The 69391-nt window shown below is 41.8% G+C and overlaps 1 protein-coding gene and 1 non-coding gene across 3 annotated transcripts; both read right to left on the minus strand.

Moving 5' to 3' along the window:
• Positions 1-16062: 16062 nt before the first annotated feature.
• On the minus strand, positions 16063-16134 carry TRNAE-UUC (transfer RNA glutamic acid (anticodon UUC)). Its single transcript has one exon. It is a non-coding gene; the product is annotated as a tRNA-Glu (tRNA).
• Positions 16135-35663: 19529 nt separating this feature from the next.
• Positions 35664-55268, minus strand: ATP1B4 (ATPase Na+/K+ transporting family member beta 4). Of its 2 annotated transcripts, none has more exons than XM_004322396.2 (8): positions 55206-55268; positions 51069-51318; positions 46846-46974; positions 46481-46585; positions 43233-43429; positions 42281-42337; positions 39527-39622; positions 35664-38794 (listed from the first exon to the last, which is right to left on the minus strand). In XM_004322396.2, exons 1-8 carry the CDS (start codon positions 55266-55268, stop codon positions 38633-38635), a joined length of 1059 nt encoding a protein of 352 aa, XP_004322444.1. In that variant the 3' UTR covers positions 35664-38632. The 2 variants fall into 2 exon arrangements, with proteins under 2 accessions (XP_004322444.1, XP_019804995.1); XM_019949436.2 differs by having other exon boundaries at positions 51057-51318.
• Between the last annotated feature and the right edge of the window lie 14123 nt (positions 55269-69391).

Here is a 69391-nt window from a genome sequence, read left to right on the forward strand (position 1 = left end):
GGGTATTAACCCCTTATCAGTCATATCATTTGCAAATATTTTCTCCCATTCAGTAGGTTGTCTTTTCATTTTGTTAATGGTTTCCTTTGCTGTGAAAAAGCTTTTAAGTTTAATTAGGTCCCATTTATTTATTTTGCTTTTTGTTCTTTTGCATTAGGAGACAGATCCAAAATAATGCTATGATTTATGTCAAAGAGTGTTCCACCTATGTTTTCTTCTAGGAGTTTTATGGTTTTAGGTCTTGCATTTAGGTCTTTAATCCATTTTGAGTTTATTTTTATATATGTGTGAGAAAATGTTCTAATCTCATTGTTTTAGATGTAGCTGTCTAGTTTTCCCAGCACCACTTACTGAAGAGACTGTCTTTTCTCTATTGTATATTCTTGCCTCCTTTGTTGTAGATTAATTGGCCATAAGTTTGTGGGTTTATTTCTGAGCTCTCTATTCTGTTCCATTGATCTAGGTATCTGTTTTTGTGCCAGTACCATGCTGTTTTGATTACTGTAGCTTTGTAGTATAGTCTGAAGTCAGGGAGCATGATACCTCCAGTTCTGTTCTTCTTTCTCAAGGTTGTTTTGGCTATTTGAGGTCTTTTGTGTTTCCATACAAATTTTGAAGTTCTTTTTCTGTGAAAAATGCCCTTGGTATTTTGATAGGGATTACATTGAATCTGTAGATTGTCTTGGGTAGTATGGTTATTTTAACAATATTAATTCTCCCAATCTAAGAACATAGTATCTTTCCATCTGTTTGTGTCATCTTCAATTTTTTTCATCAGTGTCTTATAGTTTTCCATGTACAGGTCTTTTACCTCCTTAGGTAGGTTTATTCCTAGGTATTTTATTCTTTTTGATGCAATTATAAACGGGATTGTTTCCTTAATTTCTCTTTCTGATAGTTTGTTGTTAGTGTATAGAGATGAAACAGACTTCTGTATATTAGTTTTGTATCCTGCAACTTTACTGAATTCATTGATTAGCTCTAGTAATTTTTTGGTGGCATCTTTAGGATTTTATACGTGTAGTATCATGTCATCTGCAAACAGTGATGTTGTCTCATTGTCTCAGAGGTCTCGTAAACTCTCCTCATTTCCTTTGATTCTTTTTTTTTTCTTTTTTCTGTTCATCTTCAGTGATTTCCACTACTCTGTCTTCCAGCTCGCTGATCTGTTCCTCTGTATCATTTAGTCTATTGTTGATTCCTTCTAGTGTATTTTTCATTTCAGTTATTGTATTCTTCATCTCTGTTTGGTTGTTCTTTATATTTTCTAACTCTTCATTAAAAACTTCTCACTTCTCACTCTGTGCATCCATTCTTCTGAGTTCTTTGATCATCTATATGATCATTACCTTGAACTCTTTCTCAGGTAGATTGGCTGTCTCCACTTCACTTAGTTCTTCTTCTGGGATTTTATCTTGTTCCTTCATTTGGGACATGTTCCTCTGTTGCTTTATTTTGCCTAACTTGCATTTTTATTTCTATGTGCCTGTTACGTTGGTTATGTTTCCTTACCTTGGAGAAGTGGCCTTTTATAGGAGATGTCTTATGCATCCCAGCAGCACACTTCCCTCTGGTCACTAGAGCTATATGTTCTAGGGGCGCCCCCTATGTGGGGCTGCTTGGGTCCTTCTGTTGTGGCTACTGTGGGTGGTCCAGTAGGCTTGGCTGGCCCCTGATCCAGTTGGTTGCCAGACCCTGCCTTTTGTAGAGGCTGCTGGCCATTGCTTGGTGGGGCTAGGTCACAAGGTGGCTGGCTGCAGAACCCTGGGGCCCCCTGGAGCTAGTGCTGGCTCACTGGTGGGTGGAGTTGGGGTCCAGGAGATCCTGGGGCTGGTGCCCACCCACCAGTGCATGAAGCAAGGTCCTGGAGCTAGCGCCAGCCCATTGGTGGGTAAAGCCAGGTCCTGGCATCTGGCTGCAGGGCCTCAGGTCCCAGAGCTGGTTCCTGACAGAGCTGGCAGCAGGTCCCAGGGTGCCCTGAAGCTTGTATTGACCTGCTTGTGGGTGGTACCAGGGCCCAGCTGGTCCCAGGGCTGGTGTTGTCCTGCTGGTGGTTGGTCTGGGTCTGCAGGCTGCAGGGCTGTGGTTTTCCTGGGGCTAGTGTCCACCTGCTGGAGGGTGAGGCTTGTCTTGAGGCTAGAGGAAGTTTGCTGGTGGGCAGGGCCAGGGCCCAGCTAGTACTAGGGCTGGAGCTGGCCTGCTGGTGAGTGACTTGGGTATACAGGTTGTGGGGCTTTGGTTTTAGTGGGGCTGGTGTCCTCTTGCTGGTGGGTGAGGCTGTTCCCTGGGCTACAGCATGCTTGCTGGTGGGCAGGGCCTGGGATTCTGAGGCTGGTGTCTGCCCACTGTTGGGTGGAGCTTGGTCCCAGGGTCTCTGGCCACAGGAACCTGGTGGTCCCAGATCTGCTGCATGCACTGGTGTGTGGGGCCTGCTTCTGGGCCCTCTAGTGGGCAGGGCCTTGTCTAGGGGTGGTTGTGGGCTTAGGGCGTCTTAAGGCAACCTGTCTGCTAGTTGGTAGGGCTGTGTCCCCTCCCAGTTAGTTGCTTGGCCTGAGGTGTCCCAGTACTGGGCCTACAGGCTGGTGGGCATGGACGGGACTGGGTCCTGAGGCTAATAAGCTAGAGAGAGGATTCCAAAATGGTGCTTGCCAGCACCAGTGTCAACATGGTAGAAAGAGCTCTCAGAAATGGCTGCCACCAGTGTCTATGTCCCCAGGGTGAGCTGTAGTTGCCTCTTGCCTCTCCAGAAGATTCTTCAGATCAGCAGGTAGGTCTGACCCAGGCTCCTTTCAAATTACTCCTTCTGCCCTGGGTCCTGGAGCATGTGAGATTTTGTGTGCACCTTTTAAGAGTGGAGTCTCTATTTCCCACAGCCCTCTGGCTCTCCTGAAAGTAAGCCCCACTGGGCTTCAAAGCCAAATGTTCTGGGAGCTCATCTTCCTGGTGCAGGACCCCTGGGCTGGGGCGCCCGATTTGGGGCTCAGACCTCTCGCTCCTTGGGGAGAACCTCTGCAGTTGTAATTATTCTCCCTTTTGTGTGTCGCCCACCCGGGGGTATGGGACTTGATTGTATTGTGACTCTGCCCCTCCTACCCATCTTGTTGTGGTTTCTTATTTATATCTTTAGTTGTAGAAGATGTTTTCTTGTAGGTTCTGGTCTTTTTCATTGATAGGTGTTCTGTAAATCATTGTAATTCTGATGTGCCCGTGAGAAGAGGTGAGTTGGCCCAATCCCACCCCCGTAATTTTATTTTATTTTATTGTTTTTGGCTGCGTTGGGTCTTCATTGCTGCGCATGGGCTTTCTCTAGTTGCAGCGAGCGGGGGCTACCCCTCATTGCAGTGTGCAGGCTTCTCATTGTGGTGGCTTCTTTTGTTGTGGACCACAGGCTCTAGGCGCACAGACTTCCATGGTTGTGGCACGTGGGCTCAGTAGTTGTGGCTCGCGGGCTTAATTGCTCCATGGCATGTGGGATCTTCCCAGACCAGGGATCGAACCCATGTCCCCTGCATTGGCAGGTGGATTCTTAACCATTGTGCCACCAGGGAAGTCCCCCACTCCTGTAATTTTAAATACTACCTCTATCACAAGTCTAAGTATTTCCAACTTAGACATCTCTCGTAAACATCAGATACATATGTTTTTATTCCTTTCATATGTAGCTATTGAACACAGAGTAGAGTCACTTGACAAAAAGCAGTGAAAAAAAATATTGAAAAGTATCCCGTTGATGAAATATTAAATGAAAAAAATTAATAAATAAGCAAGGTAATTATAAATTGATATGTGCTATCAAGTTAATATATAAGTTGGGGCTCCCCCGGTGGCGCAGTGGTTGAGAGTCCACCTGCCGATGCAGGGGACATGGGTTCGTGCCCTGGTCCGGGAAGATCCCACATGCCGCGGAGCGGCTGCGCCCGTGAGCCATGGCCACTGAGCCTGTGTGTCCGGAGCCTGTGCTCCGCAACAGGAGAGGCCACAACAGTGAGAGGCCTGCGTACCGCAAAAAAAAAAAAAAAAAAAAAAAAAAAAAATATATATATATATATATATATATATATAAGTTGATGTGGAAGGTAGGGACTACACAGGGGTTTAAGGTTGTCCCCTATAAATAAGGAATTTAGGGAAGGTCTCTATGAGAAAGTGACATTTGAACTGAGACCCAGAACTCCAGAGGCAAAAGGCTTGGTGTAGAAAAACTTCAAATCTTCAAGGAATAGAAAAGATTCCAGTGTGGCGAGAGCATGATAAGTTAGGAAGGGAGTGAACGACATGATGTTGGAAACATAGACAAGAGCGTCATCTTGCATGACCTCAGAAGCAATTATTAAGAAGACTGAATTTTATTCTAGGTATGAGAGGGCAACACTGTAGTGTTTCTAGGGGCGGTGTCCTCAGTTCTGAAAAGTTTTACTCCAGATGTTGCATAGAATAGACTATAAGGCATCAAGTATATAAACAGGGGTAACAATTTGGAAGCTGTTGCAGTTGACCAACCAAGAAATGACCATGGGGACTTCCCTGGTGACGCAGTGGTTAAGAATCTGCCTGCCAATGCAGGGGACACGGGCTCGAGCCCTGGTCCGGGAAGATCCCACATGCTGCAGAGCAACTAAGCCCGTGCGCCACAACTACTGAGCCTGCGCTCTAGAGCCCGAGAGCCACAACTACTGAGCCCATGTGCCACAACTACTGAAGCCGCCGCGCGCCTAGAGCCCATGCTCACAAGAGAAGCCACTGCAATGAGAAGCCTGTGCACCGCAACGAAGAGTAGCCCCTGCTCGCCACAATTAGAGAAAGCCCGCATGCAGCAACGAAGACCCAATGCAGCCAAAAATAAATAAATAAAATAAATTTATTTTAAAAAAAGGAATGAATTATGAAGTGATTGGATAAGCCTCACAGAATCCAACTGAAGGAAGTACATCTGGGACTCAAAGGAGTAGAGTTAAATTATAAAGCTTCAACTGAGAATAAACAGGTGATAACTACCAAGAAAGTTTAGAAAAAAATAAGTGAGTGATAACTTGTACTGCATTTATTAAGATGTGCTATAAAGCTAGGATCAAATGTTAGATGGATATAATAATAGACCAACAATTTAATGGACAACACACACACACACACACTGTGTGTATTTGGTATTTGATAAAGATGTTCTTTATCTCCGTAGCCCCCACTCGCCACAACTAGAGAAAGCCCATGTGCAGCAATGAAGACCCAACGCGGCCAGAAAGAAAGAAAGAATGAATGAATGAATCATGATTTGGCTTAGTCTAAAGTGGTGTTAGTGGACATGGACACAGGGAGATAGATTGAGAATACATTTTGAAAGTAAAATTGACAGGTATTATAGATTGTTTGGATGGGGTTTGTAAAGATTGAGAGAAAGAAAGGAGACAAGGATGACCCCTAGTTTTGAGGCCTGAGCAATTGGGCAGATGGTGGTATCATTTCTGAGACAAAGAAGACTGGGAGAAGAAAGGAAAAGCAAGAGTACTGTTTCAGAGATGTGGTTTGTGATATCTTTTAGTGACCAGGGTAGAGATATCAAGCAGGCCTTCTGGGATATACAGGTCTGGAGCACAGGGGAGAAATTGATGGTGTTTAACAACCATGGACTTGAATGAGATCCCCTAGGGAGAGGGGAGAGTAGAAAACAGAGGACTGAGTCTCAGTGCACTCTAATTTATAGACACATAGCTATAGTATAGTCAGTTATTAAAAGCACAAAAATGATACTGTGCTAATACCTATTTAACCTTTAAAACCAGATAATTATGATGCATGCCATTTCAGCCATAGAAAAATATGAAAAGCTTCCCAGATCATTTTGTATAGCCTTTATAATATCCAATGAGAAAGAATGCTATTGACCTGTCTCATTTATAAATATAGCTGCAAAGAGATTGTACCAACATTTATATGTTACTTTTGGTTAATATGTGAGAGCAATTCCTTGTTGTGAGATTCTTGTATTACATATGAAGGAGTATAATAACTCTTTTTTTTAATTAATTAATTAATTTATTTTTGGCTGCGTTGGTCGGGTCTTTGTTGCTGCGCGCAGGCTTTCTCCACTTGCAGTGAGCAGGGGCTACTCTTCGTTGTGGTGCACGGGCTTCTCATTGTGGTGGCTTCTCTTGTTAAGGAGCATGGGCTCTAGGTGTGCGGGCTTCAGTAGTTGTGGCTCGCGGGCCCTAGAGCGCAGGCTCAGTAGTTGTGGTGCACGGGCTTAGTTGCTCCACGGCATGTGGGATCTTCCTGGACCAGGCTCGAACCCGTGTCCCCTTCATTGGCAGGCGAATTCTTAACCACTGCACCACCAGGGAAGTTCTATAATAACTCTTAAAGGTATAAAGTTAAAGATGCATATTGTAAGTTAAAGAGGTATATTCCACACCATAAAAAAGATGGACAGCTCCCCAGTTCATTTTGTGAAGCTGATAAATTTAATAGCCAATCAGAAAAATAGTGTACTAATTAATATTGCATAAATACACTGATCCATCTGCAAAAATTCTACATAAAATATCTGAAAAGGGACAGTATCACCATTCATATGACAGATGTTTCTGTTAATAACAGCACATCCTACTTTCTTCCTTGCTAACAGAAACTCTACATTGCTTAGTCAGTGGTATGTGAAGCCCTGGGCAGAGTCTCATGATTGGTTTAGGGGTGGGCATGTAACCCTGTGCTGGTCGGTGAGATGTATCATGAAATTTGCTGGGGATTTCAGGGAAAGATTTTCCTTTGTGATTAGAGAGAGGACCAATGAAGTGAAAACATTTCACCACAAGCCTTCATCCTTGGGATGCCCGTATAAGGATGTGCTGTTTAGAGCTGCAGCAGTTACCTTGAGACCATGAATGACAGACATATGTTGTGACCATCATGTAGGGTGAACCAAATTTGGTTCAGATGTCAAGACTGATGACATCACATACGCAGTAAGAGGGTATGAAAATTTTTATTACTTATATAAGGGAGTTTTCTGAGGAGAACAGCCAGGCCTCCCAAGTTGGTCCAAAAATGGCTTGAGAGAGCAAGGAAAGGAGACTGGCTGGGGGATTTTTAACAGTAGTTAGGGCTGGGGCTGGGGTGACAGTTCCAGTGTGTGGGTGGGGGCTTGTGGCTTGGAACTCTTGCCAGCACCGAAGGAGGAAGCACTGAGGCTTTCTTACTAGCTTTCCCAGATGAGGGACACAAGGTGAGAGTGAGGGTTGAGGCCTAAGGGCTGTCAGCAGCAGTCGAACATCAAAAAGTGGAGTCAAACTCTTCATGATAATTCACCCCTGATGTTTGAGTGATGACAAAAGTGTACCATGCTTCATTTAAGTGAATTTGAGCTTGTTTAAATAAGCGATTATGGCACTCTGAAGCCTGTAGCCTGTAAGGAAGGTGAAAGTTCCATTGAATGTCTTGTTCAAGGGCCCTGTATTGTGTATTCTGAGAAGCGAAATGAGCGTCTTAGTCGCTGTCAGTAATGCCTGGATTCCAAAGGAGAAAAAGAGTGTCTTGGTAAGGTCTCCTGTTGTGGTTTCAGTATATGTACAAGAATGTGTGACCTTGATTTATATTTAGGGTATCTATGAGGCAAGAATTCTTTACCCTAAAAGGGGAAACCTTGGACAAGAAATTATTGTTGCTGCCATAGGCTGGATCAGAGAGCCAGACCATTGGCAGCAGTCTTAAGAGTCTGTAAAATGGTGCAGATGGGGCTGATTTTTAGCCAGGGAAAACAGTGCCTAGATACATGCCTGAAGTTTGGCCAATTGTGTTGACCCCTGGGTCTTATCCTTTATCAGGGGTGTCCTGGTTAAGGGATAAAAAGCAGTAGCTCTCCAGTGAACTTCAGTTACATGTGGTGGTGGCAACAGCATGTGAAAAGTGTACAAGCTCCCACTGCTGTTTACTCAGTTGATTCCAGGGGCTCCCCAGGTAGCTAAGGGGTCTAGTAGAGGGGTTGCCTCCTCCAGTGCCATGACATCTGGCAAGGAAATGAGGACAGGGCAGCCAGTCCTCCTGCAGATGGGATATGGAAGAGGGCCTCAGTCTGGTTCTGTCCTGCAGCAAAGGAGGCCTTGGTGGCCTTGGAAATCTTGTCGGTGCTGTTCCCATGACCCAATGCATAGTGGGAAGCTGGGTATGGAGGGTCATGGGCTCAGGGCCTGTGGGACCTCTGTTTCCAGGAAAGCCCAGGATGTAGTCAGCGATTGCAGCTCTAACAGCACAGGGCTGAGGAGGGCAGTTTTTGCATCAGAAAGCCATAAGTGACTTGTGGCCAGTATGGGTGGTCCGGAGACTCCAGGAGGCATGAAAGAAGGTTGCTAAAGCTTCAATTGTGCAAGGAGTCTAGTTGAGGGGCACTAATGAGACTGGCTGTTGTATTGCAATTTTGACAGAGCCTTTGTTGGAAGGGGCTCCATTCAAGGTGGGCTGATTTGCAAATAATTACGTTAATGGGCTAAAGTAAAATTTGTAAATGAGGAATATATAACCTCCAGAACCCAAAAGGCCTAAAAGGTATTGGGCTTGTTTTAACATTGTGGAAGTTGAGAGGGTTAATAACTGTTTCTTGACAGTGTTAGGTACGGAGGGGCCCTCCGTTTACCAAATAATTTTCAGGAATTTACAGAGGTGGTGGGGTCTTGTACTATGTGTGAGGCAATGGCCCATCCCCTTTTCTGAGCTCCCTTGTGAATATTTGTATGTCCTGAATAAATGTGCCTGGTGAATATCCTCAGAGGAGGATGTCGTGAATATAAAGCCATACCTGTGCCCCTGGAGAAAGCTGGATGCAGTTAAGATCATGTTTGCAAAGATTGTGTGTGATGGCAAGACTGTTGAGGTGCTCCATAGATAGCCAGGTAAAGGTGTTATGTACCTTAGGAAGTGAAGGCAAACTGTGGGTGAGAGGCTTTTGAAATAGGGACTGAACCGAACGTATTAGTCAAATCTATTACAGAAAAATATTTACCATTTGCTAATTGGATGGCGTCAGTAATTTCAATAATTTTGAATATGGAGCCCTTAATGAATGGGACCACAGCATTGAGGCTGCTACAATCTACTGTGAGGCACCACTAATTCTTTCCAACTTTAAGAACAGGCCACATTTCATTTAAAGAAAGATGAAATCTTGCCATTTGCAACAAGGATGGACCTTGAGGGTACTATGCTGAGTGAAATAAGTCAGAAGGAGAAAGACAAATTCCATATGATTTCACTCATATGTGCAATATAACAAACAAGCAAACTAAATGAACAATCCAAAGAAAAACAAACATGTAGATACAGAGCACAGAGTAGTGGTTACTGGAGGGGAAGGGGCGAAGGTAGAGTGGGGAGGGCGAAATGGGTAAAGGGGATCAACTGTGTGGTAATAGATGGAAACTAAATTTTTGATGGTAAGCACACTGTAGGGTATATAAAAGTAGAAATATAATGTTGTACACATGAACCTTATACAATGTTATAAACAAATGTTACCTCAATTAAAAAAAAAACAGGCCAAATTGGATTTTTAAAGGGAGGAGCAGTGGTAACAATCACTCCTTCTTTAAATAGGTCCTGTATAATGGGTTTCAATTCTTGAAGCCCCTATTTAAATTTACATTGGACCTTATTAGCTGTTTTAACAGGGATGGGGAGGGGAGAAGGTCCATGTGGTCCCATTTTTAAAAGCCAATTTGTAAGTGCCACAGATTTAGGGTTTTTTTACTTGAAGGATAGTTGATTTACAGTGCTGCGTTATTTTCTGCTGTACAGCAAAGTGATTCAGTTATACATATACATATATTATTTTTTATATTCTCTTCCATTATGGTTTATCACAGGATATTGAATATAGTTTCCTGAGCTATGTAGTAGGACCTTGTTGTTTATCCATTCTATATTTGCCAGTTTGCATCCGCTAATCCTAAACTCCCAATCCTTCCCTCCCCCCTCCCTTGGCAACCACAAGTATGTTCTCAATGTCTGCCACAGATTTAGTTTTAACTTATTACCCATTGGGTCAGTGCATCCATGCCCCCACTATGGGATATTTTAGGGCAATGGGTGCTACCATCATGGAGAATTTAGGAAAGGCTATTTTTCTGATAGTTAAGGTGAGGCATAACTGTTTGTCTTCTACTTTATATTACAGTAATTCCCCCTAAGATTAGTGGGGCTGTGTTGTTCAAATTTAGAAGAATCCTCAGGTATTACTGTAATTTGAGCCCAACTCTTGATTAAGGCCATCAAGTTTTGCCAATTGGTGCATTTCAGCAGATGTTAAAATTAATTCAGAAACTATGTTGTAGAGGTGCAAAAGCGAATCAGCACACTTTTGTAAAAATTTTTATTTATTTATTTATTTTTGACTGCGTTGGGCCTTCATTGCTGCACACGGGCTTTCTCTAGTTGCCTTGAGCGGGGCTACTCTTACTCACGGTGCGCAGGCTTCTCATTGCGATGGCTTCTCTTGTTGCAGAGCACAGGCTCTAGGCGCACAGGCTTCAGTAGTTGTGGCACGCGGGCTCAGTAGTTGTGGCTCGTGGGCTCTAGAGCACAGGCTCAGTAGCTGTGGCACATGGGCTTAGTTGCTCCATGGCTTGTGGGATCTTCCCAGACCAGGGCTCGAACCCGTGTCCCCTGCCTTGGCAGGCAGATTCTTAACCACTGTGCCACCAGGGAAGTCCCAATCTTTTTGTTTTATAAATACTTTTAGTAAATTTCGGATTTCCAGTTGGCTCAAATTGTGGACCTCTGTTTCATTATTTTATTTCCTCCCCTGTATCCAGATTCCTCCCTCCCTTCCTTCTTTCCTTCTTTCCTTCCTTGCTTGCTTTCTGTCTTTCCTTTTTTCATGATTACTGGATATACTTTGGTGAAGTTCTCTCTACCTTGCTTGTATTTATACATTTCTTCCTCCAGAGAGCCTCAGACAAGCATCATCAGTGTTAGGGTCTCTCCCATAGCAAGGGTTACTTTATACAGCTTAAAGACCTCAGGCTTAAGTTGAGCTTTTTTTTTTTTCAAACTGATGAGGATGATTATATTTTTTTTGGCCTGAAACATTACTGATTCTTTAAAATAATTTTTATTGAAGTATAATTGACTTACAATATTTGTTAGTTTCAAGTATACAACATAGTGATTTGATATTTTTATACATTACAAAATGATCACCATGGTAAGTCTAGTTAACATCTGTCACCATACAAAGTTATTACAATATTATTGACTATATTCCCTATGTTGTACATTACATCCCCAAAGTTGACTTTGAATTTACCCCTTTGTTGTGCCATGAGGGTACAATTGGTGATTTTCCCTATAACCCTGTGGATCAGGATCTTTGTTGTGGCATAAGCAGCAGCAGCAGGAGCAACAGCAACAGCAAAAAAAGCATCTTGCAGGGTCCTAGTGAGCCCTCTGCCTTTAGGTATCTGGATTCAATAATTAAAATATTCAAGTGGGACTTCCCTGGTGGTGCAGTGGTTAAGAATCCACCTGCCAATGCAGGGGACACGGGTTCGAGCCCTGGCCCGTGAGGATCCCACATGCCACGGAGCAACTAAGCCCGTGTGCCACAACTACTGAGCCTGTGCTCTAGAGCCCGCGAGCCACAACTACTGAAGCCTGCGTGCCTAGAGCCCATGCTCTGCAACAAGACAAGCCACCGCGATGAGAAGCCTGCGCACTGCAACGAAGAGTAGCCCCCCCAGCCGCAACTAGAGAAAGCCCGCGTGCAGCAACGAAGACCCAACGCACCAAACATAAATAGATAAATAAATAAATAAAATCTTAAAAAAATTCAGGTAGTAACTCCTTTTCAAATAGTGAATGATCTTCCTTCACATGAGCAACCACCCAATGGGCCTGTATATTGCACAGGGTGTAGTCTTTCCCATGACTGCTCTATAGAACAGTAGGTACTGCTGTTGAGACACACAACCAAATGATCTCTTTCGCCTGAGCCTAGCATTAGTCAAAGCTTGTGCTAGAATCAAGACAGATGATTCATTCTAAGACGCACAGATAGGTCTGGGCCAAGACACAACCCAGGGTCACTTTAAGGAGGGCCCTGATCCTATACTTCTATCCCTAAATGCCAATTAATTACTGAAACTTCTGACTTAAGCCAGTTAAATCAATAACAGAGGCTCAGTAGGACTCAGCAAATGCAGCACAAAGCAGCACAGCTCAAAGCGCAAGCTAGCCAGCAGGCATCAGAGTCAGTTAGCAAGTCAAAGCAAGAGAAGACAGACCCCTGGTGGTGGTGGTCACTGTCTCAGCATTCTGCTCACAGTACCAGTTGTGGACGCCCTACAGAAACAGAATGGACCCCCACCCCAAATTTGGTTTTGATGTCAAGACTGACACATATCTAGAGGATATGAAAGGTTTATTGCTTACATAATGAGGCTTTCTGGGGCAACCAGGGCAGGCATCCCAAACTGATCTGAAATGACTTGAGAGAGCAAGGAAAGAAGACTGGCTTGGGGTTTTTATGGTGGTCAGGGGGTGGGCTGGAGTGAAGGTTCCTGTGCATGGGATGGGGCCTGGGGGGTTGAATCTATGGCTGGTGCCAAAGGAAGGAGAACCCAGGCTTTCTTATCAGCTTGCCAAGATGTGAGGCACAAAGGGAAGAGGGAGGATGAAGCTTAAAAGCTGTCAGCAGTCAAACATTGTAAAAGGGATTCGACTCTATTAGAGCATACTTCTGATGGCAGTATGGAAAAGTGAGATAGCTGGGTCCTTGATGAGTTTATTCAGCCTCTCAAAAGACCTTGTAACCACCTGCTCCAGACTTCTAGTGTTGCTGAATAATTCAATGTCTTTATGGTTGAGGCTATTTTTAATTAAGCTTTCTGTAACTTGCAGTCAAAATAATTCTGAACTGAAGATATAATCCATTATTATCATTTTGGATATATAAAGGGAATACAAAGGTTGTTCAACATAAATAAATCTATACTTGTAATTCATAACAAAATGAATTAAAGAAGAACATCATAGGACATATTAATAATATACTTTAAATGCTTTTATAAAATCCAGTAACTGTCTCTAATAAAAACGCAAGGTAAAAGAGGATTAGAAAGCACCTACCTAAAGGCTCCTTACTAAAAACTAACAACAAATATCATTCTAAAGAATGAAACACTAAAAGCATTTCCCAGATAACCAAGCATTACACATGAATGCTATTATAATTATTATTCCACATATTCTTAGATATTCTAATAAATGCAATAAAGGAATAAAATGATTTAACATAATAAATATTGAAAAAAGAACCGTAACTTTTTCTGGTGTGATATACCCAGAAAATCCAAGAGACACTAATAAATACTAATACAATTAATAGCATCATTAAGGTTGTTGGATACAAAGTAAATATTTAAAAGTTAAATTTTCTTTATAGTAGGAATAAACGAGTATAAATAGAAATGGAGGAAGTACTTCATTCACCAAAATGACTTAGATTATAAAATACTTCACGGTAGGTTTATAATGCATTAATTTCTTTAGGTTCAGCTACATTTCCCAGAATTCCTTTCCCTTTAAGTTTCCAGCTAGGGTGGGACACAAGAGAGATTATTGTGGAGACTCAGAGGACAGAAGTGAAGCAGTAGCCATTTTGTAGCTTGATCACGTTGCTGTTTTTCTGCTGACTCACCTCATTGGCACAAGGCAGCAACTGGGTTTGGAACTGCCCCCACCTTCCCCTGGATTCTCCTTTAACTCCTCTGACTCTTGGGTCAGGTGTGTAAGTTTAGTTTTGAGACGGTGTCTTGGCCTCTACTGGATGCCCATTCTATCAGGGTCGGAGGAAACAAGAAACTGACGCAGGTTTCAGTTCGTCCTTGGGAGCGCTAGCTCATGCTTGTGGGTTCCAGTTTGTTTTTGTTCTCTCCCACTTTACATCTATTTCCATCTTGCCTTCCTGACTATCTGCACTGTGGACTTCAAGTTCCAGCATCAGATGTGAAGAAAACAGCCTTACAGAGATTTCTTAACTAGTTCCCACAATTCTATAAGGTAAAATCTCTGTAACAAATCCCTTAAAAATTACACACATACACTCACATGCACACTCACATGTGTGCACATGTGCACACGTACACACACACACACATACACAGTGTAGTCCTGCTACTTTGATTGAAGCCTGATTGGCATACTTTGAAATAAAATTTAACAAAAAAGGAGGTAGATTTCCGCTACTGGCCAAGGTGGTAATAGCAGGGACTGGATTTACTCTCTTATCAGAAAAAGAAAACTACACTTTTACAAATGGACAACAGATATGAAATAATAGTTTTCAAGTCACTGGACATCAAGAAATGAAGGACAGTGATCCCTAAGAAATGGGAAACAAATGAGGTGAGCCCCATGTTTGCTCAGCATGCTGTCTGGAGTTTCCAGGACATAGTATAAGGAGAGGGAACAAGGTGGAACCTGAAAAACTCTATGAGTTGAGGAGATGGAGTGAAGAATCTGCGGAAACTAAGGCAGCTATGATTTGGAAGACAGAGTAAGATCTATATCTATATCTAGATATAGATATAGATACCTATCAATATATATACATATATACATATATATAACTCCAGAGACCTGCAGAGGGTTCCCTTAAGTACTGATGTGCTCACACATGTGAAGAAACTACCCAAAGCTAAGGAATTAATCACACAAAAGGATTGGAACACAAATAGACGTGGAAATAGTGCCTGTTCCCTTTAGCCAGACTGGTAAAACATGGAACATTGGATAGAATACTGAGGTTCTTGCCTAGGTAGTGGAGGATATTTAGACTCAGACTGAACACTGCTCTCAATCCACCTAAAATATCATAAAAGCAAGATCCTAAAGGATTCAACTGCTTCCGTGTAACTTAAGTGTTTCTGAGGAAAAAAGTTCAATAATATTTGTAGGATTACAAAAACAACTAGTACTCAACAAGTTAAAATTCTCAGTGTTGTGTATCCAATCAAAAATTTCTAGGCATGCAAAGAAGCAGGAAAACATAACTCATAATGAGATGAAAAAAATCAACCAATCAAAAGCAGCCCCCAAATAACACAGATGTTGGAATTAGCAGCAAAGGCATTAAAACAGTTACTATAACTATTAAAACAGTTATAACTCCATATCTTCAAAAGTTAAGACATGTATAATATAAAAAGAAATCAAATATCTGGAGTTGAGAAATATGCAATTTGAAATAAAAATATACTGGATGGGACTAACAGTAAATTAGACATTGCACAAGAAAAAAATTAGTAAACTTGAAACTGTAGCAATGGAAACTATCCAAAATGACACACTCAGAAGAAAAAACATCCCAAGAAATGAACAAAGCATCACTGAGCTGTGAGAAAACTGTATTTGTGTAATTGGAGTTCCCAAATGAAGGGAGTACAGAAAATAGTTGAAAATTTCCCCAAATTTCATGAAAACTATAAACCCACAGATCTAAGAAGCTCAAAGAACCTCAAGCACACACAAAAAATTGAAGAACACTACACCAAGGCATGTATGATTTTTTTGTTTTGTTTTTATTTTAATTAATTAATTAATTAATTAATTTTGGCTGCGCTGGGTCTTAGTTGCGGTACACAGGATATTTGTTGTGGCATGTTTTCTTAGTTGTAGCATGCATGTGGGATCTAGTTCCCCGACCAGGGATCGAACCAGGCCCCCTGCATTGGGAGCACAGAGTCTTACCCACTGGACCACCAAGAAAGTCCCTCTTTTGTTTTTAGTTCTTTAATATTTTATTGGACAAATATTGTGACTCTTTGAAATGTATGTTATCAACACGTCCTTCCAAATAAAATTTTTAGATTTTGCTAACTAGAGACTCCAAGGTCTACCCTCCCTTCCTCTGCTGAGCATCATGAGGTCTCCTCTCCCTACCTGAATGTCACAAGACTTCCACCTGCTCTACCTCACATATATGATTAAAGGTATATATGATTAAGTTGCTCACAATGAGGAGAAAAATATATATATATTTTTTTGGCTGCGCTGCGTGGCTTGTGGGAAGTGAGATCTTAGTTCCCCAACCAGGGTTTGAACCCGGGCCATGGCAATGAAAGTGCCAAGTCCTAACCACTGGACCACCAGGGAATTCCCCAAGAAAATCTTAAAAGCAACCAGAACAAGACATAGGTTACATAAAAGGATGATAGTAGATCTCATATCAGAAATAATGTAAGATGACAGAGGAGCAAAACCTTTAAAGTCTTGAAATTAAAAAAATGATTATCAACCTAGAATTTTTTTTTTTTAAAGAAGATGTTGGGGGTAGGAGTTTATTAATTAATTAATTTATTTTTGCTGTGTTGGGTCTTCGTTTCTGTGTGAGGGCTTTCTCTAGTTGTGGCAAGCGGGGGCCACTGTTCATCACGGTGTGCGGGCCTCTCACTATCGCGGCCTCTCTTGTTGCAGAGCACAGGCTCCAGACGCACAGGCTCAGTAGTTGTGGCTCACGGGCCTAGTTGCTCTGCGGCATGTGGGATCCTTCCAGACCAGGGCTCGAACCCATGTCCCCTGCATTAGCAGGCAGATTCTCAACCACTGCACCACCAGGGAAGCCCCAACCTAGAATTTTATACCGAGTGAAAATATTGTTAAAAAACAAAATTCAACTGAGTAAAATTTAAAGATCTTATTGGCTTTATTCAATGATTCATGAATTGGGCAGCATCCCATCTAGTAGATAGAAAGGAACTCTGAGGAGCTGTACAAAATGAAAGACTTTTATAGGCAGAAGGGAGCAGGAACAAGGAAATTGGTTGTGGCAAGGTCACTTTCCTTTAGGGGAAGGCAGGGTCTATCAGGAAGATGACCTCACTAGTGCTGATCAGGTAATTCCTGACTGACTGGTTTAAGATTCCATTTCTGGGAAAGCTGAAGCTAATTAAGTCTCTTTGGTGACATGGGGCTTAGCATAAGTGACTCCATTTGTGACCTGTTGTCTTGTTTTTAACAATATCAAGAAAGAAGGTGAAATACTTATTCAGCTATACAAAAGCTGAAATAATGCATCATTAGCTGACACATACTATAAGAAGTGTTAAAGGAATTTCTTCAGGCAGAAAGAAAATGATAGATGGCAATGTAGATTTATACAAAGGAAAAAAGAACACCAGAAATGGTTACAACAAGGAGATATACATATATATGATTTTTTCTTGTTATTTAAATATCTAAAATTTAATTGACTGTTAAAATAATATTAACAATCTAGTGTAGGGTTTAAAATATATGTAAAATAAAATGCATAACAAAAATAACATAAAGGCTAGGAGAGACGAAATGGAAATGTACTATTGTAAGGTTCTCATATAATATATGAAATGGTATAATATCACATTAAGGTAGACTGTGATAACTTAAAAATGTATACTGTAAACTCTAAAGCAACCTTAAAATAACAAAAGAAAGCTAATGCTAATAAAAGCAACAAAAGTAAAAAAGTGAAATCATAAACAACATGGAATTAATAAAAAATAAGGCAAAAAAGGAGAAAAAAATAAACGGGGCAAATACACCATTGAGGTTTCACCCCAATTAACTCAGAGATTCTCAGAGAGTGGATTTAAAACCAAGGCCCAGTTCTAAGTTTCCTACAAGAAACACACTTTAAATATAAAAACACAAATAGTTTAAAAGTAAAAGAATGGATTTAGCAATGATTTCTAGGATCTGACACCAAAAATGAAGGCAACAAAATTTTTAAAAAGTATAAATTGCACTATATCAAAATTTAAAACTTCTGTGCATGAAAGGACACAAAACAGATTGAAAAGGAATCCCCATGGAAAGGGAGAAATATTTGTAAATCATGTATCTGATAAGGGGTTAATATGTAGAGGATATAATGAACTCCTACAACTGAATGATTTAAAAAACCCGACTAAAAAATGGGCAAAAGGAGGGAGCTTCAAGATGGTGGAAGAGTAAGACGTGGAAATCAACTTCCTCCCCACAAATACATCAGAAATACATCTACATTTGGAACAACTCCTACAGAACACCTACTGAACACTGGCAGAAGACATCAGACCTCCCAAAAGGCAAGAAACTCCCCACATACCTGGATAGGGCAAAAGTAAAAAGAAAAAACAGAGACAAAAGAATAGGGACAGGACCTGCACTTCTGGGAGGGAGGTGTGAAGGAGGAAAAGTTTCCACACACTAGGAAGCCCTTTCGCGGGTGGAGACTGCGGGTGGCGGAGGGGGGAAGCTTCGGGGCCGTGGAGGAGAACAGAGCCACAGGGATGCAGACACTCCAAAACACACACCACCAGATGCAGTCCTGCCCACCAGAAAGACAAGATCCAGTCTCATCCACCAGAACACAAGCACCAGTCCCCTCCACCACGAAGCCTACACAACCCACTGAACCAACCTTAGCCACTGGGGACAGACACCAAAAACAAGGGGAACTAAGAACCTGTGGCCTGCAAAAAGGAGACCCCAAACACAGTGATTTAAGCAAAATGAGAAGATAGAGAAAAACACAGCAGATGAAGGAGCAAGATAAAATCCCACCAGACCTAACATGAAGAGGAAATAGGCAGTCTACCTGAAAAATAATTCAGAATAATGATAGAAAAGATGATCCAAAATCTTGGAAATAGAATGGAAAAAATACAAGAAACGTTTAACAAGAACCTAGAAGACCTAAAGAGCAAACAAACTGATGAACAACACAATAAATGAAATTAAAAATTCTGAAAAAGGGATCAATAGCAGAATAACTGAGGCTGAAGAATGGACAAGTGACCTGGAAGATAAAAGAGTGGAAATAACTATTGCAGAGCAGAATAAAGAAAAAAAAAATGAAAAGAATTGAGGACAGTCTCAGAGACCTCTGGGACAACATTAAATGCACCAACATTCGAATTATAGGGGTCCCAGAAAAAGAAGGGAAAAAGAAAGGGACTGAGAAAATATTTGAAGAGATTATAGTTGAAAACTTCCCTAATATGGGAAAGGAAATAGTTAATCAAGTCCAGGAAGAACAGAGAGTCCCATACAGGATAAATCCAAGGAGAAACACGCCAAGACACATATTAATCAAACTATCAAAAATTAAATACAAAGAAAACATATTAAAAGCAGCAAGGGAAAAACAACAAATAACACACAAGGGAATCCCCATAAGGTTAACAGCTGATTTTTCAGCAGAAACTCTGCAAGCCAGAAGAGAGTGGCAGGACATATTTAAAGTGATGAAGGAGAAAAACCTACAACCAAGATTACTGTACCCAGCAAGGATCTCATTCAGATTTGACAGAGAAATTAAAACGTTTACAGACAAGCAAAAGCTAAGAGAATTCAGCACCACCAGACCAGCTTTACAGCAAATGCTAAAGGAACTTCTCTAGGCAAGAAACACAAGAGAACGAAAAGACCTACAAGAACAAACCCAAAATAATTAAGAAAATGGTAATAGGAACATACATATTGATAATTACCTTAAATGTAAATGGATTAAATGCTCAAGCCAAAAGACATAGACTGGCTGAATGGATACAAAAACAAGACCTGTATATATGCTGTCTACAAGAGACCCACCTCAGACCTAGGGACACATACAGACTGAAAGTGAGGGGACAGAAAAAGATATTCCATGCAAATGGAAATCAAAAGAAAGCTGGAGTAGCAATTCTCATATCAGACAAAATAGACTGTAAAACAAAGACTATTACAAGAGACAAAGAAGGACACTACATAATGATCAAGGGATCAATCCAAGAAGAAGATATAACAATTGTAAATATTTATGCACCCAACATAGGAGCACCTCAATACATAAGGCAAATACTAACAGCCATAAAAGGGGAAATCAACAGTAACACAATCATAGTAGGGGACTTTAACACCCCACTTTCACAAATGGACACATCATCCAAAATGAAAATAAATAAGGAAACACAAGCTTTAAATGATACATTAAACAAGATGGACTTAATTGATATTTATAGGACATTCCATCCCAAAACAACAGAATACACATTCTTCTCAAGTGCTCTTGGAACATTCTTCAGGATAGATCATATCTTGGGTCACAAATCAAGCCTTGGTAAATTTAAGAAAATTGAAATCGTATCAAGTATCTTTTCCGACCACAACACTATGAAACTAGATATCAATTACAGGAAAAAAATCTGTAAAAAATACAAATACATGGAGGCTAAACAATACACTACTTAATAACCAAGAGATCACTGAAGAAATCAAAGAGGAAATCAAAAAATACCTAGAAACAAAAGACAGTGAAAACACAATGACCCAAAACCTATGGGATGCAGCAAAAGCAGTTCTAAGAGGGAAGTTCATAGCAATAGAATCCTACATCAAGAAACAAGAGCCATCTCAAATAAACAACCTAACCTTACACCTAAAGCAATTAGAGAAAGAAGAACCAAAACCCCCAAAGTTAGCAGAAGGAAAGAAATCATAAAGATCAGATCAGAAATAAATGAAAAAGAAATGAAGGAAATGATAGCAAAGATCAATAAAACTAAAAGCTGGTTCTTTGAGAAGATAAAATTGATAAACCATTAGCCAGACTCATCAAGAAAAAACGGGAGAAGACTCAAATCAATAGAATTAGAAATGAAAAAGGAGAAGTAACAACTGACACTGCAGGAATACAAAGGATCATGAGAGATTACTACAAGCAACTCTATGCCAATAAAATGGACAACCTGAAAGAAATGGACAAATTCTTAGAAAAGCACAACCTTCTGAGACTGAACCAGGAATAAATAGAAAATATGAACAGACCAATCACAAGCACTGAAATTGAAACTGTGATTAAAAATCTTCCAACAAACAAAAGCCCAGGACCAGATGGCTTCACAGGCGAATTCTATCAAACATTTGGAGAAGAGCTAACACCTATCCTTCTCAAACTCTTCCAAAATATAACAGAGGGAGGAACACTCCCAAACTCATTCTACAAGGCCACCATCACCCTGATACCAAAACAAGACAAAGATGTCACAAAGAAAGAAAACTACAGGCCAATATCACTGATGAACATAGGTGCAAAAATCCTCAACAAAATACTAGCAAACAGAATCCAACAGCACATTAAAAGGATCATGCACCATAATCAAGTGGGATTAATCCCAGGGATGCAAGGATTCTTCAATATATGCAAATCAATCAATGTGATACACCATATTAACAAATTGAAGGAGAAAAACCATATGATCATCTCAATAGATGCAGAGAAAGCTTTTGACACAATTGAATACCCATTTATGATAAAAACCCTGCAGAAAGTAGGCACAGAGGGAACTTTCCTCAACATAATAAAGGCCATATACGACAAACCCACAGCCAACATTGTCCCCAATGGTGAAAAACTGAAACCATTTCCAGTAAGATCAGGAACAAGACAAGGTTGCCCACTCTCACCACTATTATTCAACATAGTTTTGGAAGTTTTAGCCACAGCAATCAGAAGAAAAAGAAATTAAAGGAATCCATATTGGAAAAGAAGAAGTAAAGCTGTCACTGTTTGCAGATGACATGATACTATACATAGAGAATCCTAAAGATGCTACCAGAAAACTACTAGAGCTAATTGATGAATTTGGTAAAGTAGCAGGATACAAAATTAATGCACAGAAATCTCTGGCATTCCTATACACTAATGATGAAAAATCTGAAAGTGAAATTAAGAAAACACTCCCAATTACCACTGCAACAAAAAGAAAAAAATATCTAGGAATAAACCTACCTAAGGAGACAAAAGACCTGTATGCAGAAAATTATAAGACACTGATGAAAGAAATTAAAGATGATACAAATAGATGGAGAGATATACCATGTTCTTGGATTGGAAGAATCAACATTGTGAAAATGACTCTACTACCCAAAGCAATCTACAGATTCAATGCAATCCCTATCAAACTACCACTGGCATTTTTCACAGAGCTAGAACAAAAAAGTTCACAATTTGTATGGAAACCCAAAAACCCCCGAGTAGCCAAAGCAATCTTGAAAAAGAAAAACGGAGCTGGAGGAATAAGGCTCCCTGACGTCAGACTATACTACAAAGCTACAGTAATCAAGACAGTATGGTACTGGCACAAAAACAGAAATATAGATCAATGGAACAGAATAGAAAGCCCAGAGATAAACCCATGCACATATAGTCACCTTATCTTTGACAAAGGAGGCAAGAATATACAGTGGAGAAAAGACAGTGTCTTCAATAAGTGGTGCTGGGAAAACTGGACAGCTCCATGTAAAAGAATAAAATGAGAACACTCCCTAACACCATACACAAAAATAAACTCAAAATGGATTAAAGGCCTAAATGTAAGGCCAGACACTATCAAACTCTTAGAGGAAAACATAGGAGGAATAGTCTATGACATAAATCACAGCAAGATCCTTTTTGACCCACCTCCTAGAGAAATGGAAATAAAAACAAAAATAAACAAATGGGACCTAATGAAACTTAAAAGGTTTTGCACAGCAAAGGAAACCATAAACAAGACCAAAAGACAACCCTCAGAATGGGAGAAAATATTTGCAAATGAAGCGACTGACAAAGGATTAATCTCCAAAATTTACAAGCAGCTCATGCAGCTCAATATCAAAAAACAAACAAACAACCGAATCCACAAATGGGCAGAAGACCTAAATAGACATTTCTCCAAAGAAGATATACAGATTGCCAACAAACACATGAAAGAATGCTCAACATCATTAATCATTAGAGAAATGCAAGTCAAAAGTACAATGAGATATCATCTCACACCGGTCAGAATGGCCATCATAAAAAAATCTACAAACATTAATTGCTGGAGAGGGTGTGGGGAAAAGGGAACCCTCTTGCACTGTTGGTGGGAATGTACATTGATACAGCCACTATGGTGAACAGTATAGAGATTCCTTAAAAAACTAAAAATAGAACTACCATATGACCCAGCAATCCCACTAGTGGGCATATACCCTGAGAAAACCATAATTCAAAAAGAGTAAAGTACCACAATGTTCATTGCAGCTCTATTTACAATAGCCAGGACATGGAAGCAACCTAACTGTCCATCGACAGATGAATGGATAAAGAAGATGTGGCACATATATACAACGGGATATTACTCAGCCATAAAAAGAAACGAAATTGAGTTATTTGTAGTGAGGTGGATGGACCTAGAGTCTGTCATACAGAGTGAAGTAAGTCAGAAAGAGAAAAACAAATACCATATGCTAACACATATATATGGAATCTAAGAAAAAAAATGGTCATGAAGAACTTAGGGGCAAGACAGGAATAAAGATGCATACCTGCTAGAGAATGGACTTGAGAATACGGGGAGTGGGAAGGGTAAGCTGGGACAAAGTGAGAGAGTGGCAGGGCCATATATACACTACCAAACATAAAATAGATAGCTACTGGGAAGCAGCCGCATAGCACAGGGAGATCAGATCGGTGCTTTTTTTTTTTTTTTTTTTTTTTTTTTTTGCGGTACGCGGGCCTCTCACTGTTGTGGCCTCTCCTGTTGCGGAGCACAGGCTCCGGATGCGCAGGCTCAGTGGCCATGGCTCACGGGCCCAGTCGCTCCGTGGCGTGTGGGATCTTCCCGGACCAGGGCACGAACCCGTGTCCCCTGTATCGGCAGGTGGACTCTCAACCACTGCGCCACCAGGGAAGCCCAGATCGGTGCTTTTTGACCACCTAGAGGTGTGGGATACGGAGGGTGGGAGGGAGGGAAATGCAAGAGGGAAGAGATATGGGGACATATGTATATGTATAACTGATTCACTTTGTTATACAGCAGAAACTAACATACCATTGTAAAGCAATTATACTCCAATAAAGATTTTTTTTTTTAAAAAAAAAGGGCAAAGGGAACAAGAGGACTTCCCTGGTGTTCCAGTGGCTAAGACTCCACACTCCCAGTGCAGGGGGCCCAGGTTTGATCCCTGGTCAGGGAACTAGTTCCCACATGCTGCAACTAAGAGTTCGCATGCTGCAACTGAAGATCCCACATGCCACAACTAACGATCCTACGTGCTGCAACCAAGACCCGGTGCAGCCAAATAAATAAATATTAAAAAAAAAAAAACCACCACAGTGATTGTCTCTGCAAAGGGGAACTGAAGGTCTGAGGCAGAAGGGGGACTCACACTTAAAATAAAATTGGCAAAGGGTACAGGATGGTGGACTAGGAAGCTACAGGCCCTCCTTTCCCCACAGAGACACTGCGTTAACAATAACACACAGACCAGAATACCTCTGTGAGAACTCTAGATACCAGTTGAGAAGCTACAGCAACTAGGCCCTTATAAAAACAAGAGGGATTCCAGTGAAAGGGTAGGAAAATTCGTGGCATTTTTGTTTACTCATTCATGTCACTCCCCCTGTTCTGCATAGTACAGAGTAACCAGGAGGAAACCCTCCATACTGGAGCTCCTCCCTCCAGAAGGAATAAAAATGGACCATATGTCCAACATTCTGACTTGTCTGGGACTGCCAGAGGGACTAGTTTCTCTCTTGCCTGACTCAGAACACTGATGGGACCAGCACCAGAGTTTGGAAGCTTCTGAGAATAGAGAACAGCATATTAGGGCTGTAGTTCTGCAGGTAGACACGGGGGGGAGCAAGAGATCAGAAAAGGTTTGAGAGGTCCTAGAACCTCCTGCAGGGATACTTGGTGAAGGTCTTCCCTTGCAAGAAGCTAGCACTTAAAGATAGGGAGAAGTGGTTGTTTTTCAAATGCCCAAAGCCCAGCAAAAAATTACAAGGTATACAGAGAAACAGGGAAACATGGCCCAATCAAAGAAACAAAATAAAACTCTAGACATCAACCCTAATGAAGCACAGATCTATGAGCTTCCTCACACTCATTGGCATGGCTACTATCACAAAACAGAAAATAACAAGTGATGACAAGGATGTGGAGAAATTGGAACCCTTGTGCACTGTTGATGCGATTGTAAAATGGTGCAACTGCTATGGAAAGCAATATGGAGGTTCCTTAAAAAATTAAAAATAGAAGTACCATATTATCCAACAATCTCACTTCTGGGTATGTACCCTGAAAAATTGAAAGCAGGGTCTCAAAAAGATATTTGTTCATCCATGTTCATAGCAGCATTATTCATAATGGCCAAAAGGTGGAAATAACCCAAATGTTCATCAACATATGAATGGGTAAACAAAATACGGAATATACATACAATGGCATATTATTCAGCCTTAAAAAGGAAGGAAATTCTGTCACATGCTACAACGTGGATGAACCTTGAGGGCATTATGCTAAGTGAAATAAGCCAGCCACATGAAGACAAATACTGTATGATTTCACTTATATGAGATATCTAAGTTCATAGAAACAGAAAGTAGAATGGTTGTTACCAGAGGCTGGGGGAAATGGGAAAAGAAGTGTTGTTGTTTCATGGGCACAAAGTTTCAGATTTGTAAGATGAAAAAGTTTTGGAGATCTGTTTCACAAGAATGGGAATTTACTGAATGGTACTGAACTATACACTTAAAAATGGTTAAGATGGGAAATTTTATGTTGTGTGTATTTTTTTGCCACAGCAAAAAAATAAGAAATAATCAGAAGTGTGCAAAGAGATTTCAGCACACGAATGTTCATTGCTATATAATTTTTAATATCAAGGAAAAAACAGGTAAAAACCTTAATGCACAATTTGGAATTGATTAAATAAATTTTGATGCATCCATACTCTGGATAGTACATAATACTATTTAGCTATTAAAAGTCATGTTAAGAACAGAAAAATGATAAAGTTTAAAGCAAACATAATAACAATGAAGTGTGGTGTTTATAACATACATAGAAGAAAAATGTATGATAACACAAAGATGAAATGGAAGTTAATCGTTGTAAAGTTCCTATACGATACATGAAGTGGTGTAATATGACTTGAAGGTAGACAGTGATAAGTTAAAGATATCTACTATGAAACCCTAAAGCAATGTCTAAAAAAACACACAAGAAATAAATGAAGCAATATAGCTATAAGTCAATAAAGTAGAATCATTTTAAAAACTCAGTTAATTCCAACAGAAGACAGAATAAGGTAGAATCATTTTAAAAACACAATTCCAATAGAAGACAGAAAAATAGAAAGGGGGAACAATGAACAGATGGGACCAACAGAAAACAAATAGCAAGATGGTAGATTTAAATACAACCAAATCAATAATCACACTGTATATAAATGGTCTAAACAACTCAATTAAATGGTAGAGATTGTCAGGATGAAAAATATGAAAGACCCAACTATGTGTGGTCTACAATAAAGCCCCTGAAATATAAAGACACAAATAGGCTAAAGTATAAGAATAGGAAACAATTACACCATGCTAACACTAATCAAATAAAGCTGAAATGGCTGCATTAATTTCAAGCAGAGTAGATAGCAGAGTAAAGAATATTACCAGGGAAAAACAAAGTCATTTCATAATGGTAAAGGGATCAATTCATCAAAAAGACATAACAATCCTCTCTACACCTGAAACTAACATGATATTATAAAGCAACTACACTTCAATAAAAAATAAAGTAAAATAAAAGGAAAAAAACGACATAGCATTCCTAGATCTTTATGTAACTAATATCAGAGGTTCAAAATACATGAAGCAAAAACTTAGAACTGAAAGGAAAAATAGACAAATCCAAACAAATTATTGTCAGAGATTTCAACACCACTCTCGTAATAACTGAACAATTATTAAACAATTATTAAATCAGTAAACATATAGACGTGAAAAATATGATTAATCAATTTGACTTAATTGATATTCATAGAACTCTACACCCACAAACATCTGAATACATATTTCAAGTGATCATTTGCCAAGATAGACAATATTCTGAGTTATAAAACAAGTCTTAATATATTTTATTTTTTTTTTTTTTTTTTTTTTTTTTTCTTAATATATTTTAAATTATTTATTTATTTATTTGCAGGTTTTTTTGGTCAGGTATATTTAATTGAAATTAATTTATTCAACACTTTTATTAATACCTATAATGCAAATTATTTAAATAATATAAAGTATGTTGTCTCACCACAATGGAATTAAATTAGAAATCACAGTAAGATATCTGGAAATCCCCAAGTATCTGGAAACTAAATAATACACTTCTAAATAATTCATTAGCCAAGGAAGATATCAAAAGGGAAATTAGAAAGTGTTTTGAAGGGAATGAAAATAAAAGCACAATATATTAGAATTTTTGAGGTGTGGCTAAAGCATAACTTACTTAGAGGGAAATGTAAACATGACATGTTTAAATCTAAATATCCTTGGACGTTCATAGAACTAAGCACTTACACGAGAAAAGAATAAAGTTCCCAATTCAGTGATCTAAGCTTCCACTTTAAGAAACCAAAAACATAAGAGCAAATTAAACCCAAAATAATACGAAAAAAACCCCAATACAAATCAGAACAGAAATCAATGAAGTAGAAAACAGTAAAACAATAGAAGAAAATCAATGAAATTAAAAGCTGGTATTTAAGGAAATCAATGAAATTGATAAACCTCCAGCAAGATTCTAGGGAAAAAAAGCAATAAGACACAAGTTACTAATATCAGGAATGAGAGAAAAGGCATCACTATGGATTCATGCAGACATTAAAAGGATTATAAAGAAATATTATGAACATAATATTGAACATAAAAAGAGAGACATGGAAGATATAAAAAGAACCCAAATCAGACTTGTAGAAATGAAAACTACAATATCTGAGATGATTGCTTCTCGGCCTTTTGGCTAAGATCAAGTGTACAATATCTGAGATGAAATAAGCACTGTATTAGCTTAACTATAGGTTACCAGTTGTAAAGGAAAATATTAGTGAAGTTATGAAAATAGAAAATATTCAAAATTAAACATGTATAGAAGAAGACTGAAAAAAGATCAGAGTATCAGTGAGTTGTGGGAAATTATTTTCAGTCCATCTTTTTAAAAATAAATTTATTTATTTTATTTATTTTTGGCTGCCTTGGATCTTTGTTGCTGCACGAGGGCTTGCTCTAGTTGCAGCAAGTGGGAGCTGCTTTTCGTTTCGGTGAGCATGCTTCTCACTGCGTTGGCTTCTCTTGTTGCGGAGCACAGGCTCTAGGTGCGTGGGCTTCAGTAGTTATGGCACGCGGGCTCAGTAGTTGTGGCTCGTGAGCTCTAGAATGCAGACTCAGTAGTTGTGGCTCGTGGGCTTAGTTGCTCCGTGGCATGTGGGATCTTCCTGGACCAGGGATCGAACCCGTGTCCCCTGCATTGACAGGTGGATTCTTAACCACTGCGCTGAGTTGTGGGAAAATTTTAAGTGACCCAGTATATATGTGTATTTGGAGTCCCTGAAGGAGAGGATGGGGTGGGAGTGGAAGCTGAAAAAATATTTGAAGGAATAATGGCTGAGTTACTTCAAAATTTAATGAAAACTATAAGCTTACAGATCCAAGATCAATGAACTCCCAGCACAAGGAACATGGAAACTATGCCAGGCACATAATATCAAGTTGCTTAAGAATAGTGATACAGAGAAAATCTCACAAACAGCAGGAGAAAAAATATGTTATGTACAAAGATTGACATCAGATTTCTTGAAGAAACAAGCCACGGACTTCCCTGGTGGTGCAGTGGTTAAGAATCCACCTGCCAATGCAGGGGATACGAGTTCGAGCCCTGGTCCGGGAAGATCCCACATGCCATGGAGAAACTAAACCCATGCACCATAACTATTGAGCCTGTGCTCTAGAGCCCACGAGCCACAACTACTGAGCCCACGTGCCACAACTACTGAAGCCCTTGCTGAAGCCCGTGCTCCTAGAGCCTGTGCTCCACAAGAGAAGCCACCGCAATGAGAAGCCCGCGCACTGCAACGAAGAGCAGCTCCCACTCGCTGCAACTAGAGAAAGCCTGCATGCAGCAATGAAGACCCAACGCAGCCAAAAATAAATAAATAAATTTATAAAAGAAACAAGCCAGAAGACAGTGAAGCAACATCTTTAAAGTGAAAGCGAGCACTCTTAATCAAGAATTCTATATTCATCAAAATATTTTTCAAAAACAAAGGCAAAAATAAAGACTTTCGGGCATACAAAAGCTGAAACAAACCATCACGAGCAGTTCTGCACTATAAAACACATTAAAGAACGTCCTTCAAGCAGCATGAAAATGGAATCTGGAAATGAAATCTGGATCTACTCAAAGGAATAAAGAGAACTGGAAATGGTAACTACATAATTAAATATTAAGAATTTTTCTTATTATTTAAATCTTTAAAAATAGTTTACTGTTTAAATAAAAATAATAACAATGTGTTGTGGGGCTTATGATATATGAATAAGTAAAATGTATGATAACAATAGCAGAAAGGCCCACAGGTGAGAAATGGAAGTATACTACAGTAAGGTTCACATACAATATGTGAAGTAGTATAATATAACTTGAAGGTGGATTGTGATGTTAAAGATATATACCCTAAACCAGTGGTTCTCAATCAGGGGTGATTTTGACCCCCGGAAGACATTTAGGAATGTCTGGAGACATTTTTGGTTTCCAAAAGTGAAGGGGATACTACTGATATCTATTAGATAGAGGCCAGGATGCTGCTAAACATTCCAAAATGCACAGGACAGTCCCCAAAACAAAGAATTACCTGGCCCAAAAAGTTAACAATGCTGAGATTAAGAAAACCTGGTATAAACTCTAAAGCAACCATTGAAATATAACCTTTCTTGCGGAAATTGACAGGCAGATCAAAAAATTTATATGGAAATTAAAGGGATGCAGGAAAGCCAAAAAAAATCTTTAAAAAGAAAAAAAAATCTTTAAAAAGAAGAACAAAGTTGGAAGACTTACACTTCCTGAGTTCACAACTTGCTACAAAGCTATAGTAATTAAGAGTGTGGTAACTCAAAATGGTCATAGATCTAAATGTAAAAGTTAGAGCTATAAAACGCTTAGAAAATATAGGAGTAAATTTTCATGACCTTCAGTTAGGAAAGAGTTTCTTAGATATGACACCAAAAACACAGGCAACAAAAGAAAAAATAGATAAATTGGACTTTATCAAAATTTAAAACTTTTGTACTTCGAAGGATTCCATCAAGAAATTGAAAAGACAGCCCATAAAATGGGAGAAAATTTTTGCAAATCTTGTATTTGATAAAGGTCTAGTATCCAGAATATATAAATAACTTTAACAAATCAAGAGTAAAAAGACAACCAAACTAAAAAACGAGCACAGGATCTAAATAGACAGCTCTCCAAAGAAAATATACAAATGGCCAATGAGCACAAGAAAAAAAAAATGCTCTACGTCATTAGTCATCAGGGAAATGCAAATCAAAACCACAATGAGATGCCACTGCACTCCTAGTGGGATGGCTCTAATAAAAAAAAAATAGTAAAAGTGTTGCCAAGGGTGTAAAGAAATTGGAACCCTCATACATTGCTGGTGGGACTGTAAAATGGTGCAGCTGCTTTGGAAAACAGTCTGGCAGTTCCTCAGAGTTAAACATAAAATTACCATATGACCCAGAAATTTCTCTCCCTCTCTCTATATATAGATGGATAGACGGACAGATAGATAGTTAGATATTCTCATCCCCATTAACAGTCACTCTCCATTGCCCCTCCTTCCAGCCCCCCGGCAACCACGGATCTATTTTATGTCTTTACGGATTTGCCTGTTCTGGACATGTCATACAAATGGAATCATACATGTGGCCTTTTGTGTTTGGCTCCTTTCACTTAACATAATGTTTTGAGATTCATCCATGCTGTAGCATGCATCGGTATTTCATTCCTTTTATGACTGAATAATATTCCATTGTATGGATATGTCACACTTTGTTTACCATTCATCAGTTGGTGGACATTTGGGTTCTTCCCATTTTTTGGTTATTATGAATAATGCTGCTATGAACATTTGTGTACATGTTTTTGAGTGGACATATGTTTTTAATTATCTCTCATGTATATTTAGGAGTGGAATTGCTGGGTCATTTGGTAAACTCTATGTTTGACCTTTTGAAGAATTGCCAAACTGTTTTTCCAAAGTGGCTTCACCATTTTATGGTCTCTCCAACAGTGTATGAAGGTTCTAACTTCTCCATATCCTCAACACTTCTTACTGTTATTTTTTAAAGAAAAATTATTATAACCATTGTAGTGGATGTGAAATGGTATCTCATAGTGGTTTTGATTTGCATTTCCCTAATGACTAATGATACTTAACGTCTTTTCATATGCATATTAGCCATTTGTATATCTCCTTTGGAGAAATATCTATTTAGATTCTTCGCACATTTTAAATTGGGTTGTCTTTTTACTGTTGCGTTGTAAGAGTTTTTTATATATTCTGGATACTAGTCCCTTATCACAGCGGTCCCCAACATTTTTGGCACCAGGGGCTGGTTTCTTGGAAGACAGTTTTTCCACGGACCAGGGGCGGAAGGGGGGGGGATCGTTCAGGTAGTAATGCAAGCAATGGGGAGCAGCAGATGAAGCTTTGCTCACTTGCCCACTGCTCACCTCCTGCTGTGCAGTCCGGTTCCTAACAGGCCAAGGACTGGTACCAGTCCACAGCCTGGAGGTTGTGGACCCCTACCTTAACAGATATATAATTTACAAAGATTTTCTTCTATTCTGTGGGTTGTATTTTCACTTTCTTGATAGTGTCCTTTGAAGCACAAAAGTTTTTAATTTTGATGAAGTCAAATTTATCTATTTTTCTTTTGTCACTTGTGCTTTTGGCATTATATTTAAGAAACCATTGTTTAATCCAAGGTCACAAAGATTTAAGTCTAGGTTTTCTTCTAAGAGTTTTATAGGTTTAGCTCTTACATTTATATCTTTGACCCATTTAGGGCCAATTTCTGTATATCGTGTGAGGTAAAGATCCAAATTCATTCTTTTGTATGTATATTGTCCCAGCACCATTTGTTGAAGAGACTATTCTTTGACTATTGAATGGATGTAGCACCATTTTGAAAAATCGATTGGCCATAGACGTGTGGGTTTGTTTCTGGACTCTCAGTTCTATTCCAGTGATCTATATGCCTATCCTTATGACAATACCGCACTATTTTAATTACTCTAGTTTTGTAGTAAGTTTTGAAATTGGGATGTATGAGTCTTCCAGATTTTTGTTTTTCAAGATTACTTCGTTTTTTCTGAGTTCCTTACATTTCCATATGAATTTTAGGATCACCTTGTTAATTTCTAAAGAAGAAAGGAAGTTGGAGTTTTGAAAAGTTTGTATTGAATATGTAGATCAATTTGGGGTGTATGACCATTTTAGCACTATTAATCTTCTAATCCATGAACACCAGTGTTTTTCCATTTATTTAGTTCTTTAATTTATTTCAACAATATTATGTAGTTTTCAGTGTACAAGTCTTACACTTCTTTTGTTAATCTTTTTCTAAGTATTTTGTTGCTTTTATTCCATCGTAAATGGAATTATTTTGTTAATTTCACTTTGAAATTGTTCACTGCTAGTGTAGAGAAAGACAACTGATTTTTTATTTTTAAATTTTAAAAAATCTTATTTTTTTTTTAAAAAATAAATTTATTTATTTATTTTTGGCTGCACTGTGTCTTTGTTGCTGTGCACAGGCATTCTCTAGTTGCGGCTAGTGGGGGCTACTCTTTGTTGTGGTGCACGGGCTTCTCACTGCAGTGGCTTGTCTTGTTGCAGAGCATGGGCTCTAGGCATGCGGGCTTCAGTAGTTGTGGCACGAGGGCTCAGTAGTTGTGGCTCACAGGCTCTAAAGTGCAGGCTCAGTAGTTGTGGCACACGGGCTTAGTTGCTCCGCAGCATGTGGGATTTTCCTGGACCAGGGATCGAACCCATGTCCCCTGCATTGGCAGGCAGATTCTTAACCACTGCGCCACCAGGAAAGTCCCACAACTGATTTTCTTATACTGATGTTTTATCTTGAGACCTTAGTGAACTTGTTCTTTAGCTGTAATAGTCTTTTTTTTTAAACATCTTTATTGGAGTATAATTGCTTTACAATGTTGTGTTAGTTTCTGCTGTATAACAAAGTGAATCAGCTATATGTATACATATATCCCCACATCCCCTCCCTCTTGTGTCTCCCTCCCACCCTCCCTATCCCACCCCTCTAGGTGATCACACAGCACTGAGCTGATCTCCCTGTGCAATACAGCTGCTTCCCACTAGCTATCTATTTTACATTTGGTAGTGTATATATGTCAGTGCTACTCTCTCACTTTGTCCCAGCTTACCCTTCCCACTCCCCGTGTCCTCAAGTCCATTCTCTATGTCTGTGTCTTTATTCCTGTCCTGCCCCTCGGTTCGTGAGAACCTTTTTTTTTTTTTTAGTTTCCATATATATGTGTTAGCATACGGTATTTGTTTTTCTCTTTCTGACTTACTTCACTCTGTATGACAGACTCTAGGTCCATCCACCTCACTACAAATAACTCAATTTCGTTTCTTTTTATGGCTGAGTAATATTCCATTGTATATATGTGCCACATCTTCTTTATCCATTCATCTGTTGATGGACACTTAGGTTGCTTCCATGTCCTGGCTATTGTAAATAGAGCTGCAATGAACATTGTGGTACATGACTCTTTTTGAATTATGGTTTTCTCAGGGTATATGCCCAGTAGAGGGATTGCTGGGTCGTATGGTAGTTCTATTTGTAGTTTTTTAAGGAACCCCCATACTGTTCTCCATAGTGGCTGTATCAATTTACATTCCAACCAACAGTGCAAGAGGGTTCCCTTTTCCCCACACCCTCTCCAGCAATTACTGTTTGTAGATTTTTTGATGATGGCCATTCTGACCGGTGTGAGATGATATTTCATTGTACTTTTGACTTGCATTTCTCTAATGATTAATGATGTTGAGCATTCTTTCTTGTGTTTGTTGGTAATCTGTATATCTTCTTTGGAGAAATGTCTACTTAGGTCTTCTGCCCATTTTTGGATTGGGTTATTTGTTCTTCTGATATTGAGCTGCATGAGCTGCTTGTAAATTTTGAAGATTAATCCTTTGTCAGTTGCTTCATTTGCAAATATTTTCTCCCATTCTGAGGGTTGTCTTTTGGTCTTGTTTATGGTTTCCTTTGCTGTGCAAAAGCTTTTAAGTTTCATTAGGTCCCATTTGTTTATTTTTGTTTTTATTTCTATTTCTCTAGGAGGTTAGGATTTTCTATATACAAGATGATATCATCAGCCAGAGGACTGGAGAGGAGGGAAAGGATGTGACCCTCCTCCTGCATCTCATTTGTGAACATGTTTGTTCTGATTCAAGTCAGATACTTTTATGATTCAAGTTAACTGTTTTATGAAGGTTATATCATTCTATTCCGGGAAGAAAATGTTTTATGGAAGCCAGACTCTGAATGCAGATTTAAATTTTGGAATTCTCTTTGGTAAAGACAAAGTAGAACAAATCAAGATGGTTTCTTTCTTTCTCTTTCCACCTTCCTTTTCTTCCAAGCAAAAGGTGTTGACAAAATGCCAGAGTAGAGTGAAAGGACTATTCTTTGGAGATCTTAATGTTAAAAATTTGAAAAGATTTTAGTCTAAAAGTTCAGATACAACCATATGTAGGTATAGGATTTGACAGGACACTGACAAAATGTAGTGAACATCTATTCTATCTTCCACTTCCCATCCGTACACCCTTCTTTGGTAACAACACTTCAGTTTTCCTCCGGAGGATCACCTCTCCCTGACTTCCATTCCAGGCAGGTTGAGTGGTATTGATATCACCCCAAGATCCAGGGCTGGGCATGTGACTCAAGCCTGGCCAACTAGAGAAGTTTCCCCCTGTGGCCACAGAGGTTGGTTCAGGGATGGACACAGAGTCCAATTCAAGCCAATGAGAGACTCAGAATTTTTATTTGAACTATCAGGGAAGAGAAGTTATCTTTTCAAAGGGGAATTAGCCTTTAAGGATGTCAGCCTGGCAATGCTGGCAGCCATCATGCATATCTTGATTTGTGGAGCCTGAGAATGAAGCCAATGCGATGGAAAGCAGAATAGATAGATGGAGAGAGACTGGTTCCTAATGACATCTTAGAGTTCCTGGACTTTTCAGTTATGTGATTCAGTAAATTCCTTTTAGATAGTTCCAGCACTGTATCAGGCTCTGAGGAGTCTGTCCTCAGAATCTCAAAATCTTGGTGGCTGTGCTAGGTATTTCGTTTGCCCCTCCAAATGCACTTTCTACCCTTTTCCACCCTGCTTTCTTCCTTGGAAGGCTGACCTGTATGGACCACATCGGTGGGCTTCCTTGCCCTCTGACTTTTGGTTGATTTTGGGCAATGGGAATGAAACAAGTTTTAGTTTCATTCTCCTGTGGCCAAATCCCAGGAATTGGGAAAAAAAAAGTGGGAGGGAGAAGAAGAAAAAAAGTCTTAAACTAATAGGCTGTCAGTTGTCGAGTTTTCCACCCACATGTCTGCCCAGTATTCCTATGGGAAAATCAGTGGTACAGTTTAGAAAGAGGAAATCATACACTCCTTTTTAATTTTAATTTATTGCTGTCAACAACTCCCCAAGACAATATTAATGTCTTCTATATGAAGATTCCCAGCAAACAGATGCCTAAGAAAGGTAACTTCAGGATAATAATTTCAGAGGGATAAGAAGTAAAAAATCCTAAGTCTAGCATGGACAAAATCATGAAGGCATTTGAAAGTAGTATTTCTCATTGACAATCAAGTAAAACCAAGTGCACTGCAACAGATGGTATACAAATCAAATCCTGGTACAGCACAGTTTGGGGGACTATTTAAATTAATCCATTTGAAGTTTATTGAATTGTTAGAATTCAATTTTAGTGAATATATTATAATATCCAGTTCTGTATAATAAAGCTATTTTTAAATGTCCCAGCTGACATCCCCAACTGCCCTAGTACTATTCATTACTGCTTTGAAACTGTGGACACGATGGATTCCACTGAATGAGAAATACTGTATGACAAAAGATTCATAATTCCTTGTCTGTCTAATAGTCAACGTATTTAACAGGATAATGTATTATGTATAATATATAGCACCAGTTGAATTCCTGTGAAATGTTAACTATTCTAACTCAAATTTGACATATGTTTTAAAATGTTTGGGATATCATTCATTGATTTTTAAAAAGATGGTACTTCCTGGTAAGCAGCAGCTCAGAGTAGAAAGAGCACTGGACCTGGAGTCAGATGCAACGCAGGTTGTTTTCACTAAACGCTCTAATATCCTTTCCAGATCTAATGTTCTATTACCTTTTACTACTAAATCTCGAGAGTTTGGTTATTTGAGGTAATTTTTAGGTGGCTTTAAAGTTGTTATCGTCAAGTTTGTTTCTTTTTAAAGGTTAGCTTTGAAAATGGAATTTGGTAAGGAAAGGCGTTGGGAGGAGACAGTTTCATTGTTTTTTGTATTTTCCACAAATCTGCTGTCACATGTCTTTTAATCACTTGTTAATAGCAGTCAACCCCCCTTTACTCTGTCACTAAAAGTTGGAAAGGTGTCTGGGAAGGAGATTCCAACGAGCAGCAGCAGTCCTTTCTGCCATAAGCCAAGAGAGAAGCACTACCCGAGAGACTAGATTGCTGTGGTGTCTTTACATAAGTGGCTCAAATTCCCATGATTAAATAGCTTAGACTTTATTAAGAGAGTTCACTTCAGCGAATGCTGCTTTTGTTCTCAGATTTCCTTCTTCCCAACCCCACTTATATTTACATCTCCACATCAATGTCTGACCAATAGAAATCAAAAGCCTAAAATGTCCAGAAGTGATCTCAACATCTTCCTCTCCAATCCTGCTTCACTCGTGTATTTCCAGTCTTAACAATATCACTATCCCACTGGGTGTAGCCAAGCTCAAAACCTTGGCGTCATTCTTGACTCCTTCTTCTCCCTCGTTGCCCATTCCCCAGTCTTGCCCTTCTCCAATCCACCCTTCACACTGTGGCTGCCAAAGTGCTCTTTCTAAAAAGTAAATATGATCACAGAGCTTCCCTGCATAAAATGCTTTCATGACTCCTTTTCACCTACTCGATAAAACTCAAAGTCTTCTTTCAGTACCTGTATACATTTCTAGCCCAATCCACTGCCGCTCCCTGCCATTGCTCTGAGCCCTTTACACTCCAGCTACATGAACTGCTCAGTTACCCAAACACACCATGGTCTTTCGTGATTGTGACTTTGCATGTGAAATTTCCTCTGCTACTTTCTCAGCTTACTTTTCTTCATGTTCCCATAGCATTTCCACATACTAGTATTATAACTCTTGTCACGCTATATTGTAGTTACTTCTTTACTTGTTTTTCTTCACTACCATACTGTCAGTTCCCTGTTTTGGGAGAAGGTAAACATTGTAGAGGAGATTCAGACTCTGGATACTTCTAGGTGGCATTTAACCCTGCTTTGGACCCTGAGACACTATGCTCTTCTCTGATGCTTTCTTTTTCTCCTTGTCCCAGCCCTCCCCCTGGTGGAGGTGTTAAGGAACAGTGGAATGGTCACATGGCCAAAGATAAGACAAAGCAGCCTGGCTGATCCACAACCTGGATAAACATCTGCCTCTTATCATTTTTTAAACAACTGCAAAGCTGGCTAATGGGCCTTGAATTTAGGGTGGCCTGGCAGGAGCTTTCTGTCTTACCACGTATCAGTTGGGAGACCCTGATTTCAATCCCCAGCGCTGTAACGAGGTGTGGGCGGGGACGGTCAACACATCTATCCCTGATGGTCTCAAAGAACATCACACTACTGTCAAACAAAGAGCTCAAGAATTAGTTGGTGGAGATCTTCCTTGTTTTCTTCCTGTGTCTGAAGCTGAGACAAACCTTTCTGCAGGAACATTTGCCTTTGGATTACACCATAAAGCAAGGAATCTAATACCAGTCACGTCCACATGGTAGGTGTTCTCCCCAGTTGCAGTGGGCCTCACCTCCCAAAAAAAGTTATAGGGAAGGTCTATGTTCTGGTCTATCCCAGGACAATATCCAGTTATCACTGACTTCTGTCCCAGTTGAAGATAACCTAGTCTGTGAATCAGTATTTAGTTGCCCATGTGAGGCAGCCAGTTTCACAAGCACCCCTGGATGTAGAGTTCCCTAGGTATGGTGGCCCTAGGTGTATTCTGGATTGGTCTGGTTGGTGATTCTCAGGGAAGGACCTTGCCAGGCAGGTTAACAAAAATGGTTAGTTATCAGCCTGGTTGGGAGGAATCTTACCTCTAAAAACAACAAATTTTTAGAAAACATGATGAATTTATAATCATTACGGAAATTCTCCTTCATGGCTATTGTGAATTTTATCAGATACTATGTTACACTACAATGAGACTTCTAGCAGCAAGAATGGGTTTTAGTTTTAAGTGGGAGAAAAGGAAATTAATATAAGCTATTTGTCATCAGGAGAGACTACCTTTAAAAATCAAATAGCTCCCACAATGCCATTTCGAACATATGTCAAAGGCAAGGAAAGATGATCTGCTGTCTCAGGTGTCCACTTGGCTGTGTCCCAACTGAAGAAAAAGAATTCAGGTGCTACCAGGGTAACATGAAATAAAACAGAAACAGAACTGGTGGGAGTGGCCCCCTGAAGTTCTTAGGTTTCTATGTTCAGAGTAAAGATTACCCTACCCACAAAACGATCATTGATGACATCATTTATGATGCCTTTGCCCTTCAGTTGGCACTGCACAGGCACCGCTTGGTTCTTCACTACATCTGTAAAGTGCATTGCCACCAGCGGGGAGGTGTAGTTAACCTGTAGGTGGAAGAACAATGAATTCTAAGTGTCAGGAGGGGAGGGTATGTAGGGGACGGCAATAGGATGGAAGTGATCAGATAATCAGTGCAGGAGGATGGAACAACCTCCACAAAAGGAACTGAGTAAATCCTATGATGCCAAGTCACAAATGGCTAAAGCAACTGACATGCTCTCTCTGCCCTGGGACAGTGGAGAAATGACATATTTCTCTCATAAGTCAGTGTCAGTTGTCTGATTGTCCTCTGGGGAAAACCAATTCTAGCTCAGCGTGATATGATTTTCTAGATATCAGACCATGAATCAAACCAGAACTAGTATTTATCAAGTCTCCATGCTGGAGATGAAGTTTTCACTGCCCCAAGTCTCTAAGTGGGAGAAACAGGAAAGTGATTATTTGGGCATAATTTAGTGCAATGGCAAGTGATTTGTCTGCTCCTGGCTCTGCCACTAATTAGCTATGTGACCTTGGGCAAGTCACTTCCTCTCTCTGAACCCTAATCTCTCCATCTGTAAACTGAAGGAGTTAGGCCAGATGTGTCTGAGATTCCTCCAGATTTGGAAAGGAGCGGTTGGGATAGGAATTGGTAGAGGGAACTCCTAGTCTGGGCCAGCAGCTATTCACCCCTTTGCTACTACCTGCTGCTCCCTAATTCTCATAGATCCCAGCCAGCCCTTCCTTTGTCTCTGAGCCCTTTCTGACAGCAAAGACTGAAGGGAATACAGACTTACGTGAGTCAGTTTGCCATAGTAAGGGTAGTAACGGAGGTCAAAAGAAGCCGACTCTGGGTAGTAATTGATGGATCGGATGTCGTTTTCATCACCTCTCTGTAAGTAAAAGCAAGTACATATCAGGTGCTGGGTCACTCAGTGAGTTGGAGCCTGAGCTAAAGGGGCTTGTGTCCCAGGTGAAATCACTGTGTGACCCACAACTGTCTCAGGAAGACCACGAAAGCAGAATGGGGCATAGCTCAGCCCAGACTTATCCCCAGAGGAGTGTTTCCAGGGAGAGACTGTGCTTTGGCTTTTCAGTGCAAAGAACACTGAATAGAAGGCCCAGACCACGGAGGCTGAAGGTTCTCAGTATGGCTCTATGCTGGCTCCTAGGGGACCCAGGCAGAAGGGCTCCAAAGGGCTTGCAGTACCCAGTGTTGCTCTGGCAAGAGGGCCTACCATGCCAGCACCTCTCCAAAGAATCACACTGGTCCTGGTACCCAGTCTTGGACTTTGGAGCTGAGGCAGGTGTAAGTTGGAACATGCCTAGTAAATCCCACTCCACAACAACGTGCACACGGTGTGCTCATTTCTGGTTGAGGTCAGACCCAGTGCACAGGGACCTGATGCATAGGGACACAGCCTGTAGTTGGCTCACCTAAATGCACGTCTCTGACCACATTCTCTGAGGTGCTTAATTACAGGAGGTGGGGTCAGGAGGATAAGCAAGGGGGGAAATGATTAAATAAACAAGTCTACCCTAATCATATCATGTCGGGTAGGGGACTGCCCATTCTGCCCATGCGTTAGGCTTGCCCTAAATAGCAGAGGTCTAGAGGTTACTGGGGGCAAATAGTGCATCACTACTAGCAAATCACTCGGGTCATGTGATTACTTCTATCGATATAGTATAATGGCTCTTAGTATAAACTGAGCTCTCCTTAATTTATTCTAATAATTACCTCATCATGCTTGATTTCCACAAGTGGGTGTGGATTTGACCAGTGTTGATTATTATACAATGTATAATGATTCAGTGTTTTTTTTTTTAAAGGACAGTTCTCAGCAAGGTTCGCCGTAAGCTGAAAAATGAATGGCTTTCACTAGGGAACTATAAGCAGGACTCAATCCAATTAATATGCTGGTTTAAGACTTTATGGTTTATTTATATATTCTTGTAAAAAGTAATGAAATTCATTTTTTTGTGAATGGTGTGTGGAATCAGTTCCACCAGTTTGCAGTCACACCTCACGTGTGAATGTTTATACATGCTCACATATATGTGACCAGAATGAATGTCCTTCCTACCTTGTTCACCTAGCAAGCACTGCCTGACCTTTCAAAGCTCAACTTCAGTGTCACCACCTCTCATGTGGAACTAACCTTTCCCTCTTTAATGTCTTGACTGCACCTTTTTTTTTTTTTTTTTTGCGGTACGCGGGCCTCTCACTGCTGCGGCCTCTCCCGTTGCGGAGCACAGACTCCGGACACGCAGGCTCAGCGGTCATGGCTCACGGGCCCAGCTGCTCCGCGGCATGTGGGATCTTCCCGGACCGGGGCACGAACCCGTGTCCCCTGCATCGGCAGGCAGACTCTCAACCACTGCGCCACCAGGGAAGCCCCACACTGCACCTTTCATAGCACCTGTATTACTTGATGGCCCTGATTTCAGAGACGGAATCATATTTATCTTGGCACCCCCAACACCTAGCAAAGTACCTGGTACTTAATAAGTGATCCATAAATTCTTGCTGAATGTGAACTATTGACTGAATAAATGCTGCCTTTTGCTGCTTTCTGATCTGCCACTATCAAGACTGGAGTTTTGAGCAGCATTTCTGGTACTGAGAATGGGGTTACCCGGCTTCACACATTTGCAAGACAACCGTCCAGGACTGGGGGTGTAGTAGGTGTTACCAAACAGGAGGGAGCTACTGCCAACTTTAAGAAGCAAACCCCAGCAAACCCAAGATCTTTGTAGGCTTTTTCCTACAAAGGAGCTAATTGGCACAAATGAGATAGGAGTTAATGGTCCCTTGAAGGACAGTTAATTAGCATATTAATGGAGTTCTGTTTATACTTCCCTTGTAGTCATTTGTTATTGCAACACCCAGTGCCACTGGTCATTGCTGCAAAAAGTGAAATCAGTTTTATTTATTTATTTATTTTTGTATTGCTATATATGTTATATTGTAAAATATGTCAAAGAGTATGGAGGCTACACACACACACACACACACACACACACACGATTTAAAGAAGAAGAAAATTGACCCCTGAAGACCTCCACCCAAGTTAAGAAACAGATCAGAGCCTGTCTTTCCACAAACACTACCTCACTTTTGTGATATCATTCCCTTGCTTTTTTTTTGTGAAATCAGTTTTAAAAGCAGGGACTAATGACTCTAATGAAAGCTGCTTGTTTAGTTCAAAGAAACAAGTAATTAGAGCAAAAGTGTAAACAGAATTTCCGTTAATGACTTGGCACATTGTTGTTTCCTGCTGTGGCTCTCAGCTGAGGTTCAGTCTTTGGCTTTCACAGGTATAAATCAGCACACACACACACAAACACTACACACACGAATACACATGAATGGAATGCTTTCTGGAAACAGGGAGGCCTGAAGGTATAAATGGAGGTGTAGTTATGAAAAGATTAACCCTTTCCCTAACCCTTAGGAAACCATCCATGGTAAAGCCCTTGGAAGGGATGACCCACCCTTTTGCATGAAACAGATGTGCTAACAGTACTTACTCAAAAGGGCACTTTACCTGAACTTTGCAGGAAACCTTCACAGGGTCTCCAGGCTCAGGACGAAAGCCAACAATCTAGCAAAAGAAAACCAGCGTGTTTTTAAAAAACAAAAACCAAAACAGATTTGACAGTAAAAATATGGCTTTTCTAAATCCCCCTTGAGTTGTCCTTCCTTTAGGCATAAACATGATCTATTTTGCCCTCTCAGAAATGTTACAGAAAGCAGAAAATGCAAAGTATCTTCTGAGCTGCTCAGCTCAGCTTACTTCTTATTTTATTTGTGCCTGATATTCATACAGTGGTAACTGCAGCAGGATTACCCTGAAAATGTAAAGAACGTACTGGGTCAAGAGGAGTGTGCCTGGTAAGGCTCTGCCACACCTGAGGCATGGCAGGAGAGAAGGAAAATGCATTTCTTGTGATATAAGAATTGTCCCAGGCTTCCCTGGTGGCGCAGTGGTTGAGAGTCTGCCTGCTAATGCAGGGGACACGGGTTCATGCCCCAGTCCAGGAAGATCCCACATGCCGCGGAGCGGCTGGGCCCATGAGCCATGGCCGCTGAGCCTGCACGTCCGGAGCCTGTGCTCCGCAACGCGAGAGGCCACAACAGTGAGAGGCCCGCGTACCGCAAAAAAAATTTTTTTAAATAATAAAATAAATAAAAAAATAAGAATTGTCCCCCATGCCACCCCCATGTCAGTCCCCTGTTCCAAACAGCTCAAGATCTCATTCCTGACAGAGCATCAAAGGTTTAGGGGTGCTGGAGAAGAATCAAAATAGAAAGTGTTCAGGGAGAAAAGGAATTATTGCTTGGTAGTTTTATCTGGTTGTTTGTATTAGTGACACTCTTGGTAAAAATGGCCAAACTTACAGTGTATGAAGACAGAGCCCAAAGAGAAATGTAGCGGCCAGAGCCTTCCTACCCAACTCATCCACTTATCATAGACAGAGTGACAAGGGCCAATATACCCGGTTCATCTTTAGAAGGATGCAGGGCTGTCCAGTAGAGTAGCCAAAAGTAGGGTCCTCCAGGCCAGAGCAGTTCTTCAGGAAGGAGCGCTTAAATTGGCAGGCCTTCTTGTCCTCATCCTCATCACCATCTTGGATGAAGTATTGGCCCGGGGGGCAATCTACGTTCATTTCCTCTTGAAGACTGTCGTTATAACCTAAAGTGTGGGCGGCAAAGGGTCATGTTAGATAGGTACTACAGAGGAAGGCCATGTTTTCAGTAGTTCTCTTCCCTAGTTTCCTTTCTCCAGGAACTTGCTTGTGCTCCTCTGAAAGCCCACTCAGTTTGTCCTAGGGCCTGTGACCTGGCATCAGGTGCCCAAGGCCCTTCATCAGCAACATCCCTCCAAGAAGCCTTCTGGGCTGGTCCCCTCAGCCCACTTTGATTGCTTGTCCCCTTGCTTTTCATTCCCTTGAACTTCTTCGATATCTGTCTCTGGATTGTATGTTTATCGCTTTATAACTTTTCTCTATTTTTCATTATTTCTTTTCTGATACGGTAAATTGTAAACTTGGAGGGCTGCCTTTCCTACTTCTGGGAGAGGAATAGGCAAAATAGTAGATGGATTTTGGAAGAAGGATTGAATCATATCGAGGCATGGCATATATAAGGAGGCAAAGCCCCTGGGTTAAATATCTTTAAGTTCAGCCTAGGGAAACATCTCTCTTTGAGGTCAATGAGAGGCACCCGATGCAAGACAGTGAAGAGTGTGTGTTGTGGGACAGGAGGAAGGGGGAGGACAAAGAGGAGGAGATAAACCAGCTCCTCATTCTTTACAGAGGGAAGTTAGCACTGCAAAATAGAAGCTTAGGTTGAAAGACAGAAAACAATGACAACCATAGGGTCTCCACTGAGAGGGTGAGGGGGTGAGATCTTGTCTACTGAGACCTGAGGCACTCAGAGTTAGTGTCCCTTTACACTGGATGGAATTTAACATGTGCCCAAGGTACATATATCAGGGAGAGAGCTGAAAAGGGCTATCTGTGAGCTGACTCTTTGGGCTACTAGATGCCAGAGAACTGGGCTTTAGAAATTACTGCATTATTTCCAGTTTGGTTCTAAATGATGGAATCCAGTTAGTCCTGTTAGATCCAGCCCCCATGCATTCATGTTCCAAGTAGCTCAGTTTTTTAGAGGAGATTGTGCACCTACAATCCACCAGTGTTGAAACTCCAAACGTAACTGGGAATTTTAAATCTATTCTAATTATGGCTAAGCCTTTATTTGTCCTTTGACAAAGCTACATTCAATTCAAGGTTTTGTTTTAATCTCTCTCTCTCTCTTTTTTTTTTTTTAGAGTAAACTATGTTCAAATAGCAACTTTCTAAATAGAAGCTCTAATCATGTGCTCCTTGTTTCTCTTGAGGTAGTTCCATTAAAAATACTGTGACATGGACATGACCCTTATTGCAAAATCCCTGTCCTCATGGGAATGAAATTGATACTCTGGGATGTCTATTTCAGAGATGTGTTCCTTTTTAACAGGGCATATTATCTACACTTAGGAAGTAAAAAACCCAATGCTTTTCCTAATGTTCCCCACCTGTGTCATCAGGTCAGAACTGATATTTCTGCATCTACTACCTTCTCAGAGGAATTTCCTCGCCAGAGATTCTGGCAGTACATTTGCAATAGCTCACAAACATTTTGAAAGAAAAGAAGATATTGTACTGCCTATGATGCCCAAAACATTTTGGGGAGCCAAAAGTGGAACTACATGGATTCAAAAAGAACCCAGCCCCTCTAATTTTACAGGTGAGGAATCTGAAGCTCAGATTTAAGCAAGATGACACTGAGCATTACCAATACAAAGCTGAGTTTCTAACTCCTGGTCATATGGCAGCAACAAAGAATTATGAAAAGCAGAACTTCTCGAGCTTTAATGGACATACAGATCACCTGCGGATCCCCATTCAGCAGGTCTGGGTGGAGCCTGAGATTCTGCCTTTCCAACAAACTCCCAAGTGACGCTGATGGGTCACACTTTGAGTAGCAAGGGTGTCGAGAACAGAAACAAGGGTTTAAATTTAACACTACTGCTACTGGGAGACTTTGATCACATTTCTTCTCCTTTCTGAGCCTTAGTTCCCCCAATGGGGACGATAGACTCTGCTATGCAGGGTTAAAGTTCAGTGACAACATTTACACATTTAAATAACACTTCCTATCACATAAGAGAATCCTCTTAATTCAGTGCACATTCTGTTGGCCACCCCCATCACCCCACTTCCGCCAGGCCAGGGAAACCAAACCTGGCTTTTTTTCCACAAATAATAGGTGCAGTAAACCCATGGGGGCTCCTCTTTGATAGCTGGATAAATACAGAGACTGTGTGCTCTGTGTTTAACCTTAACCAAGCTGCTACCTCAGTTTTCACCCTGTGTAAGGGCTTCTCAGAAAGCCATTCATTCACCCCTGAAAATGTATCTGATGATGCTATAGAAAACACTTGCTATCAAAATGTTGGAGTGAGTGCCACCCAGAGATTCTTCCTCTAACTCCCTTTTGGACTGCTATTTAAATGAAGACACTTTTTCTCCTCCTTTAAGATGGATCATCTCCAAGAAATGAATTCTCTTACCTTGAGAAAACATAGGAGGCAAGAATCTTCCTGTTCTGGAGAACACTCTTCTTTTCTCACCACTACCTCCCCCCGAATTATCTTTTTTTTTTTTTTTTTTTTTTTGCGGTATGCGGGCCTCTCACTGCTGTGGCCTCTCCCGTTGCGGAGCACAGACTCCGGACGCGCAGGCCCAGTGGCCATGGCCCACAGGCCCAGCAGCTCCGCAGCATGTGGGATCCTCCCGGACCGGGGCACGAACCCCCGTCCCCTGCATCGGCAGGTGGATTCCCAACCACTGCGCCACCAGGGAAGCCCCCAAATTATCTTTTATAATTGATCATTATTGAGCCATCTGGATGTGCCCAGGACATAACTAGGTGCTATAGGGTGTTCAGGAGGAGAAAACAAGTTCTCTGCCCCAATGAACTTATCATCTTACTGGCTTATATGCTTGCAAGGCAACATACAATCACAAACCACAGCAGTTTTGATTGTATCTGCAGGTGCTGAGGGGGATGCATGGTAAGGAAAAACCAGAATGGGCAGTGCTAGTAAGACTGGGATTTCTGAGCCAAGTGAATTTTGAATTTTGAGTTCCCACCCATCACCTTTCCAAAGAGATTCTCACCATTCAGAGGAACTTACCCTGGAGAAAGCCATTTAGACTAATCACATAATGCTGCCAAGTGTCAGGTTCAGAAACGTTGAAGTTGAAGTTAAGGCTATGGGCGAAGGGTCTGATCATAACTCCTGGCAATGAAAACAGGTCTTGGATATATTAACCCATTCTTGGGATAATTTTTTTGTATCGATTCCCATGAAACCATTTCCCCCCAGGCAATCAAAATGAAAAGGACCATAATTTGCTAAGTACCATTTTACTTTTACTCTTAATAATTGAATCCCTAAGTCATTACCGGGAAGAGCCAAAGTTAATTGAAGCTGAACATGCTGTGCAAGCAGATTTCTGTCCAGCAAGTTCTGACAGCACAGGGTATTTGGGCACTCACCAGGAGGCTTCACCCTCTCAGTGAAGGTCGGCATGTAAGGACTGATGGTCAGAAATAGCGTGTACATGCAGAGGGTGATCACAGCGGCCAGGGAAGCATAGAAGAAGAAGTAAATGACTAAGATCAGGCCTGCAGAACAATCACAGATGAGGGTGGTCAGTGCTGGCCAACAAGCCCTGCCTCTGCGTTTGAACTCATGAACCAGAACCAACCCAAACACGTGACATGGCTTTTTGTTTAATTCCCCAGATTCAGCATGTCCTTGCTTATTCAGGTTTCACCAATTTGAAATTGGTGAGAATTGCGTCAGAGGTCTGATTGCAGTTTACCTTTACAGCATCTCCGATGGAAGGGCTTGCTGAGCAAATGATGACCGTGAACGAGATTACAGGGGCGTGGAGTTTAAAGTACTGCAGAGGGCAAATTGCCTGGGAGTCCTCTGGGCAATGGTTGATGTCCTAAGTACAAATCATTCTTCGCTATTCATTAAAGTAGGTGCCCTAAAGAGTCCTAGCAGCTTGGTTCCAGTGATTATATGTATTTGCAAGTGATGAAAACAGCATTTCTTTTCACATAGCCTATAATTCAAACCTTTGATTCGTTTCCACTGGGTGTGCCTCTAATGAAGGCAAAGTGAGGTTTCACTTTACGTATTTCAAATCTTCTTTATCTTTGGCAAAACTCTAAGTGACTCTGCTTTTCAAAAAGAACACTGACGCAGGATGGGGAAGGGAAGAGGGGCAAACTGTACTTAATTACTGACACCTGCTACCTGTGAGCTCAGCCTGTGAGCTATAAGTTATAGAACCTCCTGGCACCCCCGATTCCTCACAGGTAAAATGGGGATAAGTTCAGCACTTACCTCATATTCTGATCAATATCCCTAACACTATCTGAAATTCAGCCTTTCCTTACATCCTGTCCTGACTCTACCACTTCCTAACTGTTTAATCTTAGACATGCTATTTACCTCTCTGGGCCTCAATTTCCTCATCTGTAAGATGAGGATAATAATAGTACTTACTTCTTAACATTGAATAATGCATATAAATAGCACAGCACAGAGCCTGGCATATACTAAGTGCTCTGTAAGTGGCAGTCTTCATCATTGTTATTATTAATATTATTATTGCCATAGGACCAGAAGCACAGTTGTGTGAATTCTTCCTCTGTGGGCTGGATTAGCACTAGGTTTGCCCCAGGATTAGGCAGCACAGAATGAGTGAATGAGCATGAGATTGCTGCTGAGAAGCTCTTTCAAGTCCTCCTTGGGGCTCTCTCAGAAAATAATATCTAGCTCCACTCACAGAGGTGACATGATGTCAGAGCTACAGATTTGAACTGAATCATGAACCAGAAACTGGAACAAACCACATAGCTTTGCTGTACCCCAAACCAAATCCAAATATTAATTTTTTATAAGCAGATATTCATTTTAATTATTATTTATTTATTAAATATTAAATTTTAAGTTGAACCATGAACCAAATAAAATGAACCAAAAAAATAGAAAAAAAGGAGTAGGGAAAAGGAGAAAAAAATTCTTACTAATCTAACTAGAAGTGAACCTTTATGTTTTATAAGATGAACTAAAGCAGAACTGGAATATGAACACATTGATTCAGTTGGAGTCCCTGGAGAAGAAACAGCAGCACCTCGTGTGCTTGTGATACTTGGCTGCTGCCCGCCTGCTGTCCTGATGGGATGTGCCCTGTGACTCCTCCTCCAACCCTCTACCCCCATCCCCATCCTGGGAACCGATCAACAGCTGGAGCCATCCTGGGGGACCAGAAGGCTCAGTTTCATGGATGAGAGGAAAGCAATAGAATACAGGTACATTCCCCTGGAGATATCTTCCTTCTTGCCCAGGATGTGTGGCCAGGAAGCTGTAGATGGGAGAAGGGCACTAGCAAGGAGTCCTCTCAGCTTTGCCCAGGAGTCTGTGCCCTGGAGTCTGTGATAGGCTAACTGTCTCAGCTACACCACCCCCTGGCCCCGGCAAAACCAAGCACTGTACCCACCTGAACCCATTGATCCCTCCAACCCTTTCTGCTCCAAATGTCCAAGTTTTACTTGGGCTGTTCCTCTAGGTAATCCAGGGTTTTCTCCTGAATGTCCCACCCAAGTTTGGATAGACCATTATATCTTGAATAGACTAGGTACCCACGATCCCAACTCTTCAGTCCTTCCACTAAAACACCCCATCAGGTCCTGAGGCCCTATCCATCAGGGCCTTGCTCATTGCTAGAGTTCATGAAGACAGCATGATGTTCTGGCAAGAGAATGAACTCCAGTGTTCATCCAAGCTGGGTTTGAATCCCAGTACTGCCACTTTATTAACTGTGTGACTTTAGATAAGTTACTTACCCTCTCTAAGCCTCAGTTTCTGCATCTGTAAAATGGGGATAATAATATTACTACCTCATATAGTTCTTGTCAGTACCCAATAAAATAACATAAAGCTCCTAAGAATAGAAGTTGCCCAGCTATCAGAGGAAAAGCCCAGAATATAATAATAGGCTGGGTGAATATGTTGGTCATTTTGATGTCCAGGCTGGGACAGTGTTAGTAAGTGCTAAGTGGCACCTAGTTCTCAAGCAGGAGGGCAGCAAGGCATGTGGCGGCCTAGGCATTAGCATCACTATTTGCCCTTTGCCCAGGGGTAGCCCGGGCTCTCCTTAGACCCGCTACCCCGAGGCCTGGATACGGCCTACCGTGCAGTGTCCCCACTGCCATATATTCCCTGGGCACTTGAACCTTCCTCCCTCATCCCCACTTGTTGGCCTATGGATTGTTCTCCGCAGGCGCAGTTGGGATCAGCTCATCTGGTTAAGTTCCAATGGCTGGCTGTTTAAGGGTTAACGTAGGGCTCCCTCTCCCAGAATCACACTTGCATTTCACAAGGCCTGTTTTTCCAGTCCTCTTTAGGCAAGGGAGAAACAGCTGTGCCCCCTTTTGGAGCCCCAGTGAGTGTCCAGCATTTGTCTGCAGCTTCCAGAACGTCGGAATGTTCCTTGAATGGTACATTTGTTCCAGTTGAGAGTTCGAGGGATGGGCAGGGGTGGGGCTGGGAACTGAAGAGGGGTGAAGGGAGGTGGGTGTTGTTCAGAGCCCCACACCTGCTATTGCTAATTCCAGGCAGCAGGGCTGGCTGTTTCACCCTGACTGAGCTGAATTAGAAACATAAACTACAAAGGAGGGAATTCTCAGCCAAAGGGGCCTTTAGAAGGCATGACCATCGACTTTAGCAACCTAGACCCTTGGCACTGGGGGACTCTTATTTTATCCATAGAGTTATCTATTGTTTTCTTCTGTGGGTTAACTGAATTCAAACCAGCGGCTGCTCTTTTCCTGGGATGTTCAGAGACTATGGCGAGTGTGAATTTTACCACAAGCTGAATCTCCTGATAAGGATCAGCATTAATAGTTCAAGAGGTGAGTAGGACCCTGGGAGAGGCGTGCTGGGGAAGCTGTGAAGTAAAGGTGGTGGCAGCATGTGGTACAAAGAGGAAATGCTGGGGACCGCAATTCTGCCATTGATCAAGCAATATGGGGACTCAGCTTTAAATTGCTAGAAATGATCCCTTTAACCCATTTCTCTCTATACACCATGGGATCGATCGCAAAGCACATGCAAGCTGGGGCCAGGGGCAGCCGTGGCTCTCCTTCACTGATATTACGAGGTGAAATGATGAGGCTGTACAAACCCTTGGTCAGGTTAGCAGGGTCTTGGGTCTCGTATCTTAGGAATAGTCTTCTGCATAGTACTTTGTACTTTACAATTTTAACATCTTATTGGAGCCTCAGGCTGATCCTGTGAGAGAGGTAAGGCAGATACTGTTTCCTTCATTAAGCAGGTGAGGAAACTGAGGCTCAGAGAAGATAAACGATGAGCCCAAAGTTACAGATAGAAAGTGACAGGGCTGGGGCTTCAAAGAAATCTGCACTTTTTCAACTCATTCTTACTGTCTCTCTGCACTGCAAATGCTATCGAGCCCAGTGTATTTCAGCTATACAATCAAGTTTGTTCACCCACTTGGGAGTTTGTTCTGATGAGATCTGCCCATTAATTTCCCTAGGCAGTGATCCTGTTACATGAAGTGCTAGAGAACTTTGCAGACAAGCCCATCCAACGTATGGTAAAGGAGTCCTGGACACCAAGCCAAAAGCAAAGGACACCCGACTGGGGCATTGGGACAACTGGGACTTACTCCAACTCTGACCTGTTCGGGCCAGAGACATCCTTTTCTCCGGATCCCACAGGTACTCGTTCACGATCTGCCATTTCCGCCACCAGGCACTGCCTGTTTCCTGAGCCTGACTCTCTTCCTCTTCCTTTTCCTCTTCTTCTTTCCCCTCCTCTTCTTCCTCCTCCTCCTCCTCCAAATCAGGTACCACCATCACCCGAGCCTCTTCTTCTGCTTCTTCCTCTTCATCTGCTAAGTAGTTCTGATTCACTTCATCCTGATCATCCTGAAACAGTGACAAAACACAATCCCCTTTTTGGAGAAGAAGATTTCCAATGGCACATCCCACCAGCCAAAATAAATGGAAAACGACTCAATATTTGGAGATGCTTCAGATGTCCACTTACCCATAAACATACCTGTTGTTACAAGAGGCAGATTTCTTTCTCTCAGTTCTTTTGCAGGAAATATCCTTTCTATGACCCATTTTGACCCAATATTCTTTCCATAGAGGTGCAAGTTTTATTATCGGCTTCAGGCATTTGGGCTGTGACCCTAGGACTGCTCATGTCATTACTCTGTCCTGGGGCCTTGGCTTCCCACTTAACTTTGTCTGGCCTGTCAGGGCAGAGCTGAGCTCAACACTGGAGGATGGAGTAGTTTTAGACACTCGTGTCCGTGATGGCAAATTCTCAGTCCAAGCCAGCTTTGTCCTAACACCCTGTACACTTTCAGCTGCTCAACCTCACCATCCTAACTTGTGGCTAAAAATAGCCTGGGACAGACATCAGGAGGAGAGGCCAGCTGCTGTACCCCTCCTCAAAGCTTAGACTGCCTTCCCGACAGAAAACAAGAGATGGGGGCGTTACTTGCTGCTTCTCTGACTGTTGCCCACACTGGAACCTCCTCCTGCCTTAAGCAGGTTGGACAGACCACCTGAGGGCTGGCACGGCAACTGATACGTCATCTTCCCCCCACCAACCCCATACCCTAGGCAGAAGTCTGGGCACGCAGCAAATGCTCAGCACATATTTGTTGATTGACTGATTGCAGCCATTACTTGAGATCTGAAACTGTAATCTTCTCCGAGTGGTTCTAAGAAAATTAAACAAACAAACAAAAAACAACAACAAAAAAAAGAAAGACCCAGACTTCACCAAATGGTATTTCCAATGCCTCCCAGCCATGGGCTGGAGGGTTGGATCTTTGCTCTTTGTGGGTCTGAGGCCACCGTCCCTTCTCTCTGCTGTCCAAATCTGAAGAGTGGCGGGGCCTGTGCACCTGTTGGGGTTGGATGTGTCAAATGATAGAGGCCAGGGGCTCTGTGCTGCACCCTCCCTGCCTGATTCCTCAAAGGCCGTTTAGAGGACACTCAGCTAAAAGGGCTGCCATGGCCGGGGGGGAGGGTCAGAAAACTGGATTGTTCAGAATCAGTAAAAGTGATACAGCGTGACAAGGCTATACTCTCAGCATTCAGTCTGCCCGGCGCTATCTAGCTCTTGATTATAAGCACTCTTGAATCGCTCTCTAGTTTGTTCAAATGTACAGCTTTATGTCACGTGCCATATGAGCACTGACAGGGACCTTGAAGATTCACTTCTCCATGTGAGGCCCAGAGAGGGGACAGGATCTAGCCAAAATCACTCAGCAAGGTCGTGATAGAGCTGACAGTCTCAGAACCATGCTTCCTGATACCCTGGACAATGTGATGCTTCTCACACTGAGCACAAGTGCCTAGAGGCGGTTTAGCAGAGGTGGTTTATGGAGGATGACGATGTGTTAGATTCTGCGTTCCCAAGAGACTGGAGGTGCTTATAGTCAAAGATTTCTAACTCTGACAAGGACTCACAGAGTAAGGCTTAGGAAAGCAAACCTCATCACTCAATGTTGAATGGATTCATAAATGTTCTTAAATCTCTTTCCCTTGTGTTTGAACATATGTACCCATTTGACCTCCAGAATGACATTCTGAGCACCCGGGGGCAGGGTCCATATTTTCTAACTCCTTGATGGGGAGCCCGCAGCTAGGTAACCAGCAGGTACTGAACAAACGTCAGTGATAACTGCCTGACTGAAAACTCCTGAACCAGAGCTCTGGGGGAATGCTCTCACAGAGCTTGCTGCTCTGGCCTCAGCGCTCATTTGGACTGTAGTGGGTAGTCATCATGGCCCCCAGAGAATCTAATGCAACTGAGAATCTCAGAGAATTTGAAGTATAACATTTCAACGTGGAGACATTTATATTCCCTTTATATTTTCTGGAAAACTTCCTTTTCTCTCCTTGTTGCCTGTTTGCCTGCCCTCCACCAAGGAGGCAGCTGGCTTTGGCCTCAGCCTGATCTTATTTGTAGATATGAGCTCTCACGATAATCCCATTAAAGATGGCTTGTCATTAAAGCTTTACCCTCCCGGGAAGAATTAACCTTCTCAGAGCTAATTTCCCCACGGCTCTCACACTGCCTGAGCTTCAGGAACCGCAAATATCTTTTCCCCTCTCCCCTGCTTCCAGGTATAGGAGAACCTCACGTTGTACAAGAGAGGCACTTTTGTGCAACTAACTATTTAACGGAATCCAGCAGGGAATCCTTTGGTAATGAGAGGGTCTGTTTTTGTCAGTTTCCTAAAGTGGCACTGCCCTCATGTGATAGTGTATGTGAGTGTGCTGGGGCCATCGTGTTGCCCTAAAAGGAAAGAGTCTGAAGGGCAGAAGGTGGCTCCATTTTGAGCACTCTAAATATATAAACATATAAACAAATATATAAACAAACAGTATGACCCGAAAGGTAAATTTGTGCCCTGCATTGAGTAACACCCTGTAAACATTCGAACAGTTGGTTAATTGTCAAAGAGACATTAGCACCCGATTATTCACTGCATCAAATAATTTCTTTTTAAATTTGATCAAGTAGCCCCTATAAAGAGCAAGTTCCCCTGATGCATTTAAAATCCAAACCAGTTGACAAATAATTGAAATTATACACAACGCTTTAGCAGCATTATAGAGAAAAGATGCGAAGTAAGGAATAGTTATGTATGCCCTACAGACTGTGACTGCTCTGAGACCTGGTAGGGACTTTGGGGATGTCAAAAGAGAGATTCTACAAACTGTGGCTGGAAAGTTACGAGAAGCCCTCCGCAGGTTGATACGGGGTTGGAGGAATTCGTGTCTGCCTCTGCTGGCTGTTGACAGTCTCCACTTAGCTCCCTGGTTATATAAGTGGACATTCCCTCCAAAAATGGATTAAGCTTTGTTTCTTCCTGGGGCCCAGATCACAACCCTCTCTGGGGGAGGTTTCAGAATATACCTCCCCGCAAAGAAAACTACTGCATGCGGCATATATTCATGATTTCTAGCAAAGTAAACGCAAAGAAACTTTGGGTTCAAAAAAATTTCTAATGCACCCTGGAGATAAATGGTGACATTGAAGTCGGGGTGCGTGAGTGTTGGGCAGGGCAGGGTGGCAGGCAGGGAGGCAATGGGTGGTGGAGAATCAGAGGGCTAGGGAGTGGCATGCTGCAAATATGATGGAAAGAGCACAGGATCAGAAGTCAGGAAACTTACATTCTCACTTTGGCTCTTCCAGTAACTTGCAAGTCACTCCTGTGCTCTGAGCCCCAGCAGCCTCCTTTACATAATGAGGGGTTCTGGAGAGATGATGTCTAGGACTGCTCCCAACTTCTATCTAGGATTCCATGCTTTTAGCCATCGTTTGGAATTTCTGCTTTAGAAAAGAGCAGCTGGGTTCCTAAGAAGCTACCACCCAAAGCGACTGAGACAGCTGGGTAGGCAGCGCCTTTCATTTCCTCTTCCCCTTCCCTTCTCTCTTGGCTAAATTTCTTGCTCTCGGAATGAAACCTCTATTCCCAGACTCCAAAAGGTCTGTTCAAATTCTAGACTCCCACGAAAAAATTTTAGAAGTCCCCCTTATTCTCTGGCATCTTCCCCTTCCCTTATGTTTGTTGCACAGGAAGAGGGGCTTCCTCTTTCAATCCAGCAATTTAGGGTGCAGTGGGGTACTGGGAGTCACTGCTCGAGCTTGAAACAATGGGCTTCCTTAAACTTCATTGTTCCTGCTCATCTTAAGGAGAAGCAGCCCTAAGCCACCACCTACACATCCCCCAACCCACCCCACTAAAAAGGGACAGCAAAATATTCTGCTCCCTGGGACTCACAAGTCTGTAGCGATAACCGTATGGAAAGGCCGGAGCCCTTCTGGACCGGAGCTGCCTTCTCATGGCTGTTCAGTGGGCAGAGACGCGGCAGAGGCAGGCAAGTGGCTGAGAGCTCTGGAGCTTCTGCTGGTACAGGAGACACTGGTTGCTGGGGATACTTGGCGCCTAGTAAAAGTGAACCCTCCTGGCATGAGCCCTTCCCCAAAATAATCTAACATGCCCCTCTCTCATTGGTTGGCCCCTTCCCTGAATCAAAGGAAAGCCCTTATGGAAAAGCAAGCTCATCATTACAGGGAGGGGGAGATATTCTGGGTCACGAGGATGAGCGACTCACCCCCCCGCCCCGAACTTCATGTCTCTTCTCACTCCCTGCTCTTCTCTAGCGCCTGAGCTACTATGGACCCAATGGAAATCTTAAGTTGTGTTCTTCTCAACTGAGAGTTGGATATCAGTGTGTGCAGGGGGTGGGGCATGGGTGGGAGTTGGGGGTGAGGGGAGTTGGCCAAGAATAACTTTCTTTTTTCATAAGGCTGATCTCATGCAAAAGGATCTAGGGTGTCAGGAAAGATTCCCTTTGCTCTCCCCACCTCCCCCTCCACACACACCAAGCCACCTACGATATTCCTTATTTGTGTCAATCCACCAGCCCCTTAAAGGTGGATTATGCGTTCTGATTTTAGAGGCCAGGCTCCTGCTTTGCCCCTCCCTGCCCAAAGAGGATCTTGGACATAAGAAGCCTTTTTCTAGCCTACATGTCAGAATGACCCCATCAGCACTACCCCTCACACACACACACCCCTTGGAATCCTGGCCAAATTTCTGTAGTGGTTGAGCTCTATATTTATCCCTTAGCATCAGGGCAGGGAACAAGCCAGAACTTTGCAGTGTCAGTTTCCCAGACATATATAACTCCTGAAGCCAATGTGGGATCCAACAAAAGAAAAATTAGTAAAAACAGCCAAGAACATTGTATAGCATTTTTGGTTTGTTTGGTTCACCCCACTGGAGCCTGGGTGGCCAAAAGGCCTAGGAGGAATGTGAGATCCTTCACAAATCCCCTCCCCCCCATTACACCCAGGTGACTGAGAATGTTGCAGGTACTGAGATTCTGGGCACATTCATAACCAAGAAAGCCAACCCAACCTCTTAGATAGACAGATTTATTCATAATGCCAAGCCTAGGCTATTCTGATGAAGACAGCTTCAATAGTGGTTAATTTTAAATATAGACTCCATTTATTAGAACGTTATTACTCAGGATTCTTTCTTACGGAGTCTCCCCCGATACCCTCATTTGAAGAGAAAGAGAACACTGACAAAGAAAAGAGAAACTCATTCCTCTTTTTGGATTTTAATAAAAGCAAAATGTATTCCAGGGGATAACCTGGTCTCAGTAGACATTGAGCTTTATCTTTACACTTTCTCCACTTGAGATTTTTGTGTGATTCCTGATGTTAAGTATATGAGAAACCTGAAGCCCTTGGGAGCCTCAAAAACCAAACAGAGGATAGATAAATTGGTCTTATCTTACTAAGGCAGAAAAGACAGTACAGTCGTGTTAGCAAGATCTAAAAAACTAGGAGTAGGGGGTAACATTATTCACAATAGCCAAGATACGGATACGTGTCCTGTCAACAGATGAATGGACGAGGAAGGTGTGGTATATATGCATACAATGGAATATTATTCAGCCATGAGAAAGAAGGAAATCCTGCCATTAATGACAACATAGATGGACCTTGAGGGCATTGTGCTAAGTGAAATAAGTCAGACAGAGAAAGACAAATACCGTATGATCTCATTTGTATGTGGAATCTAAAAAAGCCAAATTCATAGAAATAGAGAGTAGAATGGCGGTTACCAGAGGCTGGGGGGTGGTGGGGGAATTGGGGAGGTGTTGGCCAAAGAGTACAAACTTCTAGTTTTGAAATGAATAAGCTCTAGGGAACTAATGTATGGCATGGTAATTGTGGTTAATAATACTGTACTGCATACTTGAAAGTTGCTAAGAGAGTAGATCTTAAGTGTTTTCACCATAAAAAATAAATGGTAATTATGTGACATGCTAGAGGTGTTAGCTAGCACTATGGTGGTAATCATTTTGCAATATATATGTGTATCATATATAGTGCACATATATACACACATATATGTGTATAAAATCACATTGTATACCTTAAACTTATGTAATGTTGTATGTCAATTATATCTCAATAAAACTGGGAGAAAAAACTAAGAGTGGGAGATAAAAGAGGATTTGGAGCAATGTGAACTCAGGTAACAAAATGTTCCATTCTCCAGAATCTCTCATTCCCTAGCATTCTGGGTAATTTGGGGTTTGCCATATCCTTAATATATTTGCAGTGTATTTTGACTATAGCCCAGGCTGGCTTCTGGAATGCCAGCTGTTGGGTGGGGTAAAATAACAAAATCCCATAGGATCTCAAAGACAGAAATCTGTATGAGCTCACACTCAAAAGACTAGAGGAGAAACCATTCCTGCCAATTTTGGAAAAAAGCAATCTGCTTAACAGTGTAGCAGACTGGAGCCAGAAGTGGCCAATGGGGCTGCAAATGAAGCAGTGGCTACAGAGGCAAGAGAGGAGGGAGAAAGGAGAGGCTTTGAACTTGAGAGCAAGTTCAAAGGCAAATGATTCAAGTCCCTAAAACTATATGGCCAGTCCTTGTGCACAGATGTTAGCAGCTGCTTCTATAAGCCCCTTTTCCTGGTTGCCTGCCTCAGGAAAACCACATGGTGGCTGATGGGGAACAGAAACAGTCTTATGGACTGGGTTCTCCTGTTCCCAAAGGAAGGAAGAGAAGGTAGCACTTTTGAGAGATTCTTTGCTTCTGAGAGGGGCTAGTTTAAGGTATCTATTCCTGTGGGCTATTTACACAATCGTGTGTGTGTGTGTGTGTGTGTGTGTGTGTGTGTGTGTAAGGGGGAGTGTCCTAGAGCCATCAAAGAGCGGTTAGGTTATGTACTTTCCCTGCCTAGGGATTGGCTAAGTCTTCAGGGAGTCTCTAGGAGGTCATGTGCAGTGGAGCTTAAGAGTTGTTTGCCGTTGGAGTCACCCAAGCATTGCTGAGTGCTCTCTAGAACCCCAGTCCCTTCCAGAAGTAGTGACCTTGAGGACTCTGAAGTCACTGGTGAGGAAACTCCAGGTTGGCCTAGGACCTGAGGCTTCCCATGAATGCTGCCCAGCATAGGGTGTCATCTTCAAAATTTGTGGAGGAGGGGAAACTCATTTGGGACTGCAAAGATCAGGGAAGGCTTCCCAGAATAGGCGGGGTTTGGGCTGGACCTTGAAGGGCAGTCCTTCAAGCTGGAACAGCTACTGCTCGACTTTGATGATGCCAGTATGGTCCCCAGTGCCCAAAGTTCCCCTCCTGAACAGCTAGCCTCTGAGTAGTGGCCAGCAAGCGTGGCCAGCAGGCTCACTGGCTAAGGCCAGAGGGTTTCTTTGACCTGAATGATCCAGATAATGGCCCCAGATCCTTATTTCGCTGAGTTCCAGGAAGAACCCTTAGCACATCACATTCCTGAGCAGAGTTTCCATCTGTCGAGTACAGTTGTACAGTGAGTGATGCTTTCATTTCGAGGGACTGAGGGCTCTAAGTTGGTGACTATATAAGCTTAGACCCCTAGGGAAACAATGAAGGCTTGGGAAATAGTGAGGTCCTTGTGGAGTTTCAAGCCTATTTCCAGTGGCTAAAAGGCACTAATGAGTATAATGCAGGCAAGCGACGTTGGTTCAAACAAACAACTAATTGGAATTAAGAGAAGAAGTGTGCAGAGGCCCCTAATGAATGGATATGCTAATTGGTCTTCTTTGCTAGCCCCTTGGGCTTTGGCTGTGACATAGACTAGCCTATTAGATGTCTGCTCTGTAATAGCTGCTGAATGCTGGGGCCCTTTATTGCCATGGTAACATTGATGTCGAGAGTCTAGCTGAGCCCCGGATCTCTTAATTTACTACTCAGGCGGCTACAATTCTTTGGGTTTTATTATTCTTCATGCCCCGGGTGCCAGAGTGGCAGTGAATCATGCTTATTCATCCTCTGCACCACCCACGGTGTCTTTGAATAAGTCAGGGTGTCTCTTACTGTGTGTGATGAGCAGATTATTAAGTTCGAGCCTGTTTCTGCCTTAGCTAGACTAGTGCCTCTCAGAAACCCAATGTACCTCTCTAACCACTTGCTTACCTGATGCATCAGATGGCTTTTGGCAAGCGGAGCGATGGCACTGCAGTGGGCTGGCAGAGGCCCAGCCTCCCAGGAGCTTTGAGCTTGCTTGGTGGGCAGGGAGAAGCAGAGCAATATAGGTGGGACAGCACCCACCAGGAGCATGAACCTTGGAGACACATGCCATCCAAAGGGAGCAGTCAGAAGGGGAGAAGAGTCACTGCAGAGAAGGTCCTGGCTGGGAACTGTGGTGCTGGAAGTTTCAGTCTCTCTAGGGTCAGGGGGAAGGGCCTGGGTAGAAAAGGTGATCCCTCGTTCTTCGTGACTCCAGAGGAAGGGAGCAGCCACCAAAAGCTAGAAGTTACTGGGAGGATGGATTTCACTTTATTTTCTCAAAGACCCTTGTTTTAAAAAAAAAAAAAAGCTGGAAGCTGGTCACAGAGACCAGCTGCCTCTGAAACTTAGTAAGTAACTTGTCACATGAGCTGCCCAAGCTTTGGTCTCTCAGTATAGAGATGTTCTAAGATGTTCTAAGCGTGCACAGCCAGGGGGTGAAGAGTGGGACTCTTCCAATTTTGAAATCTTTTGTGTCTATATATGATGTTGTTTAATTTATCAGGACATATGCTAAACTTGGGTGATACTTTATATGCACATGTGCTTGCTTTAACAGTGCAAATGCTAAAATTGGGATGATACTCTATATGTGTTTGTCTGTGTCTATCTCCAGCCATAGATGAAACCTTGCAACAGGTGCAGAGGTATTTTCCTGACACCCCTGTTGCTAAGAAATGGGCAACCTGAAGCTTAAAGATAAATCGGTCAATAACCCCCCAAATTACAAATGACTCTTGCTAGCAGGAGAGAGTCTTGGTTTTTGTGGGGTTTTTTTTCCATTTCACTGCAGCATTTGACTGGGCATCCTCATGGGAGAACTGGCAGACTAGAGAAAACTGTGGGCTACACAGATTCAGAGCACCTTTACAAGGTTTTTCTTTCTGTTTATTGGGAATGGAGGGTGTAGGTTGAGGGGAAGAGGTTTTCTTGAGCTAACTAGAATCTAAGAGGTAGCATTTTCCCCTGTGACAGGCTGGACAGAGAGGTGTAAACATAAAGACAGTCAATCAAGTGTGCAAAGCACAGAAAGGGGCTGTTAGGCAACACCGGTCTTTTCCACCAAAGCCTGCAAGCCTGTTTATTATCAAGCAGCAGCATTTCCCCACACAAAGGACAATGATATTAATCCAACCTGAACCCACTCTGGATTCAGCAAGCACCAGTCAGAAATCACAGTGGCTCTCAGCGGCCTCTTAAATCAAAATCAAATTCATAAGCAAGAGCTTAAGGTCTCTCCATCAACATCCCTGCTTGGTTACTCACTTGCTGTAAGACCACAGGAATGCCAATTGATTTCTCTATTAAACCATCTCTCCACCTTTAAAGATAATAAGTCCAGTGTCCCTGCTTCCTCACTCTCAGGAATGCTGTGGGCCTAGAACTCTTCGGAAGAAAATGGCAAGAGAATTCTGAAGTTGGGTGGAATTATTGCTCATTAGGGAGTATATAGCTTAGTGTTTAAAAGCATGAGCTTTATAAGTGGTACTGGATTTGAATCCAGTTCCCACTCTTAATAGCTGTGTAACCTTAGAGAAGTTACTTCACTTCTCTGAGCCTCAGTTTTCCCATCTGTAAAATCATCAGATTGGCATAGGATCAAATGATGTAATTTATGTACAGTGCTTGGCTTAGTTCACTCAATTATTATTATTATTATTATTATTATTATTGATAATAATACAAACCAAACAAACAAAAATACCTTGTCCGTTTCAAGGGCGCTTCCTCACAAGGCCAATGACCAGAGTAGGGGAGAAAGCTCCCTCGGGTTGTAGGCAATGACCCCATCTGGCCTACTAATGTCTCTCATGCTAGGGATTTGGGGCCAGGCAAGAGGGAGAGGGTATTTGGAGGTGGAGTGAGCGGTGAAATGTGAAGGCAGACATGCTAAGCCTGAGGTATTTTGGAGGCAGATAAGGCCTTTGAGGACCCTCATTCACACCACACCGTGTAAAACAGCAGGTCAAACTTCAGTGCACTAAAAAGTCACCATAAGAGCTTGTTAAATGTGCTCATTCCCGATTACTCCGCAGATTACTTATTAATTTCAAAGGGAAAATGTACCTTTGCAATGAAGAGTTCTAGAAGACACCACCTTACATAAGTGATCAAATTTAGCATCACCAATAACAGGGCAATTGCATGTGAACCTCCTGATGTGACACAATGGGAAGTAAACAACGTTACTTCTGTAGTATTCTTGCCAAAGATGTTTAATATGAACCTAATCGTAAGGAAACAATCAGACGACTCCAGACTGTAAACAAGACAAAGGACCTGGACTCTTCAAAAATATCAGCATCATTAGGAAAAAAAGCCAAAGGTACTGTTCTAGAATCTAGATTAGAAGAGACTAAAAAGAAAAGATAATCAAATGAAATCCATGATTCTTGACTGAATCCTGTATCAACACAAACAGGTGGGATGTTTTGGAGATAATTTGAGAAATTTTGATATGGACTCAATATTGAATAATATTACTCTATCAATGTTACATGTCTTGGATGTGATATGGTGTTATTATGCAAGAGAATGCTTTTGTTTGTAGGAAATACATGCTGAAGTATTTAGGTGCAAAGTGGCATGATGCCTGCAAGTTAATTTCAAATGTAGCCAAACACATACATGTTTTTATTACATGTGTGTATGTGTGTATGGAGAGAGAGCATATGTGCAAATCTAAAATGTTAATTTCCAGGTGAAGGATATGCTGTTATTTATCATAGTTTATTTTCAGATTTTTCCAAATAAAAAGTTGGGAGCAAAACATAAATTCTTTCCTACAGCTCCATCCCACATGTGCCTTCTCATAGCCTCAACACTCCCTTGCACCCCAGTTCTTAGATGCCTAATATCCCCTGCTGCATAGCATCAGGAAATAGTTGGAGTTAAGGAGACATGAAATCAGGGAGAGCTCCATGAAGGCAGCTACACCTGAGCTTGGCCTCCAGGGTTGGGGCAGGATTTTGCTAAACAGAGATAGCAGGAGAAGAACTGGAAGAAAGAGGCAACAACTCAAATGAAGCTCGAAGAATATAGAACAGAGGTCCTCAACTTTAGTGGACACAGAGTCATGTGAGAGCTTGTTACCTATGCAGATTCTCTGATCCCGACTCCAAAATTCTGATTCTGTAAGCCTGAAGTTGGGCCCAGAAATCTGAAGGTTTAAAGCACGAAGATGACTCTTCTGCAGGGGTTTGAGGACCATGATTTGGGAAACACTGGCGTGGGCAGCTGCCTATTCCACATACACACAGAACTGGCCCTGGCTCTCTCGTGTTCACCTATGAATCTCTCATAGGTGAATTGTCACCAAGGCTGATGTAAACCTTCAGGGGAAGTCCTCTGTACTAGACTTGTTAGTCACGGTGTCTGCCGTGTCCAATACTCTCCTCACTGCCTCCTGGTCAGGAAAGCAAATCCAGCTAGTTGTGGCATAGGGGTGACCTTGACTGTACCAGGAATGGGCTGCAAGATTTGGTGACAGATAAGGTAGCCAGGCATAAAGAGTTCTGTCCAACAGGATTGATGGCATCAAGCTAGGGCAGTCAGACCAGCAACCTGTGGAACTGTTCATATAGACTACGGAGAGAATTTTCTAGTCCCTGGCAAGAGGAGAATAGAGCAGACTTACAGAGGGAAGCAGGGACGTTATACAAGAGGAAGGGAACATGACGCTGAGGACTAGTGCTGCTTTGGAATCTAGTAGGTCTTCCAGGCTATGTGTATCGTCATCATAATCTTTCTTTACTTGAGGTATCCTAAATAGACCTCTGTTATCTATGATAAAAGGATTAAATTAACGTGCCTTCTATGAGGTTCCCAGTTCTTAGAGAACTGCTAATGCCCACACTGAAAAAGAAAGTGTCTCTGGGGCATGTTGCTCCTCACCTGAGGAGCTGGCAGGACAGAAATAAGCTAATTGTTTCCCTGTGTTTTGCCTCTTCAAACAGACATACAGCTCAAGAAAAGAGACCCCGAGTCTACTTTCTCGAGACCCTCCTTATTTCACACATGCCTGCATCCCAAATGCCTCCCTTTCCTATCCCCAGTCCTCCTTGCTTGATTCACCATGGTGGAAACTCCAAGTTATGTAGCCCTTTTCTGAACTGTTTGCTTCCCATCAACTCTGGCTCCAACCCAAGCGGAGCCCAGCTTGGTAAATCCATGCCTAGAAGTCAAGAAGTGAAACAATCATCCTCTGTTCAGACAAGAGCAACAGCTGCTAGAGGGGGTCAGGAAGGGGAGAGCCGAAGGCTGTGGGGAGGTTAATTCTGCTGCTCGAAACTGCCAGTGGGCCATTCGGCCAGGAGAACTGGTTATCTGGCTGGACTCCCAGACCCAAAGACACCAGCACATTGTAGATTTTGGATGCAGGGTGGTGAAAGAAAAATTCATGGTCCAGTCAGACTTTAGGACTCCCAGCCCTCAGCTCTTTGCAGTACATCAGTCCTTCCACCACCCTTCCACCCTGCCTTTGTGGAAGGAAGCATGATGTGGCTAGGCGTTGACGTTGTCCTGCCCTTTGCCTCCGGGGATTCTGTCTTATGGCAGGATGACCAGAAGCTGTCAAAAGGAAGATTCCTCATCCTACTCCTCTACCACCTGAAGACTAGGACACTAGCCTCTGAACTCACTAAATATACAAGGTATAGAGAGGAATTCTAGCCTCAGATCTGCTAGGAATGTACAGTATAATGTTGGACTAGTTAGTCACTTAAACTCTTTGGACCTGTTTCCTCAAAGGGCTGTTGTGAGGACAGCATGCGATCACTCTGGTGCAAATGCTAGACAAATCATCAGGCCTTCTGGTAGAGCAGTCCTTTGGGGACATGATAAGGGGGAGTGGCCTCACTCCACCACAACCTCCTGTTTCCCCTCTCCCCAACGCTGTAGCGGCAGCTGTAGCTCCAGCTTTAGTGAACAGAGAGAATGATTGCCTGACATCCCAACATTGTTGAAGCTAAAAAGAGTTTGTAGATAACAAGAGCAAAAGACCTATATGAACAAAAGGGGTATTTGGGACTCCTGAGATTAGAAATGTCTACCGAAACCACTTTATACAATTAATTTGCAGGTTAAAAATATATGGAAAATGTGATCTTGGGATCCCACCATTGTATACCCCCTAGGTGGCCCAACAAGGATATAGAAGGCCCAGTGCTTTTTGATGTAGAGCTTGGCAAGTAACCCCCAAAGAGCTAAAACTAGCCGGTTATTTATGAAGTATCTAAGGTGCTCCAGTTGTTGTGTCCTCTGGGAACTTTTGTTCATCAGGATGAATATGCCTGACAAAAGCCTGACTGTTACAAGAACCATAACCCTGGGCAAATAGCGTGATTAAGCAGATAGGATGATAGATTAAAGACTTCCATTAATCTAGGAGACAGAGGGAAAGACAATTATAATCAGATACTTTAAACCTCTTCTCTGCTTAATGGAACACCCAAATCATCCAACTTGAAAAGTAAAGTCAGGTCTAGTGACACATAGGTACCGGAGAAGGGCAGGGAGGAATGACATCATACGATGCAGCAGCTACTCCTGTGTACGGCTCAGGAAGCAACAGCATCCTGGGAAGAGAGTGTGGGTTCTGGAGCCAAACAGATATGGGTACAGTTCCCATTTCTGACACTTCACCTGTGTAACCATCAAGACTTGTGATGGTTCTGAGATTTTATCTTACTTGCAAGCTAACAAGTTAGCCTGCCACATTTTTTTCATGGATGCTGGCAGAAGACATGAGACTCCTGGGTCAGCAATAGTAGTAGCCAGAGTATAAACTTTTTCTTGTGTCAGTTCCCCTTGCCCCCAAGTCTCATAGGAGCTACTCAGAAAGGGCCAGGTGACACCTGCACATGCAGTGGGTTGTGTTACAGGAGAGCAACACTGAGCTTAATGAGTCTGAATCTTTTATGATGGGCAGTAAGTTTGCCTTTCCATTGCTCCACAGGGAGACACTGTGTCTTCCAAAGCTGTTCACTATACAAGTATCCTTGAAAAAATAGTCCAGAACCATGTCAGTCAGTGTCTCTGTTCACAAGATGTGGAAAAACATGAGAGATCCATGGGAAATTATCTCACAATAATGATCATTAGCAAGTTATTGAACCTCTTTGAACCTCTTTTTTTTTTCACCTGTAAAACATGTATTATAATATTGCCTATCTCATGGAGCTGTGAAGATTAAATGAATTTATACATGTTAAAGCACTAGACACCTAGAAGATGCTCAACAAGTGTTAATTTCATTCCTTGCACTCTCACTTTCTCACCACTGTTACTAGAAAGCCCTACTATTCCACACTTCCTGGTTTGTTCCTGCAGTCACTTCATGGCTCCCAACGAAGACTTCAGTTTATTTCTCACCACCTTTTCTCACTCATTTTCTAGTTTCCATCTACATCCCGTCAGGATTTAAGTCCTGCTTAACTAATTAATTAATTATTTATTTAAAAGCTATTTATAGGACACTGACTATGTGTCAGATACTGTGCTGGGTGCTGGTGATACAACCAAGAATGAAAAAGACACGGTCAACAGCCTCATGGAGCATGCCCTTTCATTGGGGAGATCGACATTAAACAGATAAGTCAGAAATTATGGGTCACCAAGAAAGCATGACATATGGAAGAGAGCATTATCCCCATTTCCCTCGTTTGATCCGCACTGCCTCACTGAGAGACACTGTCCACGTAGGATCATATCTCTTACCACTTTTCCTTGATGGAGTCAACGTCACTCCTGGGCCCTAACTAGGTGAAAGGTCAATCTAAACTTGTGGACCAGCTAGGATGTAGAACACTGTCCAAGGAGTGGAGTCCTATTACTTTCCAAGACAGGCAGCAGTACTGGTGATAGAAAGTAGGGTCAGAGAAATAAGACTTCTATAATCTGCAGAGGACTTGAAAGAACAGATCCCAGTTGACATTAAGAGACATTCTTTAAGAGAAAATACAGCTGCCAAAGGTGGTTTTTGTTTCTTTGTTTGTTTGTTTTGGCTGCACTGTGTGGTGTGTGGGATCTTAGTTCCCTGACCAGGGATCCAACCTGGGCCCGGGTTGAAAGCGCTGAGTCCTAACCACTGGACCACCAGGGAATTCCCCAAAGGTGTTTTTGAAAGCAAATCTGTTGGCCTTCACTTTTAAGGAACCTACACAGTGCCCTCATTTTTCACAATTAATTAGCTACACAAACCTTCCTCCCCTTCTTCAAAGGTCAACTTCACCTCTGGCATATAAAGAAATGATCATGCACTCCAAACCAGCGAGATATTTTCTCTTCCTTCTCCTAGCTGAATTTTTTTTTCTCCAATAGGATCGTAAGAACCTTGAAGGCAAGGCCTGTACCTTACACTTCTCTTGTAACCCACTTCTACTCTTTCCCTTCCCAGCAAAGCCTGCATCTGTTCAGTGACAAAAATCTGTTCTCAAAAAACAAAAACAAAAACAAAAACCTAACTAAAAAAAGGAATGATGCTGTGGAACGGCATGGTGTTTACAAGCACATTCACGGTTATTTTATTTATAAAAATTCCCAGACTTCTCTGGTCAGTCACTCTTATGGTATCAGCAAAAACATTTTTTTTTCCCAAGTATATTTTGTTAGCCCAAACAGATCCGTCTCCCTAGTTTCACAGATAGAAAGTCAGGTGTTAATTTGAACCAATCCCGTGCTAGTACAGTACTGCTAGGAATAGAAGCAAGGAAACATTATCCCTAACTCTCTTTAATCATTAGCTCGGTCTCTTTCTTAGTCTAATCCCCTTGATCATGAGTCAGGGACCTTTCCAAGCGGTATGCCAAGACTTCTGTCACTGTTTCTCCCCAGGGCAGGGGGCAAGCCATGATTAACTTCAGGGGAGGGCATGAGAGAGAAGATTGTTACCTCTCAGCTATTGTAATTTGGAGGTCAAGGGGAGAATCCAACTCATTGGAGAGAATGAGATTGGAGGGAACTTTGAAATGCTTGTAAGGAGACCCTCACAAGACGGGAAGAAGAAGCTATGACAACTGCAAAAATTAGCCCAGGCACTAAATCTGGCAGTTCACTTATCAAGATTGAACGTAGGAGACTTTGGAAAGTCAATAATTCCTACTTGGTTCTAGAGAGGAAGACGGTGTAATGGGGAAAGCATAGAATTTTGACTTTGATAGCCCACTGTACTTAATTAAGTCTAAAGTTAATATATTGACATACCTCTTAAAACATGTGAGCAACTTAGAGCACTATAACTGTAATCACTTCTCTCCAGACATTTCCTCCTTTAACAAAAGACTGTGGAATATAATATACATACAGATTTTAAAATAGACTTTGTTTTTTAGAGCAGTTTTAGATTGCTAGCAAAATTGAACAAAGTACAGAGAGTTCCCATATACCCCCTACCCTCCCCCACACACAACGTCCCCCACTATCAGCATCTGCCACAGAGGGGTACATTTGTTACAATCGATGAACTTACATTGACACATCAGAATCAACCAAAGTCCTTAGTTTACAATGGGGTGCCCTCTTGGTGTTGTACATACTATGCATTTTGACAAGTGTATAATGGCATGTATCCACCATTGCAGTATCATACAGAATGGTTTTACTGCCTTAAAAATCCTCTGTCCTCCATCTATTCAGCCCTCCCTCTCCACTAACCCTTAGCAACCACTGACCTTTTCACTGTCGCCTTAGTTTTACCTTTTCCAGAACGCTGTATAATTGGAATCATACAGTAGGTAGCCTTTTCAGATTGGCTTCGCTCACTAAAGTATATACGTTTAAGTTCCTCCATGTCTTTTCATGGCTTGATAGCTCATTTCTTTTTAGTACTGATTACATACAAATGTGACGCATAAAATATTATCGTGTAGCCTAATGAAAAAATTTTAAAAGCTAATGCCATAGGGAAACCACTACCCAGGTCAAGAAATAGAAGATTGACAGCACTCAAGAAGTAACCATCCTCCTGTGTGGACTTCTAAAAGACAACTAGTCTGGACTCTTCAAAATGTAAATAAGATGAAAAGAAAAAGTGGAAGGTTTGTTTTAAGTTAAAGAAATCTAGAGAGACAAAGCAACAAAATGCAATATGTGAACCTTGTTTGGTTATTGGTTCCCCACCACACACCACCCAAAAAAAGGCCCATAAAAGACATTCTTGGAGAAATTTGAATATGGACTGTTTATTAGATGATGTATAAAATTATGTTAATTTATTCAAGAATGATAATAGTATTATGGTTATATAGGAAAACGTCCTTATTTGGGGGAGATGCATGCTGAAGTATTTAGGGATGTTTCCTGATGTCTGCAACTTATTTTGATATGGCTCGGCAAAAAATATATATGGATATATATGGAAGTTCCACTTCTGGCAGGACAACGTGAGGAGCTCTGTGGACCAGCTCTCCAGTGAAACTGGTGAAAATTATGAAAAAATACGTACAACCATTAAAAAATCTCTGGAAATTATCCTAAGGACATACAGAAAATGAAGAAACATCTACTCAATAAAAAGTCTACTAAAATTTGATAAGAACATGGGGAGTATGTGGTATTGGAACCAAGACCCTTTCCCTTCCTCCCCCTTTTCTAGCTCTGCAAGAAGGAAACTCCTCTCCGGATTGCAAGCAAGAACACAGGGCTCCACCTTTCCCTAGCTCCCAGTTGGAAGGCTATCTTCTTAGAAGGCGCAGGATGTGAGCTTTTCTCATCTTGCCCTTAGCTACCTGTCGCTGAGGCTAAGATCCAGTGACCATGTCCAAGAGGCGCAGGCTTCCTTCTTTTACCCAGCCACCACTGTGGGATGGAGACTCTACCCTGGGCATGGCACCGCTGAAAATACTGGGGCCCCATTACCCTTGTTCTGGCTTGTAAGGTGGTGGTTCTGT

This window comes from Tursiops truncatus, chromosome X (genome assembly GCF_011762595.2).
Source record: "Tursiops truncatus isolate mTurTru1 chromosome X, mTurTru1.mat.Y, whole genome shotgun sequence".
Lineage (NCBI taxonomy): Eukaryota > Metazoa > Chordata > Mammalia > Artiodactyla > Delphinidae > Tursiops > Tursiops truncatus.

Excerpts from the sequence above, each read along its gene's own strand:
- ATP1B4 (XM_019949436.2), bottom strand. The coding sequence starts at position 55,268 with ATGAGAAGGCAGCTCCGGTCCAGAAGGGCTCCGGCCTTTCCATACGGT. Across the intron at positions 43,430-46,480 it reads TCTAAATGGCTTTCTCCAGG|GTTATAACGACAGTCTTCAA; the intron begins GTAAGTTCCTCT and ends CCCACACTTTAG. Across the intron at positions 39,623-42,280 it reads AGGTTTCCTGCAAAGTTCAG|AGAGGTGATGAAAACGACAT; the intron begins GTAAAGTGCCCT and ends TTTTACTTACAG.